The 72,089-nt window shown below is 32.2% G+C and overlaps 4 long non-coding RNA genes across 12 annotated transcripts; all 4 read left to right on the top strand.

Annotated features, from left to right (window-relative positions):
* Positions 1-847: 847 nt before the first annotated feature.
* On the top strand, positions 848-4,123 carry LOC127085635 (uncharacterized). Of its 2 annotated transcripts, none has more exons than XR_007789216.1 (2): positions 848-1,005; positions 3,837-4,123. It is a non-coding gene; the product is annotated as an uncharacterized LOC127085635 (long non-coding RNA). The 2 variants fall into 2 exon arrangements; XR_007789215.1 differs by lacking the exon at positions 3,837-4,123 and adding an exon at positions 1,143-1,437.
* Positions 4,124-11,217: 7,094 nt separating this feature from the next.
* LOC127085637 (uncharacterized) lies at positions 11,218-14,408 on the top strand. Of its 2 annotated transcripts, none has more exons than XR_007789220.1 (2): positions 11,218-11,289; positions 14,105-14,408. It is a non-coding gene; the product is annotated as an uncharacterized LOC127085637 (long non-coding RNA). The 2 variants fall into 2 exon arrangements; XR_007789219.1 differs by lacking the exon at positions 11,218-11,289 and adding an exon at positions 13,912-13,983.
* A 4,891-nt stretch (positions 14,409-19,299) lies between these two features.
* LOC127085638 (uncharacterized) lies at positions 19,300-33,282 on the top strand. Of its 6 annotated transcripts, none has more exons than XR_007789226.1 (2): positions 19,300-19,371; positions 32,979-33,282. It is a non-coding gene; the product is annotated as an uncharacterized LOC127085638 (long non-coding RNA). The 6 variants fall into 6 exon arrangements; XR_007789225.1 differs by lacking the exon at positions 19,300-19,371 and adding an exon at positions 21,998-22,069; XR_007789222.1 differs by lacking the exon at positions 19,300-19,371 and adding an exon at positions 24,696-24,767.
* Positions 33,283-35,474: 2,192 nt separating this feature from the next.
* LOC127085640 (uncharacterized) lies at positions 35,475-38,669 on the top strand. Of its 2 annotated transcripts, none has more exons than XR_007789228.1 (2): positions 35,475-35,546; positions 38,366-38,669. It is a non-coding gene; the product is annotated as an uncharacterized LOC127085640 (long non-coding RNA). The 2 variants fall into 2 exon arrangements; XR_007789227.1 differs by lacking the exon at positions 35,475-35,546 and adding an exon at positions 38,173-38,244.
* Positions 38,670-72,089: the final 33,420 nt, after the last annotated feature.

Here is a 72,089-nt window from a genome sequence, read left to right on the forward strand (position 1 = left end):
GACAAAGATAATATTAATTTAAGTGAAACCTATAAGTATTTTACAATTATCCTGTAAAAAATTAAGTCAAAATTTTAAAACTAAAATACTATCATTTTAAAAAATCTATGAAATCATAATTGAAATAAAAGTTTAATTGAAATACACTGTAAAAGGATTTTACACCGTCAGTTAATCATAGACGTCGGATATTAAAAGAAGTCTGACTTTTATTTTAAAAATCTATAAAATAATACAAACGGATGATGGTGAAGAATCGACGGTGTAAAACTTTTTACACTGATAGTGTATAGTAATTAATCTCTTGAAATAAAGAGGTCAATCTAATGTTTATTTTCTACTTCAGTCGTAAGAGTTTATTCTTGTAATTTTAAGGTCTCACATTTCAAATTAACAGAAATATTTGTAAAATGGCCGTTTATGTCACTTGAATTAATATAAATTATAACTTATTTTTATAAAAAAATATTTAATTATGAATATTGACATCTTGTTTCGATTAACACTTTATATGAAATACTAACAAATGCTTTAATGAAGGCTTGAACCCTAAACTCCATATCTTGTATTCAACTAACCCAATCAAGTTGAGCTTTTCTCCCGCTAATAAATTTTCTTTTATCCTTTCTCAATATATTTAAAATGTGATATATGATTAACAAAAGTTACATTGAACTTGTTATTTATATTTTAATTAAGAATATTTATTATTAGTTTTTTCTTTAAATTGATTAAATATAATATATTTATTGCAATTTTTTAAGGTATTATTTTATATTGGTCAAAAAAATGTATATTTTCTTATCTTACATAGAATTGAATTTACTTTTGAATTTAAGAAATCAATTTGAAGTAATTAATACAGTCAAGATGGAGTCTCACCATATGCATATATAAGTAACAGATATATGTGTCATATCATATGTTATATTAAAAAGATGGATACTACAAAGATGTCTGCTCTTATAATGATATATCTTTTTGCTTTCTGCTTCTTAACATCAGGTTTGGAACTAATGATAAAATGAATAAATCACCTGCTTACTAAAAGGATGTTTAACTTCTAACAGATTTACATTTTGAATTATTCTTTGTTTACATACGATATTATTCTTATGTTTTGAAGAAATATTTGCTTGCAGATATGTGTAAGAAATCAGAAGGAAGAGAACTTGACGGACCTTGTAAATCAGATGGAGATTGTCAACCTGGATGTCCTGGAAAAAAAGGGCAATGTATTCGCGGTAGATGTTGGTGTATTGAATCATCATCTTTAGATAATACTACTCCTAGTGTAATCCCTCGGATTGCAAACTGAGTAAATTAGTATTGTGAGGAAATAATCATGTAAGAATAAAAATAATATGTAATAATACAATTGTTTTAAAAGGAAAATATTTTTCTAAAATAAAATATAATCTTATAAAAGTTGGATAATTATTTTTCAAATTTATTTTATCTTTTTTGTTTTCTTTTCATTTTGAAAAAAAATATTTTATATTATTATTTTTATTATATGAATTTCAATACATTATTAAAGATTATTAAAAAATATTTATCATATTTAGATTCTATAATATATAATAGTGAAAATAATTACAAATATGGATCCATATATAGAACACCCATGGAAATATGCTATAATACAAATAGATAATAATTGAGCAAGACGAGTAAGTCTAAAAATTCATGATTTTTTATATAATTTTAAATGAAAAACTGGTTTAAATAGTTTCAACTGGGTGTCATGATTCTTTATTGTATTTACAACCGAGTTCAATAGAAACACTAAAAGTTCAGAGTCTCGTGCTATTCAGCTAAAAAATCTAATTTTTTGGTAATTAAATTTTGCGCCTCAATTCTAATTTATTGGTTTGTACAAGTTATGCATGATTGTTTCTTGATGTTTCAAAGATTTTGGAGTATTGTGATCTTCCGATGTGGATTGTGAGCAATGAAGATGTTGCATATAGATTTTAATTTTTATTTAGGCACCATTGTATGGTATGTGCCTTACTGCTTTTTTTAGTTTATGGACATACATATAATGATATCGCGAGGCACTTGTGTTGTATCAGTACCAAATTAATATCTCGTATAACGTATTTTGTCGAAGATCACTCTACTTTCCGCTTGCTTAAAAATAAGTTAAAGATAACAACAACAACAACAAAAGTTCGTCATTCAATTTTGGAAGTTGGGTTGCTCCGAATTCTAATTTGTTAGGTTATATAAGTTGTGCACGACTGATATCTCTTGATTAAAATTTATGTTTAATTTACTATTTTAACACGTTTTATAAAACCCATTTTAGTTTTTTATTTTTTATTAAAATTGATTTAGTTTTATGTCTCTCAATTTTTTGTACTTTTCTTATTATTTTAATCTAGTTAGGTTGTTGAAGATCACTTTGCCTTCCGTCTGCTTCAAAAAAAGTTAAATATAACAACAATAAAAATAATGTCTTTCAAAAATAAAAACAACAAATATTCATGTGCTAATAAAAATTTATATTATTTTTGAAATAAAAACAATAACTAACTTTATAATGAAAAAATAGGAAAAGTTCATAAAGTTATTATATTTATCATATGTTAAAAATATTATTATCAATAAATATAATAACAAATTTACTTCTATCAAGAATCTAAATCCTTGCAATTTGTTAATCAAGCACCTATATTTAACGACAAAGATAATATTAATTTAAGTGAAACCTATAAGTATTTTACAATTATCCTGTAAAAAATTAAGTCAAAATTTTAAAACTAAAATACTATCATTTTAAAAAATCTATGAAATCATAATTGAAATAAGAGTTTAATTGAAATACACTGACACTGTAAAAGGATTTTACACCGTCAGTTAATCATAGACGTCGGATATTAAAAGAAGTCTGACTTTTATTTTAAAAATCTATAAAATAATACAAACGGATGATGGTGAAGAATCGACGGTGTAAAACTTTTTACACTGATAGTGTATAGTAATTAATCTCTTGAAATAAAGAGGTCAATCTAATGTTTATTTTCTACTTCAGTCGTAAGAGTTTATTCTTGTAATTTTAAGGTCTCACATTTCAAATTAACAGAAATATTTGTAAAATGGCTGTTTATGTCACTTGAATTAATATAAATTATAATTTATTTTTATAAAAAAATATTTAATTATGAATATTGACATCTTGTTTCGATTAACACTTTATATGAAATACTAACAAATGCTTTAATGATGGCTTGAACCCTAAACTCCATATCTTGTATTCAACTAACCCAATCAAGTTGAGCTTTTCTCCCGCTAATAAACTTTCTTTTATCCTTTCTCAATATTTTTAAAATGTGATATATGATTAACAAAAGTTACATTGAACTTGTTATTTATATTTTAATTAAGAATATTTATTATTAGTTTATTCTTTAAATTGATTAAATATAATATATTTATTGCAATTTTTTAAGGTATTATTTTATATTGGTCAAAAAAATATATATTTTCTTATCTTACATAGAATTGAATTTACTTTTGAATTTAAGAAATCAATTTGAAGTAATTAATACAGTCAAGATGTAGTCTCACCATATGCATATATAAGTAACAGATATATGTGTCATATCATATGTTATATTAAAAAGATGGATACTACAAAGATGTCTGCTCTTATAATGATATATCTTTTTGCTTTCTGCATCTTAACATCAGGTTTGGAACTAATGATAAAATGAATAAATCACCTGCTTTCTAAAAGGATGTTTAACTTCTAACAAATTTACATTTTGAATTATTCTTTGTTTACATACGATATTATTCTTATGTTTTGAAGAAATATTTGCTTGCAGATATGTGTAAGAAATCAGAAGGAAGAGAACTTGACGGACCTTGTAAATCAGATGGAGATTGTCAACCTGGATGTCCTGGAAAAAAAGGGCAATGTATTCGCGGTAGATGTTGGTGTATTGAATCATCATCTTTAGATAATACTACTCCTAGTGTAATCCCTCGGATTGCAAACTGAGTAAATTAGTATTGTGAGGAAATAATCATGTAAGAATAAAAATAATATGTAATAATTGTTGGAAAAAACCAGAAATGGAATGGTGAAAACAGTGTGTTTGGGAAAGATGAAGATGATAATGTGAATAGAGAGAGATAGAGAAATAGAGAAAGATTGAGAGAATTGAATCATATGGCATTAATTTTTCAACTATGACATACAATGTCTATTTATACGGTACAAATTGGAACCACAAACAGGCCCAAGAATAACAGAAAAAACAGAATTGCAAAAACAGCTTATTTAATAAGCTGTTTTCACTGCAGTGCCTTTTAAAGCTCCTATCAAGCATTTGAATTATTAAGGACTTCCAATACACCACCTTAATTCAAATGCTCCACACTCATCATGCTCAACTTCTTCACAAGTCTCTTGAACACATTACTTGTCACGCCTTTCGTTAACAAGTCCGCAACTTGTTCTTCGCTTCTGCAGTACCCTAAACGCAACTGTCCGGAGCTCACCAATTCTCTCAAATAGTGGAATCGCATTTCAATATGCTTGCTCCTCCCATGTGCTATGGGATTCTTAGCAAGGTTTATCGCTGAAATGTTGTCCACAAGTAGCAAAACAGCCCCATTTCTACTGCTGTCCAACTCCTTACATAGATTCACCAGCCACACAGCTTGGCATGCACACATCGACGTTGCTATATACTCGGCCTCGCAAGAAGAGAGGGCTACAACCGGTTCCTTTTTCGAACACCAAGAGATTGGTGCCTTACCGAACATAAAGAGATACCCCGCCGTAGACTTTCGATCATCCTTATCTCCGCACCAATTGGAATCGGTGTATCCGAGTAACTCACAACTTCTGCCCATGTCGCTTGCCGGAAACAAAATTCCACAACCAAGAGTACCTTTCACATATCTAAGGATCCTCTTAACTGCTGCCAAGTGTGATACCTTCGGCCTCTCCATGAATCTACTCGCAATACCGACACTAAACGCCAAATCTGGCCGCGTATTGCACAAGTAACGCAATGATCCTATCAATCTCCGGTATTGAGTAGGATCCACATCTTGTTCTTCTTCACTCTTGGACAGCTGTAATCGAGTCTCGGCTGGTGTTGTGGCAGCATTGCAATGCTCCATATCACACCTCTTCAGAATTTCCATGGCATACCTTCTTTGGTGCATGAGCAGTCCCAATTTTGTCCTTTGGAACTCTATGCCTAAGAAATATTTCATGATACCAAGATCACTCATTTGAAATTCCTTCATAAGCTCTCCTTTGAAATTTGAAATGTTCTTTTCACAGTTGCCGGTAATCAACAAATCATCCACATAAAGACAAAGAATGATTACTCCATCACTTGCATCCGATTTCACATAAACTCCATGTTCGGATACGCATTTCTTGAAACCAACATCGCTAAGAAATCCATCTATGCGTTTGTTCCAAGCTCTCGGAGCTTGTTTCAAACCATAGAGTGCCTTCCTCAACTTATAGACCTTTGCCTCTTGATTTTTGATCACAAAACCAGGTGGCTGTCTCACATATACCTCCTCATCAAGTGGACCATTCAAAAACGCAGATTTGACGTCCATTTGATACAACGGCCAGCTGTTGTTATTTGCCATCGCAACAACTAACCGAATGGTTTCATGCCTTGCAACTGGAGCAAACACTTCATCGAAGTCTATCCCTTCCTTTTGCAAAAATCCCTTCGCTACTAATCGAGCTTTATGCTTGATTATCTCGCCTTTCGGATTCGCTTTCACTTTGTAGACCCACTTCACACCTATCGCCTTTTTTCCTTTCGGTAAATCAACCAACATCCAAGTACTGTTCTTCTCAATCGAATCCAGTTCTTCTTTCATCGCACACATCCACTTTGGATCGCTTAATGCCTCCTCCGTATTCACCGGTTCGGATTCGGCCATTAGAGCGAAGTGAATAAGATCACCCTCATTGTTGATCTCGCTATCTCGGAATAATTCACAATCACGGAGTCTTTGAGGCAATCCTCTTTGCCTTGTTGGTCGTCTACTTGATTCACCTGTTTCGGTTACAAAAGGTTGCTGTACAGTACCTTCAGCAGGCTGAGAATTCAAATTTTCCTGCATGAAATCGATTTCACCTTGAGGCAAATCGATTTCAACCTCTGCAGAACCAGTTCCAGCAGCTTCAGAATGCTGATTTTCCTGCATGAAATCGATTTCATCTTGAGGCAAATCGATTTCCTGAGCTGATATGGCAGATTTTCTGCTGTCAAACTGCCGAAACTCGTCCACGATCACATCTCGACTTATCACAATCTTCTTGTTACTCATATCAAACAGCTTGTAGCCTCCGGTAGGATGATAACCAACCAGCAACATCATTTCACCCTTGTCATCTAATTTCTTTCGAATCTGACCCGGAATATGTCGAAATGCTACCGAACCGAAAACACGCAAGTGACTCAAACTTGGCTTGTGTCCACACCATACCTCTTCTGGAGTAACCTTGTCCAGCTTCTTTGTAGGACACCTGTTTATCAAATAGGCAGCTGTAGAAACAGCTTCTCCCCACAACTCTTTCGGAAGATTTTTCGCTTTCAACATGCTACGCACCATGTTCATAATCGTCCGATTTTTTCTCTCGGCAACACCATTTTGCTGAGGCGTATAGGGTGGTACAACCTCACGCACAATACCCTCATCGTCACAATAACTCCCAAATTCCCTCGAAGTAAATTCTCCTCCTCCATCGGTTTTGAGAATTTTGAGTTTGTGACTACTTTGTCGCTCAACCATGGATTTAAATCGTTTGAACATATCAAACACCTCATCCTTCCTCTTGATTAGATAAATCCACAGCTTCCTACTGAAATCATCAATAAACGTGACAAAGTATCGGTTACCTCCATACGAGTTGACTTGCATCGGCCCACACACGTCCGAATACACCACCTCAAGAATATGCTTGGTCCTATGACCTGTATCCTTGCTGAAAACACTCTTGTGTTGCTTCCCTTGAACACATTCAACACACAACTCAGCTGGAACCACGATTCTTGGCAGCCCGGTCACCATACCATGTCTATGCAACACGTCGAGGTCTCGAAAATTGAGATGACCAAGACGGTAATGCCACAACCACTCCTCACGACTTGCCGCTGTAGCTAAACATCGATGCTTCATTACTTTCAATGCTATCTTGAAAGTTCGATTGGCAGCCATCGGTGCTTTAAGTACCAAAACTCCCTTTCGGTCCAAAACGCGCAATACCTTGTTTTCCATGCGAATAATGTAATCTTTCTCGAGTAGTTGGCCAATGCTCAAGAGATTACATTTGATTCCTGGAATGTACAGCACATCCTTGATCAATGAACGACCACCATCTTTCTTCACGATCAAGACATCTCCAACGTCATCGGCGGATAACGTCGTATCATCGGCAAATCTCACTTTATTCTTCGTGGCTTGATTGATCTTGACAAACCAATCCTTTCTTCCCGTCATATGAGTCGAACAACCAGAATCCAAGTACCACTCATCGCTACTTTGAATTCCATCTCGAACCGTTACCATTGCGTTTTTCTCCGAACGCGTTTCTGCAGAATTGTTTGCACTGCTGCCACTGCTGTCCAGCCCTTTTCTCATGCCATAATTCTCTTCCGTGATCATCACAAGAAGCGTATTATCATCATTCGCTTCTTCCTTAGCAAACTTCGCCTCATCCGCGCGATTTTCTCTTCGTTTCGTGTGGCAATACTTTGCGAAATGCCCAAGCTTTTGACAATTGTAACACTTCACGTTACTTTTGTCGAATGGCTTGTGGGTTCCTTGATCACCCTCCTTGGAGCTTCCCTCACCTTTTTTCCCCTTTGACTTTTGTGAATCTCTACCACCAAAATTCTGGAAATTGGACTTCCCTCTCGGATGCCCTTTCCTCTCCGATCGTTTACTCTTCTCATGAAGTCGCGCTTGCAATGCTATTTCCGACTTCGCTTTATCGTTTCCCCTCTCATCCATTCGTTGTTCATGAGCTTCTAGTGAGCTTTGAAGCTCCTCCTTCGACAACGACGATAAATCCTTCGATTCTTCAAGCGCAACGACAATGTTGTCGAATCTTGGCGTTAAAGAACGCAAGATCTTCGACACAACATTCTGCTCTACCGTAGTTTCCCCGCACGACTTGATTTGATTCACCACACGCGTAATACGCGTCACATAATCGTTTATCGACTCCTTGTCCTCCATTTGCATTAACTCGAACTGTCGCTTGTGAGTTTGTAACCTCACCACTTTGGCTTTGGCAGCCCCTGCATAAGCCTTCTCAAGAATCTCCCACGCTTGCTTTGCGGAATCGCAATCGCCTACTTTTTCAAAGTTGTCACCATCGACACAAGAATGGATCAAGAACAGCGCTTTGTAATCCTTCTTCTTCTCTTCTTTGAACGTAGCCTTTTGAGCATCCGTAGCTCCTTCGACGAGAGACGTAACACCATCTTTGATCACCTCAAGAACGTCTTGATAGCCGAACAAAACCTTCATTTGCTTCGCCCATTTGTCGTAGTTTTTCGAGTCAAGGATTGGAAGATTGGTAGGTATTTTATCGTTTGAAACGGACATGATTGCAGCGGAATTGGATCAGAACCAAAGCTCTTGATGCCAAATGTTGGAAAAAACCAGAAATGGAATGGTGAAAACAGTGTGTTTGGGAAAGATGAAGATGATAATGTGAATAGAGAGAGATAGAGAAATAGAGAAAGATTGAGAGAATTGAATCATATGGCATTAATTTTTCAACTATGACATACAATGTCTATTTATACGGTACAAATTGGAACCACAAACAGGCCCAAGAATAACAGAAAAAACAGAATTGCAAAAACAGCTTATTTAATAAGCTGTTTTCACTGCAGTGCCTTTTAAAGCTCCTATCAAGCATTTGAATTATTAAGGACTTCCAATAATAATACAATTGTTTTAAAAGGAAAATATTTTTCTAAAATAAAATATAATCTTATAAAAGTTGGATAATTATTTTTCAAATTTATTTTATCTTTTTTGTTTTCTTTTCATTTTGAAAAAAAATATTTTATATTATTATTTTGATTATATGAATTTCAATACATTATTAAAGATTATTAAAAAATATTTATCATATTTAGATTCTATAATATATAATAGTGAAAATAATTACAAATATGGATCCATATATAGAACACCCATGGAAATATGCTATAATACAAATAGATAATAATTGAGCAAGACGAGTAAGTCTAAAAATTCATGATTTTTTTATATAATTATAAATGAAAAACTGGTTTAAATAGTTTCAACTGGGTGTCATGATTCTTTATTGTATTTACAACCGAGTTCAATAGAAACACTAAAAGTTCAGAGTCTCGTGCTATTCAGCTAAAAAATCTAATTTTTTGGTAATTAAATTTTGCGCCTCAATTCTAATTTATTGGTTTGTACAAGTTATGCATGATTGTTTCTTGATGTTTCAAAGATTTTGGAGTATTGTGATCTTCCGATGTGGATTGTGAGCAATGAAGATGTTGCATATAGATTTTAATTTTTATTTAGGCACCATTGTATGGTATGTGCCTTACTGCTTTTTTTAGTTTATGGACATACATATAATGATATCGCGAGACACTTGTGTTGTATCAGTACCAAATTAATATCTCGTATAACGTATTTTGTCGAAGATCACTCTACTTTCCGCTTGCTTAAAAATAAGTTAAGGATAACAACAACAACAACAACAAAAGTTCGTCATTCAATTTTGAAAGTTGGGTTGCTCCGTGTTCTAATTTGTTAGGTTATATAAGTTGTGCACGACTGATATCTCTTGATTAAAATTTATGTTTAATTTACTATTTTAACACGTTTTATAAAACCCATTTTAGTTGTTTATTTTTTATTAAAATTGATTTAGTTTTATGTCTCTCAATTTTTTGTACTTTTCTTATTATTTTAATCTAGTTAGGTTGTTGAAGATCACTTTGCCTTCCGTCTGCTTCAAAAAAAGTTAAATATTACAACAATAAAAATAATGTCTTTCAAAAATAAAAACAACAAATATTCATGTGCTAATAAAAATTTATATTATTTTTGAAATAAAAACAATAACTAACTTTATAATGAAAAAATAGGAAAAGTTCATAAAGTTATTATATTTATCATATGTTAAAAATATTATTATCAATAAATATAATAACAAATTTACTTCTATCAAGAATCTAAATCCTTGCAATTTGTTAATCAAGCACCTATATTTAACGACAAAGATAATATTAATTTAAGTGAAACCTATAAGTATTTTACAATTATCCTGTAAAAAATTAAGTCAAAATTTTAAAACTAAAATACTATCATTTTAAAAAATCTATGAAATCATAATTGAAATAAGAGTTTAATTGAAATACACTGACACTGTAAAAGGATTTTACACCGTCAGTTAATCATAGACGTCGGATATTAAAACAAGTCTGACTTTTATTTTAAAAATCTATAAAATAATACAAACGGATGATGGTGAAGAATCGACGGTGTAAAACTTTTTACACTGATAGTGTATAGTAATTAATCTCTTGAAATAAAGAGGTCAATCTAATGTTTATTTTCTACTTCAGTCGTAAGAGTTTATTCTTGTAATTTTAAGGTCTCACATTTCAAATTAACAGAAATATTTGTAAAATGGCTGTTTATGTCACTTGAATTAATATAAATTATAATTTATTTTTATAAAAAAATATTTAATTATGAATATTGACATCTTGTTTCGATTAACACTTTATATGAAATACTAACAAATGCTTTAATGAAGGCTTGAACCCTAAACTCCATATCTTGTATTCAACTAACCCAATCAAGTTGAGCTTTTCTCCCGCTAATAAACTTTCTTTTATCCTTTCTCAATATTTTTAAAATGTGATATATGATTAACAAAAGTTACATTGAACTTGTTATTTATATTTTAATTAAGAATATTTATTATTAGTTTATTCTTTAAATTGATTAAATATAATATATTTATTGCAATTTTTTAAGGTATTATTTTATATTGGTCAAAAAATGTATATTTTCTTATCTTACATAGAATTGAATTTACTTTTGAATTTAAGAAATCAATTTGAAGTAATTAATACAGTCAAGATGTAGTCTCACCATATGCATATATAAGTAACAGATATATGTGTCATATCATATGTTATATTAAAAAGATGGATACTACAAAGATGTCTGCTCTTATAATGATATATCTTTTTGCTTTCTGCATCTTAACATCAGGTTTGGAACTAATGATAAAATGAATAAATCACCTGCTTTCTAAAAGGATGTTTAACTTCTAACAAATTTACATTTTGAATTATTCTTTGTTTACATACGATATTATTCTTATGTTTTGAAGAAATATTTGCTTGCAGATATGTGTAAGAAATCAGAAGGAAGAGAACTTGACGGACCTTGTAAATCAGATGGAGATTGTCAACCTGGATGTCCTGGAAAAAAAGGGCAATGTATTCGCGGTAGATGTTGGTGTATTGAATCATCATCTTTAGATAATACTACTCCTAGTGTAATCCCTCGGATTGCAAACTGAGTAAATTAGTATTGTGAGGAAATAATCATGTAAGAATAAAAATAATATGTAATAATACAATTGTTTTAAAAGGAAAATATTTTTCTAAAATAAACTATAATCTTATAAAAGTTGGATAATTATTTTTCAAATTTATTTTATCTTTTTTGTTTTCTTTTCATTTTGAAAAAAAAATATTTTATATTATTACTTTTATTATATGAATTTCAATACATTATTAAAGATTATTAAAAAATATTTACCATATTTAGATTCTATAATATATAATAGTGAAAATAATTACAAATATGGATCCATATATAGAACACCCATGGAAATATGCTATAATACAAATAGATAATAATTGAGCAAGACGAGTAAGTCTAAAAATTCATGATTTTTTTATATAATTTTAAATGAAAAACTGGTTTAAATAGTTTCAACTGGGTGTCATGATTCTTTATTGTATTTACAACCGAGTTCAATAGAAACACTAAAAGTTCAGAGTCTCGTGCTATTCAGCTAAAAAATCTAATTTTTTGGTAATTAAATTTGCGCCTCAATTCTAATTTATTGGTTTGTACAAGTTATGCATGATTGTTTCTTGATGTTTCAAAGATTTTGGAGTATTGTGATCTTCCGATGTGGATTGTGAGCAATGAAGATGTTGCATATAGATTTTAATTTTTATTTAGGCACCATTGTATGGTATGTGCCTTACTGCCTTTTTTTAGTTTATGGACATACATATAATGATATCGCGAGGCACTTGTGTTGTATCAGTACCAAATTAATATCTCGTATAACGTATTTTGTCGAAGATCACTCTACTTTCCGCTTGCTTAAAAATAAGTTAAAGATAACAACAACAACAACAAAAGTTCGTCATTCAATTTTGGAAGTTGGGTTGCTCCGAATTCTAATTTGTTAGGTTATATAAGTTGTGCACGACTGATATCTCTTGATTAAAATTTATGTTTAATTTACTATTTTAACACGTTTTATAAAACCCATTTTAGTTGTTTATTTTTTATTAAAATTGATTTAGTTTTATGTCTCTCAATTTTTTGTACTTTTCTTATTATTTTAATCTAGTTAGGTTGTTGAAGATCACTTTGCCTTCCGTCTGCTTCAAAAAAAGTTAAATATAACAACAATAAAAATAATGTCTTTCAAAAATAAAAACAACAAATATTCATGTGCTAATAAAAATTTATATTATTTTTGAAATAAAAACAATAACTAACTTTATAATGAAAAAATAGGGAAAGTTCATAAAGTTATTATATTTATCATATGTTAAAAATATTATTATCAATAAATATAATAACAAATTTACTTCTATCAAGAATCTAAATCCTTGCAATTTGTTAATCAAGAACCTATATTTAACGACAAAGATAATATTAATTTAAGTGAAACCTATAAGTATTTTACAATTATCCTGTAAAAAATTAAGTCAAAATTTTAAAACTAAAATACTATCATTTTAAAAATCTATGAAATCATAATTGAAATAAGAGTTTAATTGAAATACACTGACACTGTAAAAGGATTTTACACCGTCAGTTAATCATAGACGTCGGATATTAAAAGAAGACTGATTTTTATTTTAAAAATCTATAAAATAATACAAACGGATGATGGTGAAGAATCGACGGTGTAAAACTTTTTACACTGATAGTGTATAGTAATTAATCTCTTGAAATAAAGAGGTCAATCTAATGTTTATTTTCTACTTCAGTCGTAAGAGTTTATTCTTGTAATTTTAAGGTCTCACATTTCAAATTAACAGAAATATTTGTAAAATGGCCGTTTATGTCACTTGAATTAATATAAATTATAATTTATTTTTATAAAAAAATATTTAATTATGAATATTGACATCTTGTTTCGATTAACACTTTATATGAAATACTAACAAATGCTTTAATGAAGGCTTGAACCCTAAACTCCATATCTTGTATTCAACTAACCCAATCAAGTTGAGCTTTTCTCCCGCTAATAAACTTTCTTTTATCCTTTCTCAATATTTTTAAAATGTGATATATGATTAACAAAAGTTACATTGAACTTGTTATTTATATTTTAATTAAGAATATTTATTATTAGTTTATTCTTTAAATTGATTAAATATAATATATTTATTGCAATTTTTTAAGGTATTATTTTATATTGGTCAAAAAATGTATATTTTCTTATCTTACATAGAATTGAATTTACTTTTGAATTTAAGAAATCAATTTGAAGTAATTAATACAGTCAAGATGTAGTCTCACCATATGCATATATAAGTAACAGATATATGTGTCATATCATATGTTATATTAAAAAGATGGATACTACAAAGATGTCTGCTCTTATAATGATATATCTTTTTGCTTTCTGCATCTTAACATCAGGTTTGGAACTAATGATAAAATGAATAAATCACCTGCTTTCTAAAAGGATGTTTAACTTCTAACAAATTTACATTTTGAATTATTCTTTGTTTACATACGATATTATTCTTATGTTTTGAAGAAATATTAGATATGTGTAAGAAATCAGAAGGAAGAGAACTTGACGGACCTTGTAAATCAGATGGAGATTGTCAACCTGGATGTCCTGGAAAAAAAGGGCAATGTATTCGCGGTAGATGTTGGTGTATTGAATCATCATCTTTAGATAATACTACTCCTAGTGTAATCCCTCGGATTGCAAACTGAGTAAATTAGTATTGTGAGGAAATAATCATGTAAGAATAAAAATAATATGTAATAATACAATTGTTTTAAAAGGAAAATATTTTTCTAAAATAAAATATAATCTTATAAAAGTTGGATAATTATTTTTCAAATTTATTTTATCTTTTTTGTTTTCTTTTCATTTTGAAAAAAATATTTTATATTATTATTTTTATTATATGAATTTCAATACATTATTAAAGATTATTAAAAAATATTTACCATATTTAGATTCTATAATATATAATAGTGAAAATAATTACAAATATGGATCCATATATAGAACACCCATGGAAATATGCTATAATACAAATAGATAATAATTGAGCAAGACGAGTAAGTCTAAAAATTCATGATTTTTTTATATAATTTTAAATGAAAAACTGGTTTAAATAGTTTCAACTGGGTGTCATGATTCTTTATTGTATTTACAACCGAGTTCAATAGAAACACTAAAAGTTCAGAGTCTCGTGCTATTCAGCTAAAAAATCTAATTTTTTGGTAATTAAATTTTGCGCCTCAATTCTAATTTATTGGTTTGTACAAGTTATGCATGATTGTTTCTTGATGTTTCAAAGATTTTGGAGTATTGTGATCTTCCGATGTGGATTGTGAGCAATGAAGATGTTGCATATAGATTTTAATTTTTATTTAGGCACCATTGTATGGTATGTGCCTTACTGCCTTTTTTTAGTTTATGGACATACATATAATGATATCGCTAGGCACTTGTGTTGTATCAGTACCAAATTAATATCTCGTATAACGTATTTTGTCGAAGATCACTCTACCTTCCGCTTGCTTAAAAATAAGTTAAAGATAACAACAACAACAACAACAAAAGTTCGTCATTCAATTTTGGAAGTTGGGTTGCTCCGAATTCTAATTTGTTAGGTTATATAAGTTGTGCACGACTGATATCTCTTGATTAAAATTTATGTTTAATTTACTATTTTAACATGTTTTATAAAACCCATTTTAGTTGTTTATTTTTTATTAAAATTGATTTAGTTTTATGTCTCTCAATTTTTTGTACTTTTCTTATTATTTTAATCTAGTTAGGTTGTTGAAGATCACTTTGCCTTCCGTCTGCTTCAAAAAAAGTTAAATATAACAACAATAAAAATAATGTCTTTCAAAAATAAAAACAACAAATATTCATGTGCTAATAAAAATTTATATTATTTTTGAAATAAAAACAATAACTAACTTTATAATGAAAAAATAGGAAAAGTTCATAAAGTTATTATATTTATCATATGTTAAAAATATTATTATCAATAAATATAATAACAAATTTACTTCTATCAAGAATCTAAATCCTTGCAATTTGTTAATCAAGAACCTATATTTAACGACAAAGATAATATTAATTTAAGTGAAACCTATAAGTATTTTACAATTATCCTGTAAAAAATTAAGTCAAAATTTTAAAACTAAAATACTATCATTTTAAAAAATCTATGAAATCATAATTGAAATAAGAGTTTAATTGAAATATACTGACACTGTAAAAGGATTTTACACCGTCAGTTAATCATAGACGTCGGATATTAAAAGAAGACTGATTTTTATTTTAAAAATCTATAAAATAATACAAACGGATGATGGTGAAGAATCGACGGTGTAAAACTTTTTACACTGATAGTGTATAGTAATTAATCTCTTGAAATAAAGAGGTCAATCTAATGTTTATTTTCTACTTCAGTCGTAAGAGTTTATTCTTGTAATTTTAAGGTCTCACATTTCAAATTAACAGAAATATTTGTAAAATGGCCGTTTATGTCACTTGAATTAATATAAATTATAATTTATTTTTATAAAAAAATATTTAATTATGAATATTGACATCTTGTTTCGATTAACACTTTATATGAAATACTAACAAATGCTTTAATGAAGGCTTGAACCCTAAACTCCATATCTTGTATTCAACTAACCCAATCAAGTTGAGCTTTTCTCCCGCTAATAAACTTTCTTTTATCCTTTCTCAATATTTTTAAAATGTGATATATGATTAACAAAAGTTACATTGAACTTGTTATTTATATTTTAATTAAGAATATTTATTATTAGTTTATTCTTTAAATTGATTAAATATAATATATTTATTGCAATTTTTTAAGGTATTATTTTATATTGGTCAAAAAATGTATATTTTCTTATCTTACATAGAATTGAATTTACTTTTGAATTTAAGAAATCAATTTGAAGTAATTAATACAGTCAAGATGTAGTCTCACCATATGCATATATAAGTAACAGATATATGTGTCATATCATATGTTATATTAAAAAGATGGATACTACAAAGATGTCTGCTCTTATAATGATATATCTTTTTGCTTTCTGCATCTTAACATCAGGTTTGGAACTAATGATAAAATGAATAAATCACCTGCTTTCTAAAAGGATGTTTAACTTCTAACAAATTTACATTTTGAATTATTCTTTGTTTACATACGATATTATTCTTATGTTTTGAAGAAATATTTGCTTGCAGATATGTGTAAGAAATCAGAAGGAAGAGAACTTGACGGACCTTGTAAATCAGATGGAGATTGTCAACCTGGATGTCCTGGAAAAAAAGGGCAATGTATTCGCGGTAGATGTTGGTGTATTGAATCATCATCTTTAGATAATACTACTCCTAGTGTAATCCCTCGGATTGCAAACTGAGTAAATTAGTATTGTGAGGAAATAATCATGTAAGAATAAAAATAATATGTAATAATACAATTGTTTTAAAAGGAAAATATTTTTCTAAAATAAAATATAATCTTATAAAAGTTGGATAATTATTTTTCAAATTTATTTTATCTTTTTTGTTTTCTTTTCATTTTGAAAAAAAATATTTTATATTATTATTTTTATTATATGAATTTCAATACATTATTAAAGATTATTAAAAAATATTTACCATATTTAGATTCTATAATATATAATAGTGAAAATAATTACAAATATGGATCCATATATAGAACACCCATGGAAATATGCTATAATACAAATAGATAATAATTGAGCAAGACGAGTAAGTCTAAAAATTCATGATTTTTTTATATAATTTTAAATGAAAAACTGGTTTAAATAGTTTCAACTGGGTGTCATGATTCTTTATTGTATTTACAACCGAGTTCAATAGAAACACTAAAAGTTCAGAGTCTCGTGCTATTCAGCTAAAAAATCTAATTTTTTGGTAATTAAATTTTGCGCCTCAATTCTAATTTATTGGTTTGTACAAGTTATGCATGATTGTTTCTTGATGTTTCAAAGATTTTGGAGTATTGTGATCTTCCGATGTGGATTGTGAGCAATGAAGATGTTGCATATAGATTTTAATTTTTATTTAGGCACCATTGTATGGTATGTGCCTTACTGCCTTTTTTTAGTTTATGGACATACATATAATGATATCGCTAGGCACTTGTGTTGTATCAGTACCAAATTAATATCTCGTATAACGTATTTTGTCGAAGATCACTCTACCTTCCGCTTGCTTAAAAATAAGTTAAAGATAACAACAACAACAACAACAAAAGTTCGTCATTCAATTTTGGAAGTTGGGTTGCTCCGAATTCTAATTTGTTAGGTTATATAAGTTGTGCACGACTGATATCTCTTGATTAAAATTTATGTTTAATTTACTATTTTAACATGTTTTATAAAACCCATTTTAGTTGTTTATTTTTTATTAAAATTGATTTAGTTTTATGTCTCTCAATTTTTTGTACTTTTCTTATTATTTTAATCTAGTTAGGTTGTTGAAGATCACTTTGCCTTCCGTCTGCTTCAAAAAAAGTTAAATATAACAACAATAAAAATAATGTCTTTCAAAAATAAAAACAACAAATATTCATGTGCTAATAAAAATTTATATTATTTTTGAAATAAAAACAATAACTAACTTTATAATGAAAAAATAGGAAAAGTTCATAAAGTTATTATATTTATCATATGTTAAAAATATTATTATCAATAAATATAATAACAAATTTACTTCTATCAAGAATCTAAATCCTTGCAATTTGTTAATCAAGAACCTATATTTAACGACAAAGATAATATTAATTTAAGTGAAACCTATAAGTATTTTACAATTATCCTGTAAAAAATTAAGTCAAAATTTTAAAACTAAAATACTATCATTTTAAAAAATCTATGAAATCATAATTGAAATAAGAGTTTAATTGAAATATACTGACACTGTAAAAGGATTTTACACCGTCAGTTAATCATAGACGTCGGATATTAAAAGAAGACTGATTTTTATTTTAAAAATCTATAAAATAATACAAACGGATGATGGTGAAGAATCGACGGTGTAAAACTTTTTACACTGATAGTGTATAGTAATTAATCTCTTGAAATAAAGAGGTCAATCTAATGTTTATTTTCTACTTCAGTCGTAAGAGTTTATTCTTGTAATTTTAAGGTCTCACATTTCAAATTAACAGAAATATTTGTAAAATGGCCGTTTATGTCACTTGAATTAATATAAATTATCATTTATTTTTATAAAAAAATATTTAATTATGAATATTGACATCTTGTTTCGATTAACACTTTATATGAAATACTAACAAATGCTTTAATGAAGGCTTGAACCCTAAACTCCATATCTTGTATTCAACTAACCCAATCAAGTTGAGCTTTTCTCCCGCTAATAAACTTTCTTTTATCCTTTCTCAATATTTTTAAAATGTGATATATGATTAACAAAAGTTACATTGAACTTGTTATTTATATTTTAATTAAGAATATTTATTATTAGTTTATTCTTTAAATTGATTAAATATAATATATTTATTGCAATTTTTTAAGGTATTATTTTATATTGGTCAAAAAATGTATATTTTCTTATCTTACATAGAATTGAATTTACTTTTGAATTTAAGAAATCAATTTGAAGTAATTAATACAGTCAAGATGTAGTCTCACCATATGCATATATAAGTAACAGATATATGTGTCATATCATATGTTATATTAAAAAGATGGATACTACAAAGATGTCTGCTCTTATAATGATATATCTTTTTGCTTTCTGCATCTTAACATCAGGTTTGGAACTAATGATAAAATGAATAAATCACCTGCTTTCTAAAAGGATGTTTAACTTCTAACAAATTTACATTTTGAATTATTCTTTGTTTACATACGATATTATTCTTATGTTTTGAAGAAATATTTGCTTGCAGATATGTGTAAGAAATCAGAAGGAAGAGAACTTGACGGACCTTGTAAATCAGATGGAGATTGTCAACCTGGATGTCCTGGAAAAAAAGGGCAATGTATTCGCGGTAGATGTTGGTGTATTGAATCATCATCTTTAGATAATACTACTCCTAGTGTAATCCCTCGGATTGCAAACTGAGTAAATTAGTATTGTGAGGAAATAATCATGTAAGAATAAAAATAATATGTAATAATACAATTGTTTTAAAAGGAAAATATTTTTCTAAAATAAAATATAATCTTATAAAAGTTGGATAATTATTTTTCAAATTTATTTTATCTTTTTTGTTTTCTTTTCATTTTGAAAAAAAATATTTTATATTATTATTTTTATTATATGAATTTCAATACATTATTAAAGATTATTAAAAAATATTTACCATATTTAGATTCTATAATATATAATAGTGAAAATAATTACAAATATGGATCCATATATAGAACACCCATGGAAATATGCTATAATACAAATAGATAATAATTGAGCAAGACGAGTAAGTCTAAAAATTCATGATTTTTTTATATAATTTTAAATGAAAAACTGGTTTAAATAGTTTCAACTGGGTGTCATGATTCTTTATTGTATTTACAACCGAGTTCAATAGAAACACTAAAAGTTCAGAGTCTCGTGCTATTCAGCTAAAAAATCTAATTTTTTGGTAATTAAATTTTGCGCCTCAATTCTAATTTATTGGTTTGTACAAGTTATGCATGATTGTTTCTTGATGTTTCAAAGATTTTGGAGTATTGTGATCTTCCGATGTGGATTGTGAGCAATGAAGATGTTGCATATAGATTTTAATTTTTATTTAGGCACCATTGTATGGTATGTGCCTTACTGCCTTTTTTTAGTTTATGGACATACATATAATGATATCGCTAGGCACTTGTGTTGTATCAGTACCAAATTAATATCTCGTATAACGTATTTTGTCGAAGATCACTCTACCTTCCGCTTGCTTAAAAATAAGTTAAAGATAACAACAACAACAACAACAAAAGTTCGTCATTCAATTTTGGAAGTTGGGTTGCTCCGAATTCTAATTTGTTAGGTTATATAAGTTGTGCACGACTGATATCTCTTGATTAAAATTTATGTTTAATTTACTATTTTAACATGTTTTATAAAACCCATTTTAGTTGTTTATTTTTTATTAAAATTGATTTAGTTTTATGTCTCTCAATTTTTTGTACTTTTCTTATTATTTTAATCTAGTTAGGTTGTTGAAGATCACTTTGCCTTCCGTCTGCTTCAAAAAAAGTTAAATATAACAACAATAAAAATAATGTCTTTCAAAAATAAAAACAACAAATATTCATGTGCTAATAAAAATTTATATTATTTTTGAAATAAAAACAATAACTAACTTTATAATGAAAAAATAGGAAAAGTTCATAAAGTTATTATATTTATCATATGTTAAAAATATTATTATCAATAAATATAATAACAAATTTACTTCTATCAAGAATCTAAATCCTTGCAATTTGTTAATCAAGAACCTATATTTAACGACAAAGATAATATTAATTTAAGTGAAACCTATAAGTATTTTACAATTATCCTGTAAAAAATTAAGTCAAAATTTTAAAACTAAAATACTATCATTTTAAAAAATCTATGAAATCATAATTGAAATAAGAGTTTAATTGAAATATACTGACACTGTAAAAGGATTTTACACCGTCAGTTAATCATAGACGTCGGATATTAAAAGAAGACTGATTTTTATTTTAAAAATCTATAAAATAATACAAACGGATGATGGTGAAGAATCGACGGTGTAAAACTTTTTACACTGATAGTGTATAGTAATTAATCTCTTGAAATAAAGAGGTCAATCTAATGTTTATTTTCTACTTCAGTCGTAAGAGTTTATTCTTGTAATTTTAAGGTCTCACATTTCAAATTAACAGAAATATTTGTAAAATGGCCGTTTATGTCACTTGAATTAATATAAATTATAATTTATTTTTATAAAAAAATATTTAATTATGAATATTGACATCTTGTTTCGATTAACACTTTATATGAAATACTAACAAATGCTTTAATGAAGGCTTGAACCCTAAACTCCATATCTTGTATTCAACTAACCCAATCAAGTTGAGCTTTTCTCCCGCTAATAAACTTTCTTTTATCCTTTCTCAATATTTTTAAAATGTGATATATGATTAACAAAAGTTACATTGAACTTGTTATTTATATTTTAATTAAGAATATTTATTATTAGTTTATTCTTTAAATTGATTAAATATAATATATTTATTGCAATTTTTTAAGGTATTATTTTATATTGGTCAAAAAATGTATATTTTCTTATCTTACATAGAATTGAATTTACTTTTGAATTTAAGAAATCAATTTGAAGTAATTAATACAGTCAAGATGTAGTCTCACCATATGCATATATAAGTAACAGATATATGTGTCATATCATATGTTATATTAAAAAGATGGATACTACAAAGATGTCTGCTCTTATAATGATATATCTTTTTGCTTTCTGCATCTTAACATCAGGTTTGGAACTAATGATAAAATGAATAAATCACCTGCTTTCTAAAAGGATGTTTAACTTCTAACAAATTTACATTTTGAATTATTCTTTGTTTACATACGATATTATTCTTATGTTTTGAAGAAATATTTGCTTGCAGATATGTGTAAGAAATCAGAAGGAAGAGAACTTGACGGACCTTGTAAATCAGATGGAGATTGTCAACCTGGATGTCCTGGAAAAAAAGGGCAATGTATTCGCGGTAGATGTTGGTGTATTGAATCATCATCTTTAGATAATACTACTCCTAGTGTAATCCCTCGGATTGCAAACTGAGTAAATTAGTATTGTGAGGAAATAATCATGTAAGAATAAAAATAATATGTAATAATACAATTGTTTTAAAAGGAAAATATTTTTCTAAAATAAAATATAATCTTATAAAAGTTGGATAATTATTTTTCAAATTTATTTTATCTTTTTTGTTTTCTTTTCATTTTGAAAAAAAATATTTTATATTATTATTTTTATTATATGAATTTCAATACATTATTAAAGATTATTAAAAAATATTTACCATATTTAGATTCTATAATATATAATAGTGAAAATAATTACAAATATGGATCCATATATAGAACACCCATGGAAATATGCTATAATACAAATAGATAATAATTGAGCAAGACGAGTAAGTCTAAAAATTCATGATTTTTTTATATAATTTTAAATGAAAAACTGGTTTAAATAGTTTCAACTGGGTGTCATGATTCTTTATTGTATTTACAACCGAGTTCAATAGAAACACTAAAAGTTCAGAGTCTCGTGCTATTCAGCTAAAAAATCTAATTTTTTGGTAATTAAATTTTGCGCCTCAATTCTAATTTATTGGTTTGTACAAGTTATGCATGATTGTTTCTTGATGTTTCAAAGATTTTGGAGTATTGTGATCTTCCGATGTGGATTGTGAGCAATGAAGATGTTGCATATAGATTTTAATTTTTATTTAGGCACCATTGTATGGTATGTGCCTTACTGCCTTTTTTTAGTTTATGGACATACATATAATGATATCGCTAGGCACTTGTGTTGTATCAGTACCAAATTAATATCTCGTATAACGTATTTTGTCGAAGATCACTCTACCTTCCGCTTGCTTAAAAATAAGTTAAAGATAACAACAACAACAACAACAAAAGTTCGTCATTCAATTTTGGAAGTTGGGTTGCTCCGAATTCTAATTTGTTAGGTTATATAAGTTGTGCACGACTGATATCTCTTGATTAAAATTTATGTTTAATTTACTATTTTAACATGTTTTATAAAACCCATTTTAGTTGTTTATTTTTTATTAAAATTGATTTAGTTTTATGTCTCTCAATTTTTTGTACTTTTCTTATTATTTTAATCTAGTTAGGTTGTTGAAGATCACTTTGCCTTCCGTCTGCTTCAAAAAAAGTTAAATATAACAACAATAAAAATAATGTCTTTCAAAAATAAAAACAACAAATATTCATGTGCTAATAAAAATTTATATTATTTTTGAAATAAAAACAATAACTAACTTTATAATGAAAAAATAGGAAAAGTTCATAAAGTTATTATATTTATCATATGTTAAAAATATTATTATCAATAAATATAATAACAAATTTACTTCTATCAAGAATCTAAATCCTTGCAATTTGTTAATCAAGAACCTATATTTAACGACAAAGATAATATTAATTTAAGTGAAACCTATAAGTATTTTACAATTATCCTGTAAAAAATTAAGTCAAAATTTTAAAACTAAAATACTATCATTTTAAAAAATCTATGAAATCATAATTGAAATAAGAGTTTAATTGAAATATACTGACACTGTAAAAGGATTTTACACCGTCAGTTAATCATAGACGTCGGATATTAAAAGAAGACTGATTTTTATTTTAAAAATCTATAAAATAATACAAACGGATGATGGTGAAGAATCGACGGTGTAAAACTTTTTACACTGATAGTGTATAGTAATTAATCTCTTGAAATAAAGAGGTCAATCTAATGTTTATTTTCTACTTCAGCCGTAAGAGTTTATTCTTGTAATTTTAAGGTCTCACATTTCAAATTAACAGAAATATTTGTAAAATGGCCGTTTATGTCACTTGAATTAATATAAATTATCATTTATTTTTATAAAAAAATATTTAATTATGAATATTGACATCTTGTTTCGATTAACACTTTATATGAAATACTAACAAATGCTTTAATGAAGGCTTGAACCCTAAACTCCATATCTTGTATTCAACTAACCCAATCAAGTTGAGCTTTTCTCCCGCTAATAAACTTTCTTTTATCCTTTCTCAATATTTTTAAAATGTGATATATGATTAACAAAAGTTACATTGAACTTGTTATTTATATTTTAATTAAGAATATTTATTATTAGTTTATTCTTTAAATTGATTAAATATAATATATTTATTGCAATTTTTTAAGGTATTATTTTATATTGGTCAAAAAATGTATATTTTCTTATCTTACATAGAATTGAATTTACTTTTGAATTTAAGAAATCAATTTGAAGTAATTAATACAGTCAAGATGTAGTCTCACCATATGCATATATAAGTAACAGATATATGTGTCATATCATATGTTATATTAAAAAGATGGATACTACAAAGATGTCTGCTCTTATAATGATATATCTTTTTGCTTTCTGCATCTTAACATCAGGTTTGGAACTAATGATAAAATGAATAAATCACCTGCTTTCTAAAAGGATGTTTAACTTCTAACAAATTTACATTTTGAATTATTCTTTGTTTACATACGATATTATTCTTATGTTTTGAAGAAATATTTGCTTGCAGATATGTGTAAGAAATCAGAAGGAAGAGAACTTGACGGACCTTGTAAATCAGATGGAGATTGTCAACCTGGATGTCCTGGAAAAAAAGGGCAATGTATTCGCGGTAGATGTTGGTGTATTGAATCATCATCTTTAGATAATACTACTCCTAGTGTAATCCCTCGGATTGCAAACTGAGTAAATTAGTATTGTGAGGAAATAATCATGTAAGAATAAAAATAATATGTAATAATACAATTGTTTTAAAAGGAAAATATTTTTCTAAAATAAAATATAATCTTATAAAAGTTGGATAATTATTTTTCAAATTTATTTTATCTTTTTTGTTTTCTTTTCATTTTGAAAAAAAATATTTTATATTATTATTTTTATTATATGAATTTCAATACATTATTAAAGATTATTAAAAAATATTTACCATATTTAGATTCTATAATATATAATAGTGAAAATAATTACAAATATGGATCCATATATAGAACACCCATGGAAATATGCTATAATACAAATAGATAATAATTGAGCAAGACGAGTAAGTCTAAAAATTCATGATTTTTTTATATAATTTTAAATGAAAAACTGGTTTAAATAGTTTCAACTGGGTGTCATGATTCTTTATTGTATTTACAACCGAGTTCAATAGAAACACTAAAAGTTCAGAGTCTCGTGCTATTCAGCTAAAAAATCTAATTTTTTGGTAATTAAATTTTGCGCCTCAATTCTAATTTATTGGTTTGTACAAGTTATGCATGATTGTTTCTTGATGTTTCAAAGATTTTGGAGTATTGTGATCTTCCGATGTGGATTGTGAGCAATGAAGATGTTGCATATAGATTTTAATTTTTATTTAGGCACCATTGTATGGTATGTGCCTTACTGCCTTTTTTTAGTTTATGGACATACATATAATGATATCGCTAGGCACTTGTGTTGTATCAGTACCAAATTAATATCTCGTATAACGTATTTTGTCGAAGATCACTCTACCTTCCGCTTGCTTAAAAATAAGTTAAAGATAACAACAACAACAACAACAAAAGTTCGTCATTCAATTTTGGAAGTTGGGTTGCTCCGAATTCTAATTTGTTAGGTTATATAAGTTGTGCACGACTGATATCTCTTGATTAAAATTTATGTTTAATTTACTATTTTAACATGTTTTATAAAACCCATTTTAGTTGTTTATTTTTTATTAAAATTGATTTAGTTTTATGTCTCTCAATTTTTTGTACTTTTCTTATTATTTTAATCTAGTTAGGTTGTTGAAGATCACTTTGCCTTCCGTCTGCTTCAAAAAAAGTTAAATATAACAACAATAAAAATAATGTCTTTCAAAAATAAAAACAACAAATATTCATGTGCTAATAAAAATTTATATTATTTTTGAAATAAAAACAATAACTAACTTTATAATGAAAAAATAGGAAAAGTTCATAAAGTTATTATATTTATCATATGTTAAAAATATTATTATCAATAAATATAATAACAAATTTACTTCTATCAAGAATCTAAATCCTTGCAATTTGTTAATCAAGAACCTATATTTAACGACAAAGATAATATTAATTTAAGTGAAACCTATAAGTATTTTACAATTATCCTGTAAAAAATTAAGTCAAAATTTTAAAACTAAAATACTATCATTTTAAAAAATCTATGAAATCATAATTGAAATAAGAGTTTAATTGAAATATACTGACACTGTAAAAGGATTTTACACCGTCAGTTAATCATAGACGTCGGATATTAAAAGAAGACTGATTTTTATTTTAAAAATCTATAAAATAATACAAACGGATGATGGTGAAGAATCGACGGTGTAAAACTTTTTACACTGATAGTGTATAGTAATTAATCTCTTGAAATAAAGAGGTCAATCTAATGTTTATTTTCTACTTCAGCCGTAAGAGTTTATTCTTGTAATTTTAAGGTCTCACATTTCAAATTAACAGAAATATTTGTAAAATGGCCGTTTATGTCACTTGAATTAATATAAATTATCATTTATTTTTATAAAAAAATATTTAATTATGAATATTGACATCTTGTTTCGATTAACACTTTATATGAAATACTAACAAATGCTTTAATGAAGGCTTGAACCCTAAACTCCATATCTTGTATTCAACTAACCCAATCAAGTTGAGCTTTTCTCCCGCTAATAAACTTTCTTTTATCCTTTCTCAATATTTTTAAAATGTGATATATGATTAACAAAAGTTACATTGAACTTGTTATTTATATTTTAATTAAGAATATTTATTATTAGTTTATTCTTTAAATTGATTAAATATAATATATTTATTGCAATTTTTTAAGGTATTATTTTATATTGGTCAAAAAATGTATATTTTCTTATCTTACATAGAATTGAATTTACTTTTGAATTTAAGAAATCAATTTGAAGTAATTAATACAGTCAAGATGTAGTCTCACCATATGCATATATAAGTAACAGATATATGTGTCATATCATATGTTATATTAAAAAGATGGATACTACAAAGATGTCTGCTCTTATAATGATATATCTTTTTGCTTTCTGCATCTTAACATCAGGTTTGGAACTAATGATAAAATGAATAAATCACCTGCTTTCTAAAAGGATGTTTAACTTCTAACAAATTTACATTTTGAATTATTCTTTGTTTACATACGATATTATTCTTATGTTTTGAAGAAATATTTTTGCAGATATGTGTAAGAAATCAGAAGGAAGAGAACTTGACGGACCTTGTAAATCAGATGGAGATTGTCAACCTGGATGTCCTGGAAAAAAAGGGCAATGTATTCGCGGTAGATGTTGGTGTATTGAATCATCATCTTTAGATAATACTACTCCTAGTGTAATCCCTCGGATTGCAAACTGAGTAAATTAGTATTGTGAGGAAATAATCATGTAAGAATAAAAATAATATGTAATAATACAATTGTTTTAAAAGGAAAATATTTTTCTAAAATAAAATATAATCTTATAAAAGTTGGATAATTATTTTTCAAATTTATTTTATCTTTTTTGTTTTCTTTTCATTTTGAAAAAAATATTTTATATTATTATTTTTATTATATGAATTTCAATACATTATTAAAGATTATTAAAAAATATTTACCATATTTAGATTCTATAATATATAATAGTGAAAATAATTACAAATATGGATCCATATATAGAACACCCATGGAAATATGCTATAATACAAATAGATAATAATTGAGCAAGACGAGTAAGTCTAAAAATTCATGATTTTTTTATATAATTTTAAATGAAAAACTGGTTTAAATAGTTTCAACTGGGTGTCATGATTCTTTATTGTATTTACAACCGAGTTCAATAGAAACACTAAAAGTTCAGAGTCTCGTGCTATTCAGCTAAAAAATCTAATTTTTTGGTAATTAAATTTTGCGCCTCAATTCTAATTTATTGGTTTGTACAAGTTATGCATGATTGTTTCTTGATGTTTCAAAGATTTTGGAGTATTGTGATCTTCCGATGTGGATTGTGAGCAATGAAGATGTTGCATATAGATTTTAATTTTTATTTAGGCACCATTGTATGGTATGTGCCTTACTGCCTTTTTTTAGTTTATGGACATACATATAATGATATCGCTAGGCACTTGTGTTGTATCAGTACCAAATTAATATCTCGTATAACGTATTTTGTCGAAGATCACTCTACCTTCCGCTTGCTTAAAAATAAGTTAAAGATAACAACAACAACAACAACAAAAGTTCGTCATTCAATTTTGGAAGTTGGGTTGCTCCGAATTCTAATTTGTTAGGTTATATAAGTTGTGCACGACTGATATCTCTTGATTAAAATTTATGTTTAATTTACTATTTTAACATGTTTTATAAAACCCATTTTAGTTGTTTATTTTTTATTAAAATTGATTTAGTTTTATGTCTCTCAATTTTTTGTACTTTTCTTATTATTTTAATCTAGTTAGGTTGTTGAAGATCACTTTGCCTTCCGTCTGCTTCAAAAAAAGTTAAATATAACAACAATAAAAATAATGTCTTTCAAAAATAAAAACAACAAATATTCATGTGCTAATAAAAATTTATATTATTTTTGAAATAAAAACAATAACTAACTTTATAATGAAAAAATAGGAAAAGTTCATAAAGTTATTATATTTATCATATGTTAAAAATATTATTATCAATAAATATAATAACAAATTTACTTCTATCAAGAATCTAAATCCTTGCAATTTGTTAATCAAGAACCTATATTTAACGACAAAGATAATATTAATTTAAGTGAAACCTATAAGTATTTTACAATTATCCTGTAAAAAATTAAGTCAAAATTTTAAAACTAAAATACTATCATTTTAAAAAATCTATGAAATCATAATTGAAATAAGAGTTTAATTGAAATATACTGACACTGTAAAAGGATTTTACACCGTCAGTTAATCATAGACGTCGGATATTAAAAGAAGACTGATTTTTATTTTAAAAATCTATAAAATAATACAAACGGATGATGGTGAAGAATCGACGGTGTAAAACTTTTTACACTGATAGTGTATAGTAATTAATCTCTTGAAATAAAGAGGTCAATCTAATGTTTATTTTCTACTTCAGCCGTAAGAGTTTATTCTTGTAATTTTAAGGTCTCACATTTCAAATTAACAGAAATATTTGTAAAATGGCCGTTTATGTCACTTGAATTAATATAAATTATCATTTATTTTTATAAAAAAATATTTAATTATGAATATTGACATCTTGTTTCGATTAACACTTTATATGAAATACTAACAAATGCTTTAATGAAGGCTTGAACCCTAAACTCCATATCTTGTATTCAACTAACCCAATCAAGTTGAGCTTTTCTCCCGCTAATAAACTTTCTTTTATCCTTTCTCAATATTTTTAAAATGTGATATATGATTAACAAAAGTTACATTGAACTTGTTATTTATATTTTAATTAAGAATATTTATTATTAGTTTATTCTTTAAATTGATTAAATATAATATATTTATTGCAATTTTTTAAGGTATTATTTTATATTGGTCAAAAAATGTATATTTTCTTATCTTACATAGAATTGAATTTACTTTTGAATTTAAGAAATCAATTTGAAGTAATTAATACAGTCAAGATGTAGTCTCACCATATGCATATATAAGTAACAGATATATGTGTCATATCATATGTTATATTAAAAAGATGGATACTACAAAGATGTCTGCTCTTATAATGATATATCTTTTTGCTTTCTGCATCTTAACATCAGGTTTGGAACTAATGATAAAATGAATAAATCACCTGCTTTCTAAAAGGATGTTTAACTTCTAACAAATTTACATTTTGAATTATTCTTTGTTTACATACGATATTATTCTTATGTTTTGAAGAAATATTTGCTTGCAGATATGTGTAAGAAATCAGAAGGAAGAGAACTTGACGGACCTTGTAAATCAGATGGAGATTGTCAACCTGGATGTCCTGGAAAAAAAGGGCAATGTATTCGCGGTAGATGTTGGTGTATTGAATCATCATCTTTAGATAATACTACTCCTAGTGTAATCCCTCGGATTGCAAACTGAGTAAATTAGTATTGTGAGGAAATAATCATGTAAGAATAAAAATAATATGTAATAATACAATTGTTTTAAAAGGAAAATATTTTTCTAAAATAAAATATAATCTTATAAAAGTTGGATAATTATTTTTCAAATTTATTTTATCTTTTTTGTTTTCTTTTCATTTTGAAAAAAATATTTTATATTATTATTTTTATTATATGAATTTCAATACATTATTAAAGATTATTAAAAAATATTTACCATATTTAGATTCTATAATATATAATAGTGAAAATAATTACAAATATGGATCCATATATAGAACACCCATGGAAATATGCTATAATACAAATAGATAATAATTGAGCAAGACGAGTAAGTCTAAAAATTCATGATTTTTTTATATAATTTTAAATGAAAAACTGGTTTAAATAGTTTCAACTGGGTGTCATGATTCTTTATTGTATTTACAACCGAGTTCAATAGAAACACTAAAAGTTCAGAGTCTCGTGCTATTCAGCTAAAAAATCTAATTTTTTGGTAATTAAATTTTGCGCCTCAATTCTAATTTATTGGTTTGTACAAGTTATGCATGATTGTTTCTTGATGTTTCAAAGATTTTGGAGTATTGTGATCTTCCGATGTGGATTGTGAGCAATGAAGATGTTGCATATAGATTTTAATTTTTATTTAGGCACCATTGTATGGTATGTGCCTTACTGCCTTTTTTTAGTTTATGGACATACATATAATGATATCGCTAGGCACTTGTGTTGTATCAGTACCAAATTAATATCTCGTATAACGTATTTTGTCGAAGATCACTCTACCTTCCGCTTGCTTAAAAATAAGTTAAAGATAACAACAACAACAACAACAAAAGTTCGTCATTCAATTTTGGAAGTTGGGTTGCTCCGAATTCTAATTTGTTAGGTTATATAAGTTGTGCACGACTGATATCTCTTGATTAAAATTTATGTTTAATTTACTATTTTAACATGTTTTATAAAACCCATTTTAGTTGTTTATTTTTTATTAAAATTGATTTAGTTTTATGTCTCTCAATTTTTTGTACTTTTCTTATTATTTTAATCTAGTTAGGTTGTTGAAGATCACTTTGCCTTCCGTCTGCTTCAAAAAAAGTTAAATATAACAACAATAAAAATAATGTCTTTCAAAAATAAAAACAACAAATATTCATGTGCTAATAAAAATTTATATTATTTTTGAAATAAAAACAATAACTAACTTTATAATGAAAAAATAGGAAAAGTTCATAAAGTTATTATATTTATCATATGTTAAAAATATTATTATCAATAAATATAATAACAAATTTACTTCTATCAAGAATCTAAATCCTTGCAATTTGTTAATCAAGAACCTATATTTAACGACAAAGATAATATTAATTTAAGTGAAACCTATAAGTATTTTACAATTATCCTGTAAAAAATTAAGTCAAAATTTTAAAACTAAAATACTATCATTTTAAAAAATCTATGAAATCATAATTGAAATAAGAGTTTAATTGAAATATACTGACACTGTAAAAGGATTTTACACCGTCAGTTAATCATAGACGTCGGATATTAAAAGAAGACTGATTTTTATTTTAAAAATCTATAAAATAATACAAACGGATGATGGTGAAGAATCGACGGTGTAAAACTTTTTACACTGATAGTGTATAGTAATTAATCTCTTGAAATAAAGAGGTCAATCTAATGTTTATTTTCTACTTCAGCCGTAAGAGTTTATTCTTGTAATTTTAAGGTCTCACATTTCAAATTAACAGAAATATTTGTAAAATGGCCGTTTATGTCACTTGAATTAATATAAATTATCATTTATTTTTATAAAAAAATATTTAATTATGAATATTGACATCTTGTTTCGATTAACACTTTATATGAAATACTAACAAATGCTTTAATGAAGGCTTGAACCCTAAACTCCATATCTTGTATTCAACTAACCCAATCAAGTTGAGCTTTTCTCCCGCTAATAAACTTTCTTTTATCCTTTCTCAATATTTTTAAAATGTGATATATGATTAACAAAAGTTACATTGAACTTGTTATTTATATTTTAATTAAGAATATTTATTATTAGTTTATTCTTTAAATTGATTAAATATAATATATTTATTGCAATTTTTTAAGGTATTATTTTATATTGGTCAAAAAATGTATATTTTCTTATCTTACATAGAATTGAATTTACTTTTGAATTTAAGAAATCAATTTGAAGTAATTAATACAGTCAAGATGTAGTCTCACCATATGCATATATAAGTAACAGATATATGTGTCATATCATATGTTATATTAAAAAGATGGATACTACAAAGATGTCTGCTCTTATAATGATATATCTTTTTGCTTTCTGCATCTTAACATCAGGTTTGGAACTAATGATAAAATGAATAAATCACCTGCTTTCTAAAAGGATGTTTAACTTCTAACAAATTTACATTTTGAATTATTCTTTGTTTACATACGATATTATTCTTATGTTTTGAAGAAATATTAGATATGTGTAAGAAATCAGAAGGAAGAGAACTTGACGGACCTTGTAAATCAGATGGAGATTGTCAACCTGGATGTCCTGGAAAAAAAGGGCAATGTATTCGCGGTAGATGTTGGTGTATTGAATCATCATCTTTAGATAATACTACTCCTAGTGTAATCCCTCGGATTGCAAACTGAGTAAATTAGTATTGTGAGGAAATAATCATGTAAGAATAAAAATAATATGTAATAATACAATTGTTTTAAAAGGAAAATATTTTTCTAAAATAAAATATAATCTTATAAAAGTTGGATAATTATTTTTCAAATTTATTTTATCTTTTTTGTTTTCTTTTCATTTTGAAAAAAATATTTTATATTATTATTTTTATTATATGAATTTCAATACATTATTAAAGATTATTAAAAATATTTACCATATTTAGATTCTATAATATATAATAGTGAAAATAATTACAAATATGGATCCATATATAGAACACCCATGGAAATATGCTATAATACAAATAGATAATAATTGAGCAAGACGAGTAAGTCTAAAAATTCATGATTTTTTTATATAATTTTAAATGAAAAACTGGTTTAAATAGTTTCAACTGGGTGTCATGATTCTTTATTGTATTTACAACCGAGTTCAATAGAAACACTAAAAGTTCAGAGTCTCGTGCTATTCAGCTAAAAAATCTAATTTTTTGGTAATTAAATTTTGCGCCTCAATTCTAATTTATTGGTTTGTACAAGTTATGCATGATTGTTTCTTGATGTTTCAAAGATTTTGGAGTATTGTGATCTTCCGATGTGGATTGTGAGCAATGAAGATGTTGCATATAGATTTTAATTTTTATTTAGGCACCATTGTATGGTATGTGCCTTACTGCCTTTTTTTAGTTTATGGACATACATATAATGATATCGCTAGGCACTTGTGTTGTATCAGTACCAAATTAATATCTCGTATAACGTATTTTGTCGAAGATCACTCTACCTTCCGCTTGCTTAAAAATAAGTTAAAGATAACAACAACAACAACAACAAAAGTTCGTCATTCAATTTTGGAAGTTGGGTTGCTCCGAATTCTAATTTGTTAGGTTATATAAGTTGTGCACGACTGATATCTCTTGATTAAAATTTATGTTTAATTTACTATTTTAACATGTTTTATAAAACCCATTTTAGTTGTTTATTTTTTATTAAAATTGATTTAGTTTTATGTCTCTCAATTTTTTGTACTTTTCTTATTATTTTAATCTAGTTAGGTTGTTGAAGATCACTTTGCCTTCCGTCTGCTTCAAAAAAAGTTAAATATAACAACAATAAAAATAATGTCTTTCAAAAATAAAAACAACAAATATTCATGTGCTAATAAAAATTTATATTATTTTTGAAATAAAAACAATAACTAACTTTATAATGAAAAAATAGGAAAAGTTCATAAAGTTATTATATTTATCATATGTTAAAAATATTATTATCAATAAATATAATAACAAATTTACTTCTATCAAGAATCTAAATCCTTGCAATTTGTTAATCAAGAACCTATATTTAACGACAAAGATAATATTAATTTAAGTGAAACCTATAAGTATTTTACAATTATCCTGTAAAAAATTAAGTCAAAATTTTAAAACTAAAATACTATCATTTTAAAAAATCTATGAAATCATAATTGAAATAAGAGTTTAATTGAAATACACTGACACTGTAAAAGGATTTTACACCGTCAGTTAATCATAGACGTCGGATATTAAAAGAAGACTGATTTTTATTTTAAAAATCTATAAAATAATACAAACGGATGATGGTGAAGAATCGACGGTGTAAAACTTTTTACACTGATAGTGTATAGTAATTAATCTCTTGAAATAAAGAGGTCAATCTAATGTTTATTTTCTACTTCAGTCGTAAGAGTTTATTCTTGTAATTTTAAGGTCTCACATTTCAAATTAACAGAAATATTTGTAAAATGGCCGTTTATGTCACTTGAATTAATATAAATTATAATTTATTTTTATAAAAAAATATTTAATTATGAATATTGACATCTTGTTTCGATTAACACTTTATATGAAATACTAACAAATGCTTTAATGAAGGCTTGAACCCTAAACTCCATATCTTGTATTCAACTAACCCAATCAAGTTGAGCTTTTCTCCCGCTAATAAACTTTCTTTTATCCTTTCTCAATATTTTTAAAATGTGATATATGATTAACAAAAGTTACATTGAACTTGTTATTTATATTTTAATTAAGAATATTTATTATTAGTTTATTCTTTAAATTGATTAAATATAATATATTTATTGCAATTTTTTAAGGTATTATTTTATATTGGTCAAAAAATGTATATTTTCTTATCTTACATAGAATTGAATTTACTTTTGAATTTAAGAAATCAATTTGAAGTAATTAATACAGTCAAGATGTAGTCTCACCATATGCATATATAAGTAACAGATATATGTGTCATATCATATGTTATATTAAAAAGATGGATACTACAAAGATGTCTGCTCTTATAATGATATATCTTTTTGCTTTCTGCATCTTAACATCAGGTTTGGAACTAATGATAAAATGAATAAATCACCTGCTTACTAAAAGGATGTTTAACTTCTAACAAATTTACATTTTGAATTATTCTTTGTTTACATCCGATATTATTTTTATGTTTTGAAGAAATATTTGCTTGCAGATATGTGTAAGAAATCAGAAGGAAGAGAACTTGACGGACCTTGTAAATCAGATGGAGATTGTCAACCTGGATGTCCTGGAAAAAAAGGGCAATGTATTCGCGGTAGATGTTGGTGTATTGAATCATCATCTTTAGATAATACTACTCCTAGTGTAATCCCTCGGATTGCAAACTGAGTAAATTAGTATTGTGAGGAAATAATCATGTAAGAATAAAAATAATATGTAATAATACAATTGTTTTAAAAGGAAAATATTTTTCTAAAATAAAATATAATCTTATAAAAGTTGGATAATTATTTTTCAAATTTATTTTATCTTTTTTGTTTTCTTTTCATTTTGAAAAAAAATATTTTATATTATTATTTTTATTATATGAATTTCAATACATTATTAAAGATTATTAAAAAATATTTACCATATTTAGATTCTATAATATATAATAGTGAAAATAATTACAAATATGGATCCATATATAGAACACCCATGGAAATATGCTATAATACAAATAGATAATAATTGAGCAAGACGAGTAAGTCTAAAAATTCATGATTTTTTTATATAATTTTAAATGAAAAACTGGCTTAAATAGTTTCAACTGGGTGTCATGATTCTTTATTGTATTTACAACCGAGTTCAATAGAAACACTAAAAGTTCAGAGTCTCGTGCTATTCAGCTAAAAAATCTAATTTTTTGGTAATTAAATTTTGCGCCTCAATTCTAATTTATTGGTTTGAACAAGTTATGCATGATTGTTTCTTGATGTTTCAAAGATTTTGGAGTATTGTGATCTTCCGATGTGGATTGTGAGCAATGAAGATGTTGCATATAGATTTTAATTTTTATTTAGGCACCATTGTATGGTATGTGCCTTACTGCCTTTTTTTAGTTTATGGACATACATATAATGATATCGCTAGGCACTTGTGTTGTATCAGTACCAAATTAATATCTCGTATAACGTATTTTGTCGAAGATCACTCTACCTTCCGCTTGCTTAAAAATAAGTTAAAGATAACAACAACAACAACAACAAAAGTTCGTCATTCAATTTTGGAAGTTGGGTTGCTCCGAATTCTAATTTGTTAGGTTATATAAGTTGTGCACGACTGATATCTCTTGATTAAAATTTATGTTTAATTTACTATTTTAACATGTTTTATAAAACCCATTTTAGTTGTTTATTTTTTATTAAAATTGATTTAGTTTTATGTCTCTCAATTTTTTGTACTTTTCTTATTATTTTAATCTAGTTAGGTTGTTGAAGATCACTTTGCCTTCCGTCTGCTTCAAAAAAAGTTAAATATAACAACAATAAAAATAATGTCTTTCAAAAATAAAAACAACAAATATTCATGTGCTAATAAAAATTTATATTATTTTTGAAATAAAAACAATAACTAACTTTATAATGAAAAAATAGGAAAAGTTCATAAAGTTATTATATTTATCATATGTTAAAAATATTATTATCAATAAATATAATAACAAATTTACTTCTATCAAGAATCTAAATCCTTGCAATTTGTTAATCAGGAACCTATATTTAACGACAAAGATAATATTAATTTAAGTGAAACCTATAAGTATTTTACAATTATCCTGTAAAAAATTAAGTCAAAATTTTAAAACTAAAATACTATCATTTTAAAAAATCTATGAAATCATAATTGAAATAAGAGTTTAATTGAAATACACTGACACTGTAAAAGGATTTTACACCGTCAGTTAATCATAGACGTCGGATATTAAAAGAAGACTGATTTTTATTTTAAAAATCTATAAAATAATACAAACGGATGATGGTGAAGAATCGACGGTGTAAAACTTTTTACACTGATAGTGTATAGTAATTAATCTCTTGAAATAAAGAGGTCAATCTAATGTTTATTTTCTACTTCAGTCGTAAGAGTTTATTCTTGTAATTTTAAGGTCTCACATTTCAAATTAACAGAAATATTTGTAAAATGGCCGTTTATGTCACTTGAATTAATATAAATTATAATTTATTTTTATAAAAAAATATTTAATTATGAATATTGACATCTTGTTTCGATTAACACTTTATATGAAATACTAACAAATGCTTTAATGAAGGCTTGAACCCTAAACTCCATATCTTGTATTCAACTAACCCAATCAAGTTGAGCTTTTCTCCCGCTAATAAACTTTCTTTTATCCTTTCTCAATATTTTTAAAATGTGATATATGATTAACAAAAGTTACATTGAACTTGTTATTTATATTTTAATTAAGAATATTTATTATTAGTTTATTCTTTAAATTGATTAAATATAATATATTTATTGCAATTTTTTAAGGTATTATTTTATATTGGTCAAAAAATGTATATTTTCTTATCTTACATAGAATTGAATTTACTTTTGAATTTAAGAAATCAATTTGAAGTAATTAATACAGTCAAGATGTAGTCTCACCATATGCATATATAAGTAACAGATATATGTGTCATATCATATGTTATATTAAAAAGATGGATACTACAAAGATGTCTGCTCTTATAATGATATATCTTTTTGCTTTCTGCATCTTAACATCAGGTTTGGAACTAATGATAAAATGAATAAATCACCTGCTTTCTAAAAGGATGTTTAACTTCTAACAAATTTACATTTTGAATTATTCTTTGTTTACATACGATATTATTCTTATGTTTTGAAGAAATATTAGATATGTGTAAGAAATCAGAAGGAAGAGAACTTGACGGACCTTGTAAATCAGATGGAGATTGTCAACCTGGATGTCCTGGAAAAAAAGGGCAATGTATTCGCGGTAGATGTTGGTGTATTGAATCATCATCTTTAGATAATACTACTCCTAGTGTAATCCCTCGGATTGCAAACTGAGTAAATTAGTATTGTGAGGAAATAATCATGTAAGAATAAAAATAATATGTAATAATACAATTGTTTTAAAAGGAAAATATTTTTCTAAAATAAAATATAATCTTATAAAAGTTGGATAATTATTTTTCAAATTTATTTTATCTTTTTTGTTTTCTTTTCATTTTGAAAAAAAATATTTTATATTATTATTTTTATTATATGAATTTCAATACATTATTAAAGATTATTAAAAAATATTTATCATATTTAGATTCTATAATATATAATAGTGAAAATAATTACAAATATGGATCCATATATAGAACACCCATGGAAATATGCTATAATACAAATAGATAATAATTGAGCAAGACGAGTAAGTCTAAAAATTCATGATTTTTTTATATAATTATAAATGAAAAACTGGTTTAAATAGTTTCAACTGGGTGTCATGATTCTTTATTGTATTTACAACCGAGTTCAATAGAAACACTAAAAGTTCAGAGTCTCGTGCTATTCAGCTAAAAAATCTAATTTTTTGGTAATTAAATTTTGCGCCTCAATTCTAATTTATTGGTTTGTACAAGTTATGCATGATTGTTTCTTGATGTTTCAAAGATTTTGGAGTATTGTGATCTTCCGATGTGGATTGTGAGCAATGAAGATGTTGCATATAGATTTTAATTTTTATTTAGGCACCATTGTATGGTATGTGCCATTCTGCTTTTTTTAGTTTATGGAAAGACATATAATGATATCGCTAGGCACTTGTGTTGTATCAGTACCAAATTAATATCTCGTATAACGTATTTTGTCGAAGATCACTCTACTTCCCGCTTGCTTCCAAATACGTTAAAGATAACAACAACAACAACAACAAAAGTTCGTCATTCAATTTTGGAAGTTGGGTTGCTCCGAATTCTAATTTGTTAGGTTATATAAGTTGTGCACGACTGATATCTCTTGATTAAAATTTATGTTTAATTTACTATTTTAACACGTTTTATAAAACCCATTTTAGTTGTTTATTTTTTATTAAAATTGATTTAGTTTTATGTCTCTCAATTTTTTGTACTTTTCTTATTATTTTAATCTAGTTAGGTTGTTGAAGATCACTTTGCCTTCCGTCTGCTTCAAAAAAAGTTAAATATAACAACAATAAAATGAATGTCTTTCAAAAATAAAAACAACAAATATTCATATGCTAATAAAAATTTATATTATTTTTGAAATAAAAACAATAACTAACTTTATAATGAAAAAATAGGAAAAGTTCATAAAGTTATTATATTTATCATATGTTAAAAATATTATTATCAATAAATATAATAACAAATTTACTTATATGTTAATCATGAACCTATATTTAACGACAAAGTAATGTTAATTTAAGTGAAACCTATAAGTATTTTACAATTATCCTGTAAAAAATTAAGTCAAAATTTTAAAACTAAAATACTATCATTTTAAAAAATCTATGAAATCATTTGTATATCATTATAACTATATTACAAAAGCGTAATTGAAATAAGAGTTTAATTGAAATACACTGACACTGTAAAAGGATTTTACACTGTCAGTTAATCATAGACGTCGGATATTAAAAGAAGTCTGACTTTTATTTTAAAAATCTATAAAATAATACAAACGGATGATGGTGATGAATCGACGGTGTAAAACTTTTTACACTGATAGTGTATAGTAATTAATCTCTTGAAATAAAGAAGTCAATCTAATGTTTATTTTCTACTTCAGTCGTAAGAGTTTATTCTTGTAATTTTAAGGTCTCACATTTCAAATTAAAAGAAATATTTGTAAAATGGCCGTTTATGTCACTCGAATTAATATAAATTATAATTTATTTTTATAAAAAATATTTAATTATGAATATTGACATCTTGTTTCGATTAACACTTTATATGAAATACTAACAAATGCTTTAATAAAGGCTTGAACCCTAAACTCCATATCTTGTATTCAACTAACCCAATCAAGTTGAGCTTTTCTCCCGCTAGTAAACTTTCTTTTATCCTTTCTCAATATTTTTAAATGTGATATATGATTAACAAAAGTTACATTGAACTTGTTATTTATATTTTAATTAAGAATATTTATTATTAGTTTATTATTTAAATTGATTAAATATAATATATTTATTGCAATTTTTTAATGTATTATTTTATATTGGTAGAAAAGATGTATATTTTCTTCTCTTACATAAAATTGAATTTACTTTTGAATTTAACAAATCAATTTGAAGTAATTAATACAGTCTAGTATCACCATATGCATATATAAGTAACAGATTTACGTGCCATATAATATGTTATATTAAAAAGATGGATACTACAAAGATGTCTGCTCTTATAATGATATATATTTTCGCTTTCTGCATCTTAACATCATGTTTGAAACTACTGATAAAATGAATAAATCATCTGCTTTCTAAAAGGATGTTTAACTTCTAAAAAATTTACATTTTGAATTATTCTTTGTGTTACATACGATATTATTCTTATGTTTTGAAGAAATATTTGCTTGCATATATGTGTAAGAAATCAGAAGGAAGAGAACTTGACGAACCTTACAAATCAGATGGAGATTGTCAACCTGGATGTCCTGGAAAAAAAGGGCAATGTATTCACGGTAGATATTGGTGTATTGATTCATCATCTTTAGATGATATTACTCCTAGTGTAATCCCTCGAATTGCAAACTGAGTAAATTAGAATTGTGAGGAAATAATCATGTAAGAATAAAAATAATAGGTAGGAGAGGATTAAATACTAAAAGGAGTAACTGGATATTTGCCATGTTGGGTAGAGAGTGATATGAATGATTGGCTGAGGTTTATATGTGAAAAAGTGTTTATGGGATGGAAACGTATTTATGGTGTGAGACCAATTGCTGGAGAAGTGAGTGTGGTTATGATAATTATGTATGGCATGTAATGTGATGTATGCAATCATAAGTGTCTCTTCAAAGAGGGAAATTCAGTGGCTAAATTCCAAGAAGAAGGATAGGGAAGAAACTCCGCTAGGGAATGATAATTTTGGTAAAAAAAAGGAGTGACTTCCCCTAGCAATGGCTGGGGAGAAAGGTAATGATTCCTAGAAATGACTGGAAGGCCTAACTCAAATGGGGAATTTTAGATTCAATGGTGATTCTTAGCAACAACTAGAATACCTGATTCTGTGGGGAGGAAAAAGGTTGAGTGATGATTCTTAGCAACGGCTAGAATACCTAACTATGGGAAAAATGAGATGTTCAATGATGACTCCTAGCACGACAAGAATATCTAACTCGATTGGGGATAATTTAAGAGGATACAGTGATAATTCTAACCAATGGCTAGAATACCTGACCCTATTGAGGAAACAAGATGTTCAACGATGATTCCTAGCAAAGTTCGGAATACCTAACATATGTTGGGGAAGCCAAACAATTCAGTGACGATTCCTAGAAACGACTGGAATACTTGACTCTTTCTGAGGATGATTGAAATTTCAGTGAATGTTCTTAGCAACTGCTAGAATACCTGACTTGCTGGGAAAAGAGAGAGAAGATCAACGACGATTCATATCAACGACTAGAATACCTGACTTGTGTTGGGGAAAGAAATTTAGTGGCAATTCTTATGAACGACTAGGAATACCTGACTCAACTGGGGAACAAGTTCAATGGTGACTCTTTCCCCGGGAAAAAGAAATTCATCAACGATCCCTAGCGGCGGATAAGAATACCTGACTCCGGTTGGGGATAAATGAAAATTTAGTGATGATTCTTAGCATTGGCCAGAATATCTGACTCCGCGGGGAAGAGAAGAAGTTCAGTGACGATTCCTAGCGAAGGCTAAGAATACCTGATTCTTATGGAGAGAGCTTGAGATGAAACTAAGTAGTTCAGTGATGATTCCTAACAATGGTTGGAATACCTGACTCTACTTAGGGAAAAATCTTTAGATTTTTAGGGATGGCTCTTAGCGACGGCTAAAAATATCTGACTCTACTAGGGAAAATCCTTAGCAACGGCTGGGAAGTTCCATAATTTTGATGAACCATTCTTGAGTACGACTAGGGTGTGAATTCCAGAAGATTCTTATGATACAATGTTATATATGTGAGATGCTGATGTATGTTTGGGATTTGGGGGAGTATGTAAATTCAAGGTTTATGAGTTATGCCAAGTATGATTGTGCTTTGCGGGGGATAGTTTATTTGGAGTGCCAATGACGATTGGGCTTAGAATTTTCTTAGGGAGAGTGGATTGACTTCCCAACATCGGGACTTTGTGGCATTGCGGTTTTTAGATATACCAAACATGATGGACTGGTTACCATTAGATACTTTTGAAAGAGAAGTAATTCGATGTTTTCCCTTAAAAGTTTTTTTAGCAAAAGTTTTTTTACCGAAAAGTTTACAATGTGATGTCAATTAAAGAAAATTCACATTTCACAAACAAAGCAGGAAGGATAAAAGTATTGAGCACATATGATGGAATTGATTATAAAAATGATCCAAAAAGTGGGTAACTTGTACAAGGAAGAAATTCCTAAAAGAGGCGATTGCAATAAGAAATTGAAAAACTATAATGGAAATATAAATAGCTCGAATTTACACCAAGTTCCAACTCTGCTATAGTTCTTATGTCCTTGAAGGTCCTTAGATCTTGCTTCAGAAGGAAGGTGATTGGGTTTACTCGTCGATGAGTGTAGAAGATTATTTTCGGAATACAACCTCTCGCTTTTATGAATCCCTAGTTTTTGCCTAGATAGCCCTTTCAGATTTTCAGTCTACCGGGATACCCATTTTTTTGCATAAGTCTCCCTTTCGGGTTTTCAACTTATCAAACTCTTTTTCTTTCATGTGTAGTATTTTTTTACTACATCCGCGTTCACAGGGGCTGGAAGATCTTCACCATCCATAGTTGCAAGGTTTAAGGCTCCTCCAGAGAAGACCTTTTTCACAACATATGGGCCTTCATAGTTCTTCGTCCATTTTCCCCTTAGGTCAGTATGAATCGGTAGAATCTTCTCCAAGACTAGGTCTCCGGCGTTTAAGGTGGCGGGGAAAGACCTTCTTGTCATGTTCTCTCTTGATGCGCTTTTGGTATAGCTTAACGTGATAGATGGCTGCTAAATTCTTCTCACCAATGAGGTTCAATTGGTCAAATCGGGCTTGCACCCACTCGGGTTCATCAAGCTTGACGTTGGTCAAAATCCTTAATGAAGGAATCTCTACTCAATAGGCAGGACTTCATCCATGACATACACAAGAGAGAATGGGGTTGTCCTAGTGGAGGTATGTACGGAGGTACGATATCCATGCAACGCGAATGAGAGCAGCTCGTGCCAATCTTTATAGGTTTCCACCATTTTTTGCACGATTTTATTGATATTTTTGTTGGGTGCCTCAACAACACCATTCATCTTTAGGCGATAAGGTGACGAGTTGTTATGCTCGATCTTGAAGCTTTGGTATAGCTCTTTCATCATTTTGTTATTGAGGTTAGATCCATTATCAGTAATGATCCTGTTGGGGACCCCATAACAACAAATGATTTCTTTCTTTATGAATCGAGCCACCACTTGTCTTGTGACATTGCGTAAGAGACTACTTCCACCCATTTAGTGAAGTAGTCTATGGCTGCCAAGATGAAGTGATGCCAGTTTGAGGCAGTTGTCTCAATACGTCCGATCAAGTCAATTCCTCACATGGAGAAAGGCCAAGGTGATGTTAGGACATTGAGTGGTACTGAAGGTACATGGATATTGTCAACATAAATTTGGCACTTGTGGTATGTTTGGACGTGGCGGTAACAATCAACTTCCACGGTCATCAAATAGTAGTTGGCCCTTAATATGTTCTTCACCATGGTATGTCCACTAGCATGCGTCCCAAAGGTGCCTTCATGGATTTCCATTATAATCTAGTTTGCTTCGTTTTTGTCTACACATTTGAGAAAGACTGAATCATAATTCCTTTTGTTCAATACCTATCCTCTTAAAAAGAACTTGGGTAATAGCTCCGGGGGATACTTTTTCGGTGACAAATGCGTTCTCTAAATACTCTTGGCTTTCTAGGAATCTCATAATGTCATAGAACCAAGGATGGCCATCAGATTCGTAGTCGACCTCTAAATTGTAAGCAGACTCGTCCAAGTAGTTAAGATGAAAAGGTGGTGCTTCATTCTTTCATTTAACATTAAACATGGATGACAGAGTTGCCAAGGCATCGACCAACTGATTTTCCTCTCGAGGAATGTGATGAAAGGTAATCTCGTCGAAGTACGGGATATTCTTTAGGACATGTTCCTTGTAAGGAATTAACTTGTGATCTTGAGCATCCCATTATCCTTTGACTTGGCTGATGACCAAGGCTGAGCCTCCATAAACCTCAAGAATTTTGATCCTAAGATCAATGGCAGCCTCAATACCAAAGATACAAGCCTCGTACTCCTCCATATTATTGGTACAGTCGAAGCACGACCTTGTAGTGAAAGGTAAGTGAGACCCAGTTCGGGAGGTGATGACTGCCTTGATGCCATTGCCATGAGTGTTAGAATCTCCATCAAATACAAGGGTCCACCGAGACCAAGGTTATGGTCCTTCCTCGGGGTCGGGTATGTTACAATCTCTTATCAGTGTGATGTCCTCGTCAGGGAACTTAACACATATAGGGTGGTAATCTTCCAAAGGTTGATGTGCAAGATAGTCTAATAATACACTCCCTTTGATAGCTTTTTGAGTGACATATTGGATGTCTTACTCGGTTAAAGGCATTTGCCAACGAGCTAATCTACCGGTTAGAGCATGATTCTTAAATATGTACTTGATTGGGTCCATTTTGGAGATTACAAGCATCATATGTGTGAGCATGTAGTGCCTTAGGCATTTGGCAGCCCAAGGAAGTACACAACAAGTCTTCTCTAGCATTAAGTATCTACTCTCGCAAACGATAAACTTCTTGCTCAAGTAGTATATGGTGTGCTCTTTTCTTCTAGTCTCGTCGCGTTGGCCGAGGACACATCCCATAGATCCTTCAAGGACGGTAAGGTACATGATCAAAGGTCTTCCAAGCACAGGGGGCATTAGAATGAGAGGTTCTTATATATACTCATTGATCTTCTCGAAAGCATTTTGGCAATTGTCGTTCCAAATGACGGCTTGATATTTTTGAAGTAGTTTGAAGATTGTATCACAAGTGGCCGTAAGGTGAGATACGAATCTAACTATGTAGTTCAATCTACCTAGGAATCCTCATACTTCCTTCTCAATTTTGGGTGCATGCATAACTTGTATGGCCTTTACCTTCTCAGGATCCACTTCAATACCACATTGGGTGACAATAAAACCTAGACGTTTACCAAATCTTACCCCAACGTGCATTTGTTGGGATTGATCCTCAACTTGAATTTCCTTAACCTTGCAAATATTTTCTCAAGGTTGACAAGATTCCCCCCTTCGATTTGTGATTTGGCGATCATGTCATCAACGTAGACCTCGATCTCTCTATGAATCATATCATGAAAGAGTATGACCATGGCACATTGGTAGGTTGCACCGACATTATTTAATCCAAAGGGCATAACCTTGTAGCAGAAAGTACCCCATGGGGTACTGAAGGTAGTGTTCTCCATATCCTCCGGAGCCATTCTGATTCGGTTGTAGCCAAAGAGGCCATCCATGAACGAGAAGACAGATAATTGAGTTGTATTATTCACTAACACATCAATGTGAGGCAGTGGGAAGTTGTCTTTAGGACTTTCCTTATTCAAATCTATGTAGTCTATGCACATCCTTACCTTCTCATCCTTTTTTAGTATAAGTACACAATTGGCTATCCATTTAGGGTAATTGGCTACTGCCAAAAATATTGCTTCAAGCTATTTTTGTACTTCCTCCTTTATCTTCATTTCCATATCAGGACGAGTCTTTCTTAGCCTTTGCTTCACAGGAGGGAAATCCTTTTTGGGAGGTAGACGGTGGACCACGATATCAGTATTGAGGTCTGGCATGTCTTGGTAGGACCATGCAAACACATCCATGAACTCTCGTAGGAGTTTGGCCATCTTCCCCTTCAAATCGTCTTGTAGGGCTGAGCCTATTCTGACTTTTTGGCTTCTTCCTCGGATCCAAGGTTGACCACTTCTATCGCTTCTTCATGTGGTTGTATGACCTTTGACACTTTCTTTAGCAATCAAGCCAACTCTTCAGGGATCTCACAATCTTAATCATAGTCTTTGTCAGCGTGGTTGATCGAATTGTTGAAGTCATATGGGACCATAACAGAGTCATTATCGGTGGTAATCGAGGGTAATCTGCCCGATTTATGGTTTATGCTTTTATTTTTATGAATGGAAGAAAAATGGTTGACAACTTACAATGCCATTTTTTGATTAAGTAAAAAGAAAAAATAAATGAAAGAACAAGGATCACAAATTTGGATGCAAAACATGATGCTTTTCATTAATTGATTAATATGAATTTTGATGGAGGCCCTACAAATGGTTTCCTCATGCTTTGGGCATAGCATGGGTTCTTTTTGTTTCTTAAAGGGAAAATATTAAATAGGAAAATTACTTCTCTAACATCGTGACTTTGTAATTCAAACACAGTCTAGTTGGTCAATCTTTGTCCTTCAACCTTCTTGTAAACCAATCCTTCCTCTTCATCTATACCATCCTCTTCTAGAGCAAGATTGTGTCCATCCACGAGGTGTCCGACACTTGAGAAGAAATCCGACAAGGGGAGCACTTGACCCTCTACAGCAATTGGTGCTTGCTTTTCATGTTTTGAGAGTTATACCCCAATCCGACATGATCCTTGTTGACTGGAAACTCTAGTATCCTCCCCAAACCTTCGGGGTGTCCATTCTTGATGATAGTCTGGGCGTATTTCAGAGAGGCCATCGAGAATTCAATAGTTTTAACTTCCCCTATAGGGTGAACCATTTGAACATTGAGAACTTCAAAGGATTAAAATGGGATTTCCTATACCTCTCATCGTCCTTCCACATACCGGAACGCTGCCAAATGACTGACCATAATGTCTTTTTCACCCTCTAAAACCACTAGCTTCTTATTGACCAAAAACTTCAACCTTTGATGGAGTGTTGAAGTGACAACTCCGGGTGAATGTATCCACGGCCGTCCAAGCAAACAATTGTAGGATAGATATATATCCATTACGAAGAAAGTGATAAAGAAAGTATGGAGGCCGATCTTGATGGGGAGATCCACATCACCAATCACAGTTCATCTTGAACCATCAAATGCTCTCATAACAAGTTTGTTGGGTTTCATTGTGAGCCCTTCACTAGTCAGCTTGGACAGAGAACTCTTCGGTAGCACATTAAGAGACGAGCCGGTATCCACCAAGACCTTAGAAAAAATAGTTTCTACACATTCAATGGAAATGTGTAAGGCCTTATTATGATTCCTTCCTTCGGCTAGAAGCTCTTCATCATTGAAACGCACACTCATGTTGGTAGCTATATTTTTGACAACTCCCTCAAATTGGCAAACGGAAATCCCTTGTGGTACATGCGCGGCTTTTAAGAACTTGACTAAGGCATCCCTATGTGCCTCATAGCACATGAGCAAAGACAACATTGAGATTTTCATGGGGTTTGGTTGAGTTAGTCAACCACCCTAAAATTGCTCCTCTTAATGATGCACAAGAATTCATCCACCTCATTGGTAGGTGAAGAATCTTGCCTTTCTTGGTCGGCTTCGAGTTGCTTGCCTTTTCCTTGGTTGGAAGTACCACCATCGCAACTGGGGGAGGTATGGGTGAAAAGATTCTTCCACTTCAGGTGACCCCACCAGTACCGACTATACCTACCATTGGCTCATCAGAAACCATGGGCTCTTCTTGCATTCTTTATCCATGGATGTACACTGCTGAGTCATATACCCATGGAACTTCTTTTGTGTTGTTGAAGGGGAATAATGTTGGTATTATTATAACCATAGGAACAATGGGACTTGCAGAGAGAGTCATTTGAGAGAGATCTTATGGCATTTACAAAGGTAATACTTCATCATATGGGATCTATAGGGTGGGCACTTCTTCCTTGGTGGACGAACAATCTACCACCAAGATCCCTTGGTCCATTAATTGTTGTATGACAGACTTCAAAGTTTCACATTGTTGTGGATTAATCAGACAATGTTCACAATCATTACTACAAATAGGAAAGGCATTGTTCTTCATCAAAATGTTCTTGATCTCAATGAGTGGTGTTTTTAACTCGTCCACACGAGACGTTAATCTTCTTCCATTGTCAAATTCTACCTTATTCACGGTTGACTTGTTATAAGGAGGCATCAGGTTATTGTTTACATTTGGGCCGTTAGGCGCAAACGTAATTGTCTTAGAATCTATCAGATATTGCACTTTATATTTTAAGGCTTTACAGTTCTCGATGGAATGACTGGGGGCGCCTTAATGGAACTCGCATTGGGCGTTGACATCATAACCGGGAGGAAGGACCACTGGGGTGGTCCTAACTCCCTTAGATATACTAATGAACCTCATAATAAGTATGGTAGAATATGATTGTACGACATTGGGACCAGAGCAAATCATCTCTCAGGATGTCTTTGTCATTGTTGCTGTTGCTATTGTTGATAACGTGGTTGTTGTTGTTGAATCAGAATTGTAAATGGTTGTTGTTATTGTTGAACTGGCGCTATGACGCCCATATGCTGATATTGGACACGGTATGTTAGGGCTCTTGCTCTGACCACGACGTTTGCATTAGTTTCTCCCTCCATTCTCTTTCCATAAGCTACAAAGGGTTTTTTCACAACACCAGAGGTGCTTACAGATTTCTAGATCTTCCCCATTTTGATCATTATTTCAATTATTTCTCCGACTAATACTAAATCAGATAACCTAGAGGATGTACACTCTACCATCCTATCCAAGTATAGGACTTGCAAATTTCCCATAAACATATCCACTAATTCGTATTCTAGCAAAGGAGGTTGTACCCTAGCCGCGAGCTCTCTCCACCGTTGAGCGTATTCCTTAAAAGTATTTTCGTACTTTTGCGTCAAGTTTTGCAACTGTGTGAAATTGGGTGCTATATCTATATTATACTGGTAATGCTTAAGGAATGCTTCAGACATTTCCCTCCATGTACGAATATGGGTACCTTCCAGTTGCATGTACCAATCTAGAGATGCTCCTCTCAACGAATCTCGAAAGAAATGAATGAGGAGTCTGTCGTCATCAGAATAAGCGGCCATTTTGCGACAGTAGGCTCGGATATGGGTCCTCGAATCATTGGCTCCTTTATACTTCTCAAAGTTAGGGAGTTTGAATTTAGCATGGATAACCACACTGGGGACTAAGCACATCTCTGCAGTGTCGAGACCTAATGCCTCAGTGCTTTCCATTTCCTTCAACTTTTCTTTGATGGCTTTAACCTTCTTCTCCACCTCGTTGGCCAAGGTACCAAATGCATCGTACATAGAGTCAACTTTAGGACTGAAAAAGCGTATTTCTGATTGTCCAATTCAATAACTAGGGGATTGAATGAGACAAGAGGGACACCGCCGGGTGGACCCACAAGGATATGGACTAATATGTTGCCATGAGGAGGAGGCATCGGATTTTCCACGACATGAGGATGAACAACAGGAATGGGATTGGCAGCTTGAGCTCGTTGATTAATCTCTTCTTTCATTTTGGCCATTATTTCTTAGCCACGAGCGATGGCTTGGATCGTTTCCATCAGTTGCCCCATTTATGCTATTACTTGAGATACTTCCTCGTGGAGAGAGACTTGATTCTGTTCTAACTGGTCCATTACTACTTGCTGGTGTCGGCGCATTTTTGTGTTTGAAAATGCAAATGATGCATGAATGTTCTTTTTTTTATTAATGCAAAGCTCTTCAATTATTTGTGTTGTTAATTGCAAGAAATACTTAAAAATTTACAGTTGTAATCAAGAATAAAGGAAACCACATAGAGTGAATCATAAAAAGCTTCATTCGTCCTTTAAAGGGAATAACATAAACACAAATACATAAAAATTGAAAAATACAAGTGGTTGAAACAAATAAGAAAACTAAATGTAAACCCTAAAAGTGAACCTTGAGATTTGAGGAGAGCCTCAATTCAGTGATGTGTTCTTCCATTCTCTTCTTGCAGAATTTGACGAAATTGTAGACCTCATCTGAGGTGTTCTCAGGGCACATAATCAAATCAGTCTCCTTCAACTTATCGAGAAAGTCTTTGAGGGCATAATTAGTTAGAATTATCATGTTTGCATACTTGTTTCTCCACATGTTGTAAAGGGTTTGGAGGTTGTGGATGATTTCATCCATTTGTGCTACTGAAGCTTCGGCTCCATGGCATATATCCTCCCAATATCTGCACTTATTTTTCAATTCCACATGTGCTTGATTCTAGATTCCCATATTCAGATTCTTGATTTGTTTGCAACCTCGTCCAAGGTTGAACTTCTCTGCAAGAAACTTCGGTGGACTTTCTCACTCTCTCTCTAATTGTTCCTTAGCCAAGAGTTCCTTGCACTCCTTTAGAGTGGTCATAAGCTTTAGGATTTGGGCTTCATGATCCTCCCTAACCTCTTTCTTCATTGCATTAGACCTCTCAACGGTCTTCTCAAGGTCCCTAGTGGCTCAGTACACTTGATCCAACTTGCTGTTACGAGTGTCTAGCTCAAAATTAGCTCCTAGTATAGCACCACCAATCCAAACTCTTTGGCCTTCGACTTCCCTTAGCATCTTCTTGTTGACCGCGAACTCCTCACAAACTTGTTTACCTTTATCTTCCAAGGTGTAGCTATATTCCTTAGCACGATGTAGCGGTAAATTCATGACCATCAAGCTATGGATAAGCAAGACATCAAATAACAAGAGTCGCCACCGCACTTTTATTGTTTCCAAGGGAAATGGGAAAAGTACGAACAAAACCCAAAAATAAGAAGTTTTCAAATCAAAACTAATAAAATGTCAGAGATTACAGGTAAGGGGGTTGGTTACACAGAGGGAAGGTATTAGCACCCAAAGTGTCCTAGGTACTCCTAGGGAGCCCTTTTTTGTGTGCATATGTATTTTGTACAAATGATATTTGTAAGCAAATAGAATGGGGGGATGAGAAAAGAATTCATTAATTATATTTTTGTGTTTGACAAGACCTTCGGACTTGTGCCTACGTACCAACATAAAATGAAAGATCAAAACCTCGTAGTTCGTGGTATAAATTTCAAAGTGGATGCATTACTTTTAACAAAAAATTTAAGTTTGAAAGGCACAAAGGCCTAAAATGGTTTGAATGGGTTAATTCTTTTTGGCTTTTGAAAATTTTAAGTCAAGTATAGTTAGGTTTATTTACAAGTTTGATTAAGAAAAAAAGTTTGAAAAGGCAATGGCATAAGGCCAAAGTTTCTAGTTTGTAATATGGTCTAAGTTTAGAAAAATAAACACCAGCAAAGAATTTTTAAAAGAAGGGAGAGATTTGAAATTAAAGAAATGGGGAGGAGATAAAGATACTAATCCTAAGCAAAAATTAAAAAGTTGAGAGTTGAAAAGATCTGACCAATGGGCTGCAATCCAATAGACAAGAATGTCATATAGAAACCCAAATTCCCTTGGACATTAGAATCAAGCAACAAACAATGTACAATATATCAATTTGAATAGCAAGGCATCTGTAAGACCCTAATTTTGACCCTAAGATTCCTCATGGCATCATAACATTGCTCATTGCATTTGCCTCAAGGATCATAACATCTTGGCTCCTTTACCCTAACTTGTGTGAGTTGGTTTGAGACCACCAAGCATGATTGAATTGTATATTATTGCTTTTCTCATTTTTTTTACTAACCAAAAGTACAAAAATATGTCTCTAACAACTTTTGTTTTGAAGCTTAAGCAGACATGTGATCCAAGGCTCCTAGGAGGCTCCTATGCTCAAAGAAGTGGCCAAAGGAAGATGAAATCAAGCATGACAATGGTTCCCAAAGATATCAATCATCATATATGTCTCCAAAGTATCTTAATTTGTCAATTTGATCAAGATAAACCAAAGGGCTTGAGGATTGTTTCCCAAGGAAACCCTAATTTAGCTTTGCATTGACTATGCCTTGCTCATGAAGCAACCTCAACCTATGGTCAAATTCAATCAAGGGAAGTTCTTTCATTCATCATTTTATGCATATATGAGCTTATGTGAGGCTTCTCAATCATTCATTCATTAAGATTTGAAGTTTGGACTTGAGAAGTTGACCAGTCAAATCATCTGACTATTTTGAAATCCACTGAGACCTAACTTTTGACGTGTTTGTCAAATAATGATGACCCCAAGAGAAAATATGTTCTTAAGAACAATATAAACAAATTTCATGTTCATCAAAAATTCATTTGAAACTTGTAAGGTCATCATTAATTTCAAAACATTATAGGTCATTTTGATTGAAACCCTAATTTTGGGTCAACTTCCCAAGGACATAACTCACTCATTTTTTATTATTTTTAGGTTATATCAAGTTAATTGGAAATTTAAGATGTCTACTTCAATTTTTATGTTGGGCAAAATTTAATAATCCTAAAATAAACACATGTGATAATAAAAAACATTATAGGTCACTTTGGACCAAAGCCATTGAATCTTGAAAAAGTCCAACTTCAAGTGTCCATAACTTTATCATTAAAAATCCAAATGATGCAAAATGTAAGTCCAAATTGATTGTCTTGAAACGATATACAACTTGGATGTTGGAGGTTTTTCCATTTGAGGCTTGAATCATTGAAACATAAGTGCTTGAAGTTGGTCATTTTTGGCAATTTTTTCAAATACATGTTTTGTACCTTGAACTTCATGGCTAGTTTTCACAATTTTCCAAACTCCAAATGGATTTTTTTCCAACATAGATTTTGTTCCTTACATCAATACCTTTCCAACCATTACTCACATGCCTATGTTTGGATTTGTTATGTATGATTTTCGAAGAAGCGAACATTTAGGTACAAATATGGAATTCGCATGAAACCTTCATGCACAAGCCAATGCCATTCAATCTGCACATCCAAACTTGCTTCAAATCATTTCAGCTTGCAAAACCGTTAGCTTTTGGGCCTCACATGCGCCTGTACAGGCCCATGCATGGAGGACCCAATTCTCATGCACACGAGTTCCATTCCCTTGCCTTGCACTTTCATATATAAATAGCATGCTTACTTCATTGAATGATCAACCTGAAGGCGCCTGAAACCCTGCTGGAATTTAATCCTAACCTCACCAAAGGAATTTGAATTTTCATTTCTCTTTTTCAAGTTTGATTTTCAACAACATCAGTTGATTTTCAATACTAATTCCTAAGCCTAGCTCTCATATCATACATCAAGATCAAGCTGCAAGCAAGAGATTGGTTGGATCGTGCTCATCAAAGTTGCACTTCAAAGGTTTGCAGCTCAACTGTTTTGCTTCGAATCTCACTATATATTGTGCATTGCTTGTGTTGGTTTGGTTTTCTGAAGTCCTCGTGTGAGAGGCAAGCCAATGGTGGCTTTAATTTTGTGAATTGATGAACTTCAGATCAAGTACCTGGATTTTCCATCTCTGATTTCTCCTTCCATAGAGGTCTAGAGAACAATCCAAGGTTACAGGGGTGATGTACATCACCCCAACTTTAATTTGGTATAAGGATCGTGTGATTTGGTTGAGGTTGCAAAACCTGCAACTGGTGGCCGGATTTAGTGAACTCACCGGAGAAGACGGTGGTTTCCACCACCATCCCCACGTGTTTGAACCATGGCCTTTGGATCCAGCTCTCCAAATCTAATCTTGACCTTTGTTTGTTTTGACTATTTTTAATTCATGGTGTGATGTTTTTGACTCATGATCACCATGCGCGCGCGCCTCATGTCCCTTGGATTAGCCACGTCAATTAATGAATGTTGATCCAACGCTTCTTGATTTTTCTAATTTCTTAATTTCTGTTTTATTTTCTTTAATTCTTTTTATTTTCAAATATTCATAACTCTTTTATTTGGAATCACAAAAATATGGGACCAATTGCAAAAATTTTCTCTTAAATTCTAGTTTCATAATCTGATTTTTAATTATTTTTGTGATTCCATTTAATATTTTTTGTGAATTATTTGGTTTTTGATTGTTTTTAATTCATTTAAAATACCTTTTGATATTCAAAAATGCCAAAAATATTTTCCTAACATGTATGAATGATGATAAGTCTATGAAAAATATTCTCATCAATTTCTTAATTGATTTGAGATTTATTTGAGATTTTAGTTCATATATGTTATTTTTCTCCATTTTTAATTGTTTAAAAATAGTTTCTGTTTTCAAAAAATGTTGAATTTTTTTGTCAAACCTAGTTTGACCATGTTAGACTTATGATGATCCAATTGGACTTATCCAAGTTGATTTGAATTGGATTTGAAGTTTGACCTCACTTTGTCCATTTTATTTTATGTATTATTTTAATTCCAAAAAATACCAAAAATATGTTTGACCTTTCTTGATTTCTAAGTTTCATTTCACTTCTGTTTACCATTGATTGATGTTGATTCCATTCACATTTGATCATTATGTTTTGATTATGTCATTTAAATTTCCATTTTGTACATTCTATCTTCATCTCCTTTCTTCATCTTTTTCTTTTGACCAATGAGTTAATGATTTGTGGTTAGCCTTGACATATGAGAGGCTTAACCTTCTTTGATCCAAATCAAATTCAACTTGATCAAAGATCAAGTGAATTGCTTTGTGTCCAAGATAGGTTGCTTCTTGGTCAAGCAAAAAACCTAAAATCCATACAAGGTCATTCTTCTTTTCTTTTGGCATGGCAAGTTGTAGGAGCTTGGCTTACTAGTCATGATCTCTAACTTGTGTTTATTTGCCTATAGTTTTATTGACCGACCTCAGATAGGTGTGACTACTACATTAGTCCACTTACGGTTGCTTAACATAGCGCTAAATTGCCTTATGGCACATTAACACTAACTACTAATTACTAACTTTTAATTCAAGCATTTAATTCTTGCAATTTACTTTAATGCAATTTAATTTCTTGCTCATTTATTCATATTGCCTTTGCCCTTTGCTCATTTGAGCTCATGTTTATGTTTATGCCATTTGCCTTTTGCTCACTTGAGCACATTATTGTGTAAATATACTATTGCCTTGTGCTTGTTTTGTCTTTGTTTGTGTGAACCCAATATAAAAAGGAGAAAGGACTTAGAATTAGGACCTCACCTATGCTTAATGGAGTTCAAGAGCAACTAGGCCTCATGTCTTTAGAATGCTAAAATTGTTAAAGAGCAACTAGGCCTCATGCCTTTAGAATCCTTAATCTTGAAAGTTGACTTGAAAGGACCCCTAATCTAAACTCTTTCTTTGTCCATTCCACTTATTGCATTGTGAACTTTTTGATTGTTTGTTCTTGTGTGATAGGGATTCCAAACTTGAGATAGTTAGAAGGACCATTGTCATTAGCATCCAAGTTAAGAGAGACAAGCCAATTGGAAGATCCTAGGAGCTTGATTGAATATTTGTTTGATTGCTTGAGTTAATTGCTAAGTCTAAAGGAAAGGAGCAACTTGTATCATCTTTATGATCTCAAGAAAGTAACTCCAAGGGTTTTATTCTCTTCTATCATCTTTGCATGTTTAGGAATAGCTCTTCTCTTCTTCTCTCCACTCTAACCCAAGCCAAACTCATTTTGTGCAAACATTGACATTGTTTTCAAAACTAGAAACCTATGCATTATGCCTTTGATTTTTCCAAACTCTTTTCATAATACTTATTTTGAATTGAACCTTAAGTCAACTTTGACTTTATTTTGTGAATACTTCTAATTGGTAAATACAACTCACCTCAAGTGTTTTTGTGGTTCCAATGACCACCTTTGTTAAAACCTTTTTCATAAACATTAGCCATAGGTTTGAGTTATCATAGTGGTTGATGTAAACCTCATCTTATCCTTAAGGATGTTTTGGATGCTTAAAACCTTCCCATTGCATAACCAACCCCCTTACCCAAATCTCTGACATTTTTATAAGTAATTGATTTGATAAAACTTCTCGATTTTTGTTCGATTTCTAACATTTACTTTGGATAAATAGAAGTGTGGTGGCGACTCGAATTGTATGATTTACTTTTGATTTAGTCAATAAATCTAAAGGTAACGAATACCCCGCTACAGAAAAGTGGCGACTCTGCTGGGGAAATATCTCTAGTGGGTTTAGCCTACTTTTTGCCTTTGTTGTATTATATGTTTATGTTTATTTGTGACATATTTTTGTGCAAATTTGGGATGACTGTATTGTTTGTAATGAATGATTTGCTTGATATATCAATTGCTTGTGTGCTTGGTGGTCTCTTGTAAGATGAGTTCTATACCCGAACTCGAGTGCACTTATGATAGGAGAATGGCATAGTCTTGTTGACTTGTGTGGAGTTATTCCTTAGCAAGTTGACTTGCAAGCCCATTCACTTGGTAGAGGTCTTGTTGGGATCAATAATGTCACACGAGTAGTCGTGGTTAGGCATTACTCTTTCCAATATATACCTTAGAAGCCAAGGACTTTAGATTACCTAGCCCATCTTGGCCTATTTTAGGACGTAGTGCGAAGATCGTTCAAGTGTAAAATTTGATACAATTGTTACGCGATACTACACTCATAAGAGTCTCTATTGAGAATATTTTTGGAATACGAGTAGTCGTTTTATCGGATAATATCCTAAAGATGAGATGATGACTATGGGAACCTCTTGTAGAACATGATTGTCAGGTTTAACCATAGTACACTCCCTTTGGGTGGTTCTTAACCGAGACTCCATGCTCGTGACTTGCAACAAACCCTTGATTCGCGGTTGATCCGTTCTCATATATCCTTAATATCAATGGAACTTGGGTGTTGATAAGGTGAAAACCATAATCCACCAAAATGGATGATTGATATTAAGGATGACTTGAGTCATCTCGTGACCTTTGTGTGGCGTGATTTTCTTGATCCTTGAGTGTGATTGTTGCATCCATGCATTCATGCATTCATACACATCCATATCATCAACAATGAGAAAATTTTCAAGGAACTTAAGAGGTCTATTGGAAAATTTTCAGACATGGATAAGCAAAGAAGGAATACGAAGAAGTACAGTTTCAAACAACACGACTTGAAAGAGTTAAGGAGTTTGACATCCTATGTATTAGATCCTTTGGAGTTCAAAGCTCGCCATGGGAGGCTTCTGTCTATTCTTGCTACCTAGGTGGATGAAGGTCTGATGAGTGTGTTGGTGCAGTTCTATGATCCCTTGTACCATTGCTTCACTTTTCCAGATTTCCAGCTTTGGCCTACGCTTGAGGAGTGTGCCTATCTTGTGGGTATACCTATTCTAGATCAGTTTCCGTTCAGTGGCTTAGAGAGATTTCCTTCTTCCCAAGAGATTGCTGATATGTTGCACATAGATGTATCTGATATTGGTGCTCATATGACTACCAAAGGTGGAATTCAAGGTCTCCCATCTGATTTCCTCATCACCCAAGCTACTATGTTTGGGAAGGCCATGAGTGAGGACGCCTTTGAAACCGTATTTGTACTTCTCATCTATGGGCTAGTGTTATTCCCCAACATCGACAATATTGTGGATGTGAACTCTATTAGGATTTTCTCTACTCTTAATCTTGTTCCTACTCTATTGGGTGACACTTATTTCTCTTTGCATATGAGGAATGCAAAGGGTGGTGGTACCATTGTGTGTCGTTTGCCTCTGTTGTACAAGTGGTTTATTTCGCACTTGCCACATACGCTCTCCTTCAAGGAGAACAAAGGATGTCTACGGTGGTCTACGAGACTTATGTCTCTCACTAATGATGATATCTTTTGGTATAACCGTATATATGATGGTGTCCAGATCATTGACTCTTGTGGTGAATTCTCCAATGTGCCTCTTCTTGGTACATGTGGTGGAATTAACTACAACCCTATTTTGGCTCACCGTCAGCTTGGGTTCCCCTTAAAGGATAAACCTAATAACATTTTGTTAGAAGGTGTGTTCTTTCAAGAGGGTAAAGATCCCCAAAACTTGAAGGGCAGGATGGTCCGCGCTTGGCGCAAGATTCATAGGAAGGGAAGGAAAGAGCTTGGTCCAAAGAATTGTATTGCTTTGGAACCCTACACCTCTTGGGTAAGGAGGAGAGCTTATGAGTACCGCATGCCCTATGATTACCAGAGACCTACACCTATGGTTATGGTTGGGCCTTCAACCCTCCCTAACCAAGGAGTAGAGGAGTTGAGAGATGAAGACCGTACGCGTGCTTGGATTCGTGAGCGAGAGGGGCTACTTCAGCAACTCAGAGATAAAAATGTCGTGATAGAATTTCTGGAGCATCAGATTATTGATGAGCCAGAGGATGTGGTGACTTCTCTTCTTCCTAAGTCATCCAAGTTTTAGAAGAGGAAGTATGATCGACTCGCCAAGGAGAAGGCAGATATGGAGGCAACCTATGAGAGAGAGGTGAAGAGGCTTCGTGCAGCTTATCTTCCGGTCTCGAGAGCTTTGGATGATTGTTTCTAGGATTCCCTAGGATGTTCATTTTCCTTCTCTCTTGTATTGTATTTGGTTACCAAGACTGTACTTCTTTGGTGTAAAATTTTTTCCACATATTATTGATATGAATATTCCATTATATGTCTAAATGATTAATATTTCCAAATATTTGCAAATAGATCTCTATAAAGTTCCTCTGATAAAAAATAAATCATATGCACAAACATTGCATGCATCATGTGCATAAGCAGGTTTTCTTTAGGGTTTCTTGATCAGTGGTCTAACTCTGTGTTCTTCATTTATTTTGAAGACAAGCTGACGCACTAGTATAACACCAGAGCGAATTCTTCAAAGCTAATGGATCATCTTGAACAAGAGAACAAAGAACTTAAGGAGGAGGTATCTAGGTTGACTGCCCTGATGGAGTCATTCCTGGCTGCCCAGAGCCAGTCTTCTTTAACACCTACAACTCCTCCCTAGAGGACGGTCATCTCAGAGGTAGCTTCCTCTACTGTGCCTACCGCCAGTGCTCATTTCGCTTTGTCTGCTATGCTAGTCGGGTTTCCCGGGGGGATGCCCGTGAATTTCATGCCAGAGGGTCTCGCTCCAACCTTTGCTTCTCTGCCGGCATCTAGCCTGGTCCTTACTGTGCCACCTCCCGTTGTGCACACGTTACCGAGAGTCGACAACACCATTTATCACTCTGAGCCATCTGAGGGCCCAGATGTTTATGAAAAAATGGATGCTATGAATGACCAATTCCTTGAGCTGCGCAAGGAATTGAAGACTCTAAGAGGGAAGGACCTCTTCGGTAAATCTGCTGCTGAGTTGTGCCTCGTGCCAAACGTCAAGATTCCTATCAACTTCAAAGTGCCTAACTTTGATAAATATAAAGGAAACACTTGTGTCGCTCCCCGGATTTCCCGAATCCAAGTACAAACGCGAAAAAGGAGGTGGCACGGAAAAAAGAATAGAGTCGCCAGCTATGTACTTTTATCCCAAGAGGAGGGAAATGTAGTACTGCATAACCAAGAGGGAACGGATAAAACAAAGTCTTGAACCAAAGAAAACTGAGTAAGGGGGTCGGTTACGTGAAGGGAAGGTTATCGCACCCCTTCACGTCTGTGGTACTCCACAGGATCCACGCTTGCTATTTATGTCTAAAGTGTGTGTATAAAAAGTCCTATATGCGATGCGAAAGAGAGAAAATCAAAGTAGGGAAAAGAAAGAGTTATTGCTCGCACATGCCCTACCCTGCTGCATACGTATCTCAAGAAGGATTGAGAATCAGAGCACCGTAGCTCGGCTAACCTATTTTGTTTGTTTTGTGTTTTTTAGATGAACGACATTACTACGCAATCTACCGGATGCTCGACCTTTGGAGACTTACTCACCTGTAGTAGAAGGAGTTAACGTGTTCTTAAGAAAAAGAAAATCAAAGAGTTTGTTTGTAATGCTCATGCAAAAAAGGAAGTCCTAGACGAAGGAACCGTGCTACCTTAATTGACATGCAAACGAGAGACTATACGAAGCCTAGCAATCCTATGGGGGAGACGATCACACCACACAAAAACATATAGCATAAAATAAACACACCAACAAGGGGGCTCAAACATACATGGGTAGGGCTTTAGTCAAGAGGGGTCATCTCAACCTCGACAAACAAGCCATGGAAAGGTAATCAAATGGGCTATTAACCACTGAAATTGAACGTCAGGGTGAGCAGATCAAAAGGGTAATGAGGATAAGACCTCATAGCTCTTAACCCTGGACAGGGTGAGCTCATGACGAAGCGTGGGGGTTCAGAAATATGGAACCCTGTCCACTGACTGACCGGACAAAAGATCTTGGGCTTTTGTTCTGAAGCATCGACACGTAGTGCGAGCATAAAGAACGATACACTGAATAACGGGGGATTGACTATTAATCCCTTTTATCCGTCAATTGCCTCTTCATGGAGGTCTTTAGCACTGGTGTCTCCTCTTGGAGGTCTTTGGGCACAAAAGTAAACACACAAAAAACATTGCCTCCTATCGAGGTCTTCCAGCTAAGAAAGCGGTAAAATGCTGGAAAGATGTAAAAGGGATCAAGAGATCTACCACACGGATAAAGATCCGAAGTAACAACAACTAAAGAAGCAAGAAACCCAGAGATCTCTCAAGCTAGCACCATCAAAGAAAGCAAGTCATCAAAGCAATCGGAATAAATCTCCGAATGGTATCCCACAAATAAAGTGGAATACCAAGCAAGCTATCTCTTTAAGAGTCATATGAGCCCTCACAAAAACTCAACAAACAAGTTAGAATAACAAGATGGGGTGCAATCAAGAGTTGCACCAAACAGAAGAATCATAGCAACAACAGTGTCAGATAAACAGTGCACGGATGCAATAGAAAACGTGTCACAACAAAGCATGAATGGTGAAAGAAGGATACAATAGCACTAAGTCAGAAGTCACATAAATTTAATAAGTATCTCAAGAACTCAACTCAACAAGATCAAAGCAAAAGCATTAAACATCCAAAGATGCATCAAAGTCAAACAAGTCAACATACAAGTTCAAAGTGCTTCAACTTCAACAATGAGTCATAAAAGGTAAAGGCATGAGGCAAGGGTCAAGGATTAGACAATCAAGCACACAAACAGAACCAAATGACTCCTAAAATATCAATCAAAAGTCATTTAAATCCAACTTAGCAAAATGGAAGTCAATCATGTCCAAAGCACCTCAAAATGCGACAAAAGCGTTATAGACAAGTTCATGCAATTATGTGTCAAGATGAAATGATCATGGCAGCAAGGTATGCACATCATAAGCATGTCAAATGAGCTATGTAATCAATATGCAAACCTCCAAGTTCATATCATAAGCATAGAATCACTTTTGGATCAAAATCAAACAAAGTGTATCATGAAACTCCAATGCGTCTTTCATGCTCAAATGAATGCAAAAAGGATCTCATTATGAATAAATGCACAAATACTTGATAGAAGCATCATAGAACAGGGGAGAACACATGTGCAAAGGCACCAAACCAGAATCAACATGTAACCACATGAATCATGCTATTAAAATTCACAAAAAATCGCAAAAACAACCAAGGATAGGAGGCCTAAACCTCTTGTCAAACAAATGCATCTAAAGGGTATCAAAACTCAAAGTCAGGGGGCAAGGCTCCATAAATCAAGACATGACATACATACTAAAACATGTGTAAAAGGATTGGTTTCAACACTTAAAGGAAGTGGCACAAGTGCCTCATGCTAAGCAAACATCAAAATAGGGACTAAAATAAAAACATCAACTTCAAAAATCCAAATCAAACTGAAAATGCATCCTAAATTCATGGGAATTTAACACGAGGTTCCACTAAACATATATAAACATCATGCAAAAAATCAGGAGCCTCCAGATTCATTTGATATGAAAACAAAAATCGAGAAATTGAGAATGCGAAAACATGTCCAAAAATGCAACATTTAAATTCATGTGTCAAACCTTAGCAAAATGACATAGAAAATAATCAAACCAGTTACCACATCTTAGTATCATGTATGAGGATGGTGTGTGCAAAAGCTTGGGTCAGAATGGTTAAAATATGGGATTTCATGAAGGTTTGAATGCAAATGGTCGAAAATGCACATAAATGAATCATAAATTCATATTAAATTCCACGTGTCATGAAATAATTTGGAAATGGTACCAAAAACTCAAGGACTCATCAGGGATCACTCACAAAAAATTTCAGATTTGTTTATGTATTTTTTCTATTTTTAAAAATAAAATAAAACGGGTGAAATATGTACATGGCATGTGACACATGAGCAACAAAGTCAATTGGTCACACAAGTCACTTAAGTGACTAAATAAAATAAGTAAAAACAAAAATCAGAAAAAATATGGGCCTTTGGATCAAAAGACAAAGTCAAAGCGATCTAACGGCCATGGGATCGTCTTCTTCCTCAAGACATTCCGGCCGTGAACAGTAACGCTGGTGGGATTCCGGCCACCTCCGGCGGCGGCCTCCTCCAAGTGCGGCCCAGAACTTCACAAAAATGGGGCTACCCACCCCTAAATCATATGCTAGGAACTCAAAAATTACCTTAGTTTTGTATGAATCCTCACCAATCTCTCAAATCATAAACAAAGTTTGAACATCAAAACTTTAAATCAAGATTTCTCACTCAATATTGCATCATTTTAAAAAGTAAACACATCTACATCATCACCATAGCATGTAGTTTCATTTAGGCATAAAAAATGAGCAAAATAAGAGGGTCGAAATTTGAGTTACCGGAAATGGCGCCTTTCGAAACTTCAGTATGGTGACGAGATAAACTCCAGAATACCACCCTTGAACTTCTATGAATGTTTGCTGCCTTTGGTTGTGCTTGAAATGGTCCAGATCTTGAGATTCAAGAAGCAACCTCCATTAAAGCTCTGTTTAGAAACTGTTTGGAATGGTTCAAATTGTGGGTGATTCGTGATCCTTAGAGTGTGTAGATCAAGAATATGCTATTAATTTTCATTTTCCATGGATGTATGGAGGGATTTGATGAGAATCAAGTATGAGATGATTTTGGAAAGTCAAATTTTCAGAGTGTATGGAGGTTGCACGAATTAGGGTTTTGCTCAAATGAATTTTTAGAGTTTATACTCTGATTTTTGTGGCTTGGTGGGCTCAAAATGAAGGAATTTCAAGTCCAAGATTTTTTTGTTTTTGTGCATGTATGGCTTTTCCACACATGTGGGAATGCACGGGCTCAAATTCCAAGGTGGATTTGGCCCAAAAAACAATGCTGAATAAATTCCCAATGATTGGCACATGAGAATATTCCATGATGTCATTTTGTCCTTTTGACTTTTCATGCAAGAAAGCTTGAAAAATGACTTGCACCATTGATGAATCATGTAAAATTATAGGTCATTTTGCATGCCATTTTGAAGTATTTCTCAAAACAAAGCCATAGCAAAAAGAGCCACACCAATTGGACTTGTCAATCTCAAGTTATGCCTTTTTAAAGCCTTCATGCACACTTCATCATTCAAGAACCATAACTCTTCAACCATTCATCATATGGCCTTGAAATAGGACTTTTTGGAAAGGGGATACAAATATCTACAACTGTCATGTCTGAGAAAAAGTTCAAAATCGCCCTTGCTTTTGATAATTTGCTTGGTACATCAGCAAGCTCGCTAGGCGAGTGAGGTAGCGAAGGGCTCGCTAGGCCAGCACTTAGAGAGGTTCCAGCGAACACTCCCAGACTTGGATAAAAGCATAACTAGAATTTACTCGCTAGACGAGCATCCAGCGAGCAGGTTAGCGAGCAATTCCAGTAGCAACATCATCAAGGTTCGCTGGAGCGAAGGAGGAAGTGTGGGCTTCGCCTAACGAAGGATTGCTCGCCTAGCGAGCATGACAGTTCAGGAAGTTTCTTCTGGGTGCAGGTGACTCTGGTGGCTTATTTTAGGGCTCGCTAGGCAAACCATTCTGCTCGCCTAGCGAGCATGACAACTCAGGAACATCTTTCCAAATTTGGTAACCTGTGCACTGGACCTTTGTTCCTTCAAGATTAATATTTTGAATGATGAATAGACCCCATTTGAACATGTTGGAAGTATCTCAAGTCATTCCCTAGCCATTTGACCCTCAGTTGACCAACAGTTGACTTTTGACTTCACGGTTGAATTTTGAACTGTACTGAGCCCATTAAGCTTGATCCTTTGAAGAAAACCTCTGAAAATGAAACCCTAGCTCCCAAGAGCTCTACACAACATCCATAAGACCTTCAAACCAAGAATACATCTCAATCCTTGAGGAACCCTACTTTGACTTTGATACCCAGATGAATACAAACTACCTTGAGTGTTGAGAAAAACCCTAGTTGATGCACAATTTCCCTTGTGTTGACTGATCATTCAGATAGAACCCACAAAGTGACATGGATGATATCCAAGCTTCTTAGAAGACAAACTCTTGGAGCTAATTCTGATTGACATGATGAAATGCAATATGAAATGTTAAATGACCCAAAATGAATGCATGAATGAGGAGGGCAAATTTGAGGTGCTACAACTTGCCCTCTCAGCCATCTTGTGATGTACGCATGCAAGATGTCAACTCAGATTGACAACGATCAACTCCTCATCCACTATTTCCAGAACAACCTGTCCGGTGCCGCACTCAGATGGTATATGGGTCTGAATAGTGCGAACATCCGCTCCTTCAACGACCTTGGCGAAGGTTTCGTCAAGCAGTACAAGTACAACATTGATATGGCTTTCGATAGGGATCAACTGAGGGTTATGTCCCAGAAGGAGAAGGAAACGTTCAAGGAGTACGCCCAGAGGTGGCGTGAATTGGCCGCACAAATTGTGCCCCCACTCGAAGAGAAAGAAATGACGAAGATCTTCTTAAAGACTTTAAGCTCTTTCTACTACGAGCGGATGATAGCTAGTGCTCCCTCGGACTTCACCGAGATGGTGAACATGGGGATGAGGCTAGAGGAAGGAGTCCGTGAAGGACGTCTGACCAAAGATGAAGGCTCTTCTGCAAAGCGTTATGGGCGTTTGCAAAGAAGAAGGAAGGAGAGGCACATGTTATGTCCTCCCACGTCAAGAGAAGACCCTATGTGAAGAGGAAGACTATGCACCCTGCTAGTAACCAGCACCAGGTGGCTCATATAGCACCTGCCTTCAGGGAAACTCAATATTATCAACAACAACCACAACATCAACAATATCAACAACAACATCGTCCGCAACAGCAGGCCTACCAGCCTCGAAACAACAACAATACCAGCACCAGCTACGATAGGAAGAGGGTCACTTTTGATCCAATTCCAATGACCTATGCTGAACTCTATCCTTCATTGATTGAAACGAAGCTGATCACTGTCGCAACCTGAAAAATACAGTGCGCGAAAAAACAACCGGCGAAAGAAAATGACAGAAGAGTCGCCACCGTGCGTTATTCATCCCAAAGGAGGGAAAGGAAACGCTCGAAGTAAACCTGAAAAAGGAAAGGACAAGACGGGGTCTCGCAACCAAATCTTGGGTTCGGGAGTCGGTTATGCGAAGGGAAGGTATTAGCACCCCTATGCATCCGTAGTACTCTACGGGATCCACTATTGTAGTTTTCGTCTAAAGGGTGTGGGTTTATCTTGTGTTGTTTGCCACACAAAAAAAAGGGTTAAATGAAAATGACTCGCGCGGATGTCGCATCCACTGCATACGTATCTCATCTGAATATGAGAATCAGAGTCTTCGTAGCTCGGCTACCTATGGGTTGGGGGGATGTGTGCTCGCTAAGACATCGCGTCTTATGCCTACGTATCTCATCTGGAATGAGAATCAGAGCAAGCCGTAGTTCGGCTAACTATGGGGTTATGGATTGGGTTTTGGACGAACGACGTCACTACGCAATCTACCGGATGCTCGACCTTTGGAGACTTACTCGCCTGTAGTAGAAGGAGTTAACGTGTTGCTTTGGGTTTTAGGGTTTGGGATGCTCAAGGGCAAAAAGGCATTCCTTGATGAAGGAACCGCGCTACCTGCAGGGATACGAACACATACAAAACAAACATGTATAAAGTAAATGTGCCAACAAGGGGCTCAGAAGTAAATAAACAAAAGAAAACAAATGCCTCCTATCGAGGTCTTCCAGCTAAGAAAGCGATAAAATGCGGAAAAGAGGTAAAACTACCACACGAATGAAGATCCGAAGTAACAGCAATTAAAGGATTAGCAACCCTGAGATCCTTCCAAGCTAACATCATCAAAGAAAGTGGGTCAGTACAGGTAATCGGAATGAACCTCCAGGGGTTATCCCACAAATAAAGTGGGAAACCACGCAAGTTATCCCTGCAAAAGTCATGTGAGCCCTCACAAAAACTCAACAAAAGGGTTAGTGAAACACCATAAGCATTTTTTTCATGGATAACAGTATGGTTTCAGAAACCTCAAACCCTGTGGCATACACTTCAGAAATCATGTGATTAAACATTCAAGGCATAGGTTTCACCCATTCATAATACATCACACATTTAGAACATTCAAATTGAAGGCGTAAAATAATGGGAATAGGGCAAACCTGATTGGAGAGCTTGATTGAAATTGAGTTGCACCCGTGAGGCCCTTCAGGGTTTGGAGGCTGCTCTGAGTTCTCTGTCAGGTTTCTCTTCAGGTTTTGTCCAGGGTTTTGTTCCAAGGAAACCTCAGAGTATTTTGCTTCTCCTCCTTTTTCTCAAGTGAAGCCTTGGTATTTATAGATTGAATTTCATGGTTTTGTGGGCTCAAATGAGAGAGACCCAAGTCCAAAATTTTTTATTATATTTTATTTATTTTTTTATTATTATTTTTATTTATTTATTTTTTTTGTAAAAAATTATTTTTTTTTGTTTTTTTTTTGTTTTTTTGTTTTTTTTTTGTTTTTTGTTTTTTTTGTTTTTTTGTTTTTTCGGATCTAATTCTGATTGACATGATGAAATGCAATATGAAATGCTAAATGAATGCATGAATGAGGAGGGCAAATTTTGGGGTGTTACAGCTGCCCCTATTCAATCATCAGCTAAACCGAGTAGGATGAAAGCGAACAACTTATCAGACAAACGGGGTGAGTTGTGATTGAATACCAAAGACAGACCAAAAATTTGCGCTCCGAGAACACCACAAAAACGCGGAAATACACCGTGCTGTTTATTTTTCTTCCGATCCTCTGGCTTATTCTGGAGTTTTGATCCTCTGGCTGAACCTATACTCAATTTAGTCCTCTGGTTGGATATTAATTTTGATCCTCGGGCTGGATACGATTTTGATCTTCTAGCTAGATCTTCTTCGATCTTCTGGCTAGATCTCCTCCGTTTCGATTCTCTGGCTGAATCTATTTCCTTTGATTCTCTGGCTGAATCTACTTCGATCTTCTGGCTAGATCTGAATGGTTGCGATTTTCGATCTTCTGGCTAGATCTTCTTTGTTTCGATTCTCTGGCTGAATCTACTTCGATCTTCTGGCTAGATCTGGATTGTTTTGATGATAAATTCCCTTCATTAGGATCCCGCATCTGAGGCATGCGCTGGTTGACCCTCTTTTGAAATCTACACCCAACCTTCATATTAGATATGCAGCTTCGAGCATATTCCACTTTTGGGCTTCGTACATATTCTTCGGGCTAGAACATGTTGTAACGACTCCTCAATTAGACTTGGGCTTGCTGGGGAAATAAAGCTTGTAGGCGACTTCACTGGGGAATCTTCGAAATGACCCTCAGGCTGGATCACTGGAACACGATTCTCAGGCTGAATCTTCAAAATGACCCTTAGGCTGGATCACTGGAAAACGATTCTCAGGCTGAATCTTCAAAATGACCCTCAGGCTGGATCACTGGAAAACGGTTCTCAGGCTGAATCTTCAAAATGACCCTCAGGCTGGATCACTAGAAAACGATTCTCAGGCTGAATCTTCAAAACGACCCTCAGGCTGGATCACTCACGCTTGATCCTCTGGCTGGATCTCATGACCTTGGTTGTAAGGTAATTCTTCAGTCTGCTTGGAAGAACCTGTTTATCAGCTTATGTGTATGCTTGATATGATATGCATGCAAATGCAAATGTTATGCATGGTGTAAAAAGAAATATGCTTGGGGAAGCAAACTCCGGTAGGGAACAGATCGCTGTATCAATCCTTGAATGCTCTGTGGGGAATGATCCGTCTGCCGGGACCAATGAGCCACCAAAAATAAATTGGCTGCTTGAAAAGTTGACCTTGCGGGGGGAGTATCAACTATGGAAACTTTGTTCGGCGAGGCTCTGTGAGGAGAGTCTGTGGGGAAAACACTTCTTGGGGAAATGTCGTAGGAAACAGCCTTTGCTGGGGATATGAACTTGCTAATCGTCCTCAAGCTGGGGATTAGAACAAATCTGTTAGAAATAATCTGCTGGGGATGAGATGAACACTGGGAACACCACCCTCTTGTCCGTTGGGTATGCAACTACTCTGCTGTTGCTAGGAAGATACAGTCTGACACCGTCAACTCCGCTGGGGATATATAGTCTGGATACTGTCAACTCTGCTGGGGATAGACAGTCTGGACACTGTCAACTCTGCTGGGGAACATGCTCTGCTGAGGAGAGACTTTGTCAACCGCTTGGGGATGAGGATTCATGACTTGGCATCCGGTTCCTGTGACCTGCAACTAAAAATACACGTATGCCTCGGGGGAATTACTCGGTTTGAATTCACCGTTCGGGATTAAGCACATTCAAAGCAATTTTAAATGTTTTCCTGTGCAAATCATCTGCAAAAGCCACCATTATGTTCATATGCAATATGTTTTATCAAAAATTCGGACATTTTTGCAAACAAACTGATAAATGAAAAATAAAGAGGCTCTTTAACTGAATTATTCGACTCTTACTGGGGAGAAAATTTGTGCCAGGAATAGGCGAGGGTATCAGGAAGTTGATCCCTGAAAAGAGGTGATCGCTATAAAAAGAGAACTATCCTAATGGCAATGGGGATACGGGGTCCTACCGAGTTTCGACTCTGCTATGGCTTGTATGTCCTCAAGACGCTCTGCTCATCTTGCTTTCTGAAGTGAATGATTAGTCGATCTTTAACCTTCGAAGATTTCCGGATTGAATGAAACGGTGATATAACACTGATGAACTCAGATCACAGTCATTCGCTTATTCCCTAACTTTTGCCTGGATCGCCCCCTTTTCGGGTTTTCAATCCATCGGGATACCCATTTTTGCCTGAGCCGCCCTTTTGGGTTTTCGACTCACCGGGTGTACTCTTTTTTTATATCCCTAATTTTTGCCCGAACCTCTTTATTCTCTTTTTTTTGTTCGTCGGGATGCCCTTTTTTTGCCTGGACTATTCTTTTTATCGTCCAGCGGGTCTATTTTATGCGAAGTATTTTTTAACTGCGTCTGAGTTGACAGGGGACGGGAATCCTTCGCCATCCATGGTTGTTAGCATCAAAGCTCCGCCATAGAAAATCCTTTTAACCACGTACGGACACTCATAGTTCGGTGTCCATTTGCCCCTGTGATCTGTGTTGGGAGGAAGAAATCTTTTGAGTACCAATTCACCGACTTGATACCCCCGAGGGCACACTTTCTGACCAAATGCTTTCTTCATTCGTCTCTGACCGAGATACGTCAATTCTGGGTACGTAGTTCCAGCATAGCACCATTTCCCGTTGGTTTGATTGATGACCAAAGTTGAATCCCCCTATACATCCAGGGTTTTAATCTGTATATTGACGGCTTCCTCAAGTCTTAGGATACAAGCTTCGTATTCGGCTTCATTGTTGGTGCAAGGAAAAGTTATTCTGGCACCAAATGGCATATGAACCCCCTTCCGGTGTGATCAACACTATACCAACTCCGCGACCATTGACGTGGACCGCCCCATCAAACATCATAACCCATTTGGATTCAGGGTCAGGCCCCTCCTCCGGGAGTGGTTCCTCTCAATCTTTCGATTTGAGAAACATGATGTCCTCATCAGGAAAGTCAAACCTCATAGGTTGGTAATCATCAATCGGTTGCTCTGCAAGATAGTCTGACAAGGCACTTCCCTTGATGGCTTTTTGTGAAGTGTATTGGATGTCATACTCTGTCAGTATCATTTGTCACCTAGTAACCCTTCCGGTAAGTGATGGCTTTTCAAAAATATACTTGACTGGATCCATTTTTGATATCAATAGAGTCGTGTGAGTCAACATATACTGTCTTAGTCGGCGAGCAGCCCATGCCAAAGCGCGGCAAGTTTTCTCGAGCAATGAGTATCTTTGTTCACAGTCGGTAAACTTTTGCTAAGGTAGTATATTGCATGCTCTTTTCGACCTGACTCGTCATGCTGACCGAGCACACAACCCATTGACCTTTCTAACACAGTCAAGTACATGATCAACGGTCTTTCCTCTCGGCCTGTAGACTGGCCCCGATCTTGATCTCTTTCTTGTCGTCTTCGGTACCAACGTTGATGGTCTCAACCACCTCCTGATAAGGTGTAATAGCTCGGTCCTCCTGTTTCAACAATCTGGCTAACCCTTCAGGCAATTCACAATCTTCCTCAGCCCCTTCTTCGGCTTGATAGATAGGATTGTCGAAGTCATACTTGGCCATAGCAGTGTCATTAGCAGTGAGATCCGAGTGGTCGGCTCTGCATGATGGAGGATCATGCTTTACCTTAGAATGAGAGATTTTTTTTTTGAAAGAAAGGAAAAACGAAAAAAGAAACATTGCCATTTTTTTTTGTAAAAAGTAAAAAAACTGAAAGAAAGAGAACACAAAATTGTTTGCAAAAGCCGTCCTTTATTGATGATAAAAATAATTGCGAAACGTAACTAAATGGATGGCCCTACAAATGAGCCGTTACACCTTGGGCAAAGTGTAAGACTTTATTATGCATGTAATAAAGGAAAAAAATAAAAATCACTCTTTCAGCAGAGTAACCCGGACGGTTTTTTCAGACGACCAATTGTCGAGCTTTTCTCCCGGGACACACGGGCGAATCCAGCTATCTAAGTCACAGTCGCTGTCAGCCTTGTCTTCATCTGCAGCATTGACGATGTGGGGAGAAACCAAACCCCCGCTGGAGAGAGTACCGATTTCATTCTTCTGAGATCCCGGAGCATACCCTAATCCAAACCTGTCTTCTTTGATGACTGGCTCCACAAATTTGCCCCAGCCTTGGGCATTACCAGCTTTAACCACTTCGATAGCTTGCTTGTATGAAGAGATAGAAGTCCCGACCTTCTCAAACTCAGGTGAAAAGACAGCTTCGGGCGCGACCTAATTGATGTTTGTAGTTTCGAAGCCCTGACACAGCATCTCATGCATCTCGCCATCCATCTCTACATACTTAAATGTAGACAGGTGGCTAACAAAAATATCCTCTTCACCACATACAGTGACGACCTGACCTTCTAGTTCATATTTGAGCTTCTGGTGGAGGGTAGAAGTAACAGCACCGACATCATGAATCCAAGGCCGACCT

Source organism: Lathyrus oleraceus, chromosome 5 (genome assembly GCF_024323335.1).
Source record: "Lathyrus oleraceus cultivar Zhongwan6 chromosome 5, CAAS_Psat_ZW6_1.0, whole genome shotgun sequence".
NCBI lineage: Eukaryota > Viridiplantae > Streptophyta > Magnoliopsida > Fabales > Fabaceae > Lathyrus > Lathyrus oleraceus.